At 37.0% G+C, this 72089-nt stretch overlaps 3 protein-coding genes and 1 long non-coding RNA gene across 4 annotated transcripts; 1 reads left to right on the top strand and 3 right to left on the bottom strand.

Moving 5' to 3' along the window:
* Positions 1-1505: 1505 nt before the first annotated feature.
* LOC114280446 (uncharacterized) lies at positions 1506-3114 on the bottom strand. Its single transcript, XM_028222813.2, has 2 exons — positions 2975-3114; positions 1506-2442 (listed from the first exon to the last, which is right to left on the bottom strand). The coding sequence occupies exon 2, from the start codon at positions 2405-2407 to the stop codon at positions 1739-1741; it is 669 nt and encodes a 222-aa protein (XP_028078614.1). The 5' UTR covers positions 2408-2442; positions 2975-3114; the 3' UTR covers positions 1506-1738.
* A 3036-nt stretch (positions 3115-6150) lies between these two features.
* On the top strand, positions 6151-9800 carry LOC114280447 (uncharacterized). Its single transcript, XR_003635574.2, has 2 exons — positions 6151-6449; positions 9034-9800. It is a non-coding gene; the product is annotated as an uncharacterized LOC114280447 (long non-coding RNA).
* A 988-nt stretch (positions 9801-10788) lies between these two features.
* LOC145822626 (protein FAR1-RELATED SEQUENCE 5-like) lies at positions 10789-13559 on the bottom strand. The gene is made up of 4 exons (XM_082920116.1): positions 11346-13559; positions 11184-11249; positions 11016-11081; positions 10789-10920 (listed from the first exon to the last, which is right to left on the bottom strand). Exons 1-4 carry the CDS (start codon positions 13557-13559, stop codon positions 10795-10797), a joined length of 2472 nt encoding a protein of 823 aa, XP_082776242.1. The 3' UTR covers positions 10789-10794.
* Positions 13560-64657: 51098 nt separating this feature from the next.
* LOC114321432 (uncharacterized) lies at positions 64658-66119 on the bottom strand. The gene is made up of 2 exons (XM_082868934.1): positions 65050-66119; positions 64658-64939 (listed from the first exon to the last, which is right to left on the bottom strand). Exons 1-2 carry the CDS (start codon positions 65633-65635, stop codon positions 64701-64703), a joined length of 825 nt encoding a protein of 274 aa, XP_082725060.1. The 5' UTR covers positions 65636-66119; the 3' UTR covers positions 64658-64700.
* Between the last annotated feature and the right edge of the window lie 5970 nt (positions 66120-72089).

The following is a 72089-nucleotide window of genomic DNA, read 5'->3' on the forward strand; positions in this document are numbered from 1 at the left end:
CTATTGATTATCTTTGAGAGATATGCTGACTTGATCGTCGGAGTGCCCCCGAATGGACGAACCACCGCCGGAATCTTCTCTTTTTGTTGCAAGTCAAACAAGTGTCATCTATTCTGCCAGTGCTCTCCAGCTGAATACTAAGTTGGCAGTATGATCGGAAAATCACTCACACAATATATTATTTGTAACTAGTATATCATGAACAATATAAAAAAAATTCATGAATATTAGTTTTAAAATAAATTATATAATGATAAAGTAATTTTTTATACAAAATTTCAGTAAAAATTCGATATAATAGTAATACTATGTGTCATTATTGACCTATGATATCACTAATTAATAGTAAAGCAACACATAAAGGATAAGCCTCACATGTCAAATATAACTAACAGTTAAATAAATTCCATATCTTCATTGAGATTAATTATATTTACATGTCAATAATGATAAACATGTATTAAAATTTTCATAAATAATAATATGACTTATCGTAATATCTTTCTTTTCAATAAAAAACAACTATTATTATACTCATAATTTTAAAAATATCATTGACATTTCATTCTAAATAATATTTTATAATTTTTTTATTTAAAATATTTTCTTTATGTTTGCAATAAAAAAAATTATTCCAAAACCCGGGGAGGGGCACGTGAACCTCTAGACTCTCTATGCCTCCACCACTGACTGTGCTTGGATCACATATTTGGATAATGATTTGAAAGGAAAAAAATAAAATAAAATAAGTGAAATGTGAATAAAATATAATTATATTTCATCATTCTTTTTTCCTTTTCCTTTCTAAATCCCAAATCCATGGGATGCCCAGGAAAATCTCAAGATTGCATGATAAAGCCACAGTAGATGCTAAAGACAAACATTCAGGGTGTGTTTGATTTGTGTTTGTAGAGTAATTTTTGAGATAAAAAGTATAAAAACTTGTTTGATTTGCCTTTTTTCAGAAATGATTTTGAAAAATTATTTTAGGGAGAGTTTTAAAAAAAGTGATTGATTTGATGTGTATGAGAGAGAAAGTGATTTTGAAAAGTAGGTAACCAAACAAAATTTTGAATTTTTTTTGAAAAAATTTGTTTGGTTTGATTACTCTTAAAAATTTGTTTGTAGAGAATTTTTTCCAAAAATCTTTCTGAAAAACCAACCAAACAAGCCCTCCTCAGTCTCTCTTTCCCAGTACCAAAATCAACTCACTTAAAAAAGTGAAGGAGGCTGTGGTTTATAAAACCAGAAGAAACATTAACACACTAATAACTCAGAGATGATGAATTTGAAATTCTAAACTTAAGCTTGATCACAGCAATGTAAGATATTGGAACACTTTGCATGGTCTAGGAGAATCACTGGATTAGTCCTCAATAAGCACAAGTCACTAAAAATGGCACAAGCAGAGGTAGATCATATGTAAAAAAAATATTACAAATACCATTTTCACAGAGAGCAAAGGCAGTTCTATTTAGATGTAGGCATGTCGAATCCACCATCAATTATGAAAACTTTCAAAACAGAAATTATAATTCAGCAAAGCTACAAAACACATTTATCACATATGAGAAAGAGACTGAGAACTTACACATAAAAATAATGAGGATTAACAAAGTGCACCATATGGACAATCTCGCCAAACACAAAACATAACAATAACTAATTTCCATACAATTTTACAGACACACAACAATAGAATCTGCAAAAACTATTAAAATCTTTGAGTTCAAGATCATCAAGACCAAATAAGCGCAATGAGAACAGAAACACCAATCAACAAAAGAAGCATCTTCAAGTAATTATCAGCCTGCTGTACTTGAGTCCCCGTCTGTGGAAACCCATGAGCATGTCCTCCATGAAATGCACCAGAATATCCATATGGAAACCCCGACGTCGAACCATACACAGTAGCATCCGGAAATCCATGAACCTGAATATTAAACAATGATGGAAACAAACCCCCAAAACCAGCAGACATTGCAAAATTACCAAACCTCGCAGATGCCATTGGCACAAATCCACCCGTAGCTCCCAACCCAAAATTGGAAAAGTCATTAGGGTTCGGGGGAGGAGCTGTCTCAGGTCTTTGCCCTGTTGGGCGATTAGGAATTTCAAAACCGGGAATTGGTTTTGATCGCGGATCAGTTGGTGTCTTCCCTCTCCCATAGAGAGGGACCAACCTGTCCTCTTGTACTAAAGCCTTACAGACCGGGCATTCGTGGGAATGAGAGTGAAGGCGGAGCCACCTGTAGAGACAGGGCCAACAATAGAGGTGACCGCAAAGAGTGACAATCGGGTCTTGAGCTAGCTCAAAGCATATATTGCATTCAAAATCACCCGCCTCGTTGCCCCCATTTACCGAGCAAGATGGCCTGCTTGTTGATTCCCCAATCTCACTTTCCATTTTTTTAAACCTCTTACACTTACAAATTCAAATCCCTGTGGGTTTCAATCATAAACAACAAGAATCAACACAACCAGCGGAGATCAACCTCATAACAACAAGAGTAATGCTACGGATCATCTAAGAATAGGCCCATCTAAGGATTGAATTTTTGAACCGATTTAACATAAGATTAACCGAAAAGGTATCAGAAACAAAGTACACAAGTTCGGAAACAAAGTTCCGATCCTAAAAACCCAAAACAAACAATTCTTTATATAAGCTTTTCTACATTAACATAGTGAATTAAATAAACTCCACATACCCAATAAGCAAAACCCTTAATTTTTTAGGTCCGAAACTTCCAATGAAATCACATACACATGGTTTCTAAGATCTGAACATAGGAATAGTTTTTACAAACGACAGACAAAAAAACAAAGAAACATCGGAGATTACTAGAACCAAAAAGATACCTTAATATTCAAATCTAGAAATCGAAGGGAATAATACAATGAATTGAGAGAGAGAGAGAGAGAGAGAGAGAGAGGGAATTGAACGATAAAATGAATGAGAAACAAGACTGACCTTTTGGGTTGATAATGGATAAAGACGAATAGGAATGAAAATGAGATCGGTTTGAAGACAATTCGGAGAATCTTAGGAGAGTTCTTGAGAGAGAGTCCTGGTATTTGCAATAACTGGACTTCTTCTTTTACCCAGAAAATTCCAGAGAGTGTTGCTGTTGTTGGGTTCGTAAACGCTTTGGCTTCGTAATTTTTTATATTCTTCTCTTCGTCCTCGTACAGCTCAACGTTGCACAGCGGTGTCCTTTAGTTGTATGAACCGTCTAGATTATTTAGACTCTGTTCATGACTCAAAAATGATTTTCGGTCAATTTTAACTATATAACAATGATTTTTAAGTATAAATATATGGAGTTCTTATTAAATAGATTTATTTTTTAATAGATTTTGTAAAAATTAATAACTTTTTTTATCAAATATTATTAAAAAAATTTATTAATTATTAATTTTCAGTGACAGTTTAAAAATTAATATAAAAAATGTCACTTTTTTAGCGACAATTTAGAAAAAATCATCACAAAAAAATGTCACTAATTTTTAGCTTTCAGCAACGATTTAAAAAATTCATCATAGAAAAACTTCAACAATTGTAAGTTTTAATGACAATTTATAAAAATCGTAACAAATAAGTCACTAATTGTCAATTTTTATACATATGCAAAAAAATCAATACAAAAAAATTATTTTGAACGATGATTTTATTAGGGTTAATTTGTAAATTTAAATTCAATTATTAAGACCTATTAATAGTTTACTATTGGTAGTTTATCTTAAATATGATTCATAATTAAGAATTTTTTTTATGATGTATATAATTAATATCATAAAAATTTATGATTTTTATTTATTTATTTATAATAGAGGATATTTTATAACAGTTGGACATTTTATAAGAAAGTTTTCAATCTTATTATTAGCTTATATCGTTTTAATGTAAATGATCAGTACAAATGCATTGTAATTTAATAATTTAATTTTTTTAATTTAATTTTTTTTTTGTTTACTTTTTTTAAAAATGAAAGGGGAGAGCAAATGATGTTCGGAATTTTGAAATTTTGATTTTAAGGGTTCATTCGGAAATTGATTATCTTGGTACTTTTAAATTTTTTATTTAAAAAACATATAAAAAAATAGAGGAAGTTATGTAATAATTTACGATAATTATTTTACTAAAATTTTTAGTTGCGAAACAAGGACTCTAAAAAAAAATTATTTAAAGCCAATTGCCAAAAAGGTCAATAGGATTGAGATAAATAAATTAATAAAATCATTTTCAAACTTATGGATGGAATTTTTCTAATAATAATATTATAATTATCATATTTATATATTATAAAATATTTATCGTCTTATCTGTTGTTACTTTATTAATAATAAATAAAGAAAATTGGTGAAATTTTCATTTTAAAGAGAGTATAAGGTATTAGATTCAAGGTAAAAAGTTTATTTGGTGATAAGGATACGTCGAAAAATTGACCGATGTTAAAAAATTGTTGAAAAATTAGTTGAAAAAGTCGCTGACAGTGGTAGTCGACAGCATCAAGTGGTGGTGGTGAGATAAATAAATGTGTGATATTCAACCGATAAAATACCAAATGAGTGACATGTGTCATATTTCAACAGATAGGTTGTTTAATAAATTTCAACAAATAAAAAAAATAAGTTTGATAAATTTTAACAGATAAACAAATTATGTGATTTTAAGAGATGATGTGATTTCAAGAAATAGATAAATAATTATCCTTTTAAACAAATCATATCATTTTGGCTTAAAAATATTAGAGCTAGGTCTAATATCGCAAAAGATTTAAAAATGCACTTATACTTGAGTGCCCTAACAAATATGAAATTTGAGACTTTTTAAATCAATATAGAAATATGGTATACTATTCTACCAAATTTATTGATAACTACGGATTACACCTTAAAAAATAAATTTTCATTTTATTTTTTCAGCAGCAACTTTCTCATTATCTTGTGGCGAAAGTCAACGTTGGCCCTATTAACAAAAATAAAATAAAAAAGTCAATGTTGACAGGCCTAAACAAGTACAAGATAAGGTTTAGTTTGGGCTCATCTGCTGATTCAGCTCAGGATAACCCAATGACTTTGACGCTGCATTTCCTTCTCGATCACTAGGCAGTAGGTGGTTGGTATGTATTAAAAAAAAAAATATATATATATATATTTCTTTGATTCATATTAATTAATATTTATTAACATCTTTTTTTTATTTTTTCATTTATTTTTTCTTATTTTTTTACATTTTTTTTATATAAAAAATCAAAAAGTATATTTATTTAGAACATTCTAAACCACCCCTAGACAAAATTTTAATAGTTGGATTTAATTTTTATTAAATTTTATTAAAATTATTTTTAAAAATAATTTTTTATGATGTTTTTTATATATTTCTAAAAATTAACAATTAGTGATTTTTTTATCACAATTTTTATAAATTGTCACTAAAATTATAGTTAGTGATTTTTTTTTGTGATGAATTTTTTAAATTGTTGCTAAAAATTAAAAATTATTAACATCTTTTTTGTGACGAATTTTTTTAAATTACAGCTAAAATTTATAATTAGCGATATTTTTTATGACAAAAATTTTAAATTGTCTCTGAAAATTAACAATTAGTGACATTTTTAAATATTATTTGATGAAAAATGTCATTCATTATTATAAGACCTATTAGATAATAAATCCACCTATTAAAACCTACACGTAAGTCTTTTTTTCTTTCAAAAAAAAAAAAAAAGGCAAAAAATAAAATGAAATGGGCTTGTGATGCACTTGTATTTGATATTGTTGTGATTACAATATATATATATATATATATATAAGACAATAATCTCATCCCAATCTCATCCTGTTTGGTTATGCGAATAATTAAAAAAAAAAAAAATTTAAATAAAACTGTAAATGAGTTAATGCAAGATCTATGCTAGCATTGAACATGATGATCTCTCAATTATTGAGTCATTAAACATATATATTTTTTTTCAATTTTCAAAACAAATGACCAAACTTGAATTTTTTAAGAAAACATATTTTATAATTTTTTAGTTGTTTTATTTGTACAACCAAATGCATGAATCATTAAGGAAAATGACTGGCAGCTCGAAAGTGAAGGCTCGAAATGGCCCAAAAGTGTGGGCTCACGCGCCCATAATACCTCTCTCTCTATCTCTATGTTTCTCTGCATTCTCTGTCTTCTCATCCCTCCTCGTTGTCGATCTTCAAGAGCTTCACAAACTGAAAGAAGACTTGTTAGCCTCCTTCTCTGATCTCTCTCTCTCTCTCTCTTCGATTTTCAAAGGTTCCCTGTTTTGGTCAAGTTCTAGTGGCTTCAACTCAAACATTAATCAAACCTCACAAACAAACAGTGATGTGAAAGCTGTGTTTTTGCACAAAAATGTTTACCCAGTATTGCCCCTGAATGCCTTACTTTGCTCCTTCTTTCATCATCCACTGTAAGTTTTTTTCAATTCTCAAAAAAATAAAATAAATAAATAAATAAAAACTTTGAAAGTGTTTATGTTTCAATTTCAATTCTGCAAATCAAAGGGCATTTTCTCTTTTATTTAAAACAGCATATCTCTTCCCCTTTAACCTATCATTATATATTTGGGTTTAGCTATATAAGTGATACCATGAATCTCTTGCTAGCTTAATCTCAAGTTTTAATTTTATTTTGATAAAAAAATTAAAATTAAAATTAATTTGTGGGTATGTTGGATACAAATACATCTTTTGCATATGATTATAGTTTAACAAGTCAAAGCTAGATATATGTAATCTCAGTTGAGTAAATGATTTTCTTTATACATCTGCTAGTGAATTGGGGTCCGATTCATTGACACCACAGAAGAGAAGACCAAACCCACTCCAACGACCCTTACAATTGCGACCCTCACAAACGATGATGGCGTGAGAGAGAAGACCATTCATCGAAAAACGGAGAGAGAGAATACCACACCCACCGGCTGATGACCCCTTCTCTCTTCTTCTTCTTCTACCTCTTCTCCTTCTCCTTCTCCCATATGGCCAGATCGCGGCCTCCCATTCGGCCGGCAAACCCATCTCCGGCGTCCTCTCTTCCTCCTCCTCCTCTTCCTCCTCCTCTATTCCTCTTTCTCCTCTCTTTTGCCATCACCTTGCCTCTCTGTTTGTTAGGGTTTTCTCTCTCAAAAAAAGAGGGGAAGGAAAAAGCAAAAAAAAAAAAAACGACGTCATTTGGCATATTTGAGCCATTCGGGCTAATGAATGTTCGAGCTACCCAGCAGGACTCAATCATTAATGTCCTAAAATGCTTGGGAAATGTTTTGTAGCTCGACACATTTGGCTCGAAATGGCTCGAAAGAGTGGACTCACGCGTGGTCTCTATCTCTTTGATCTCAGACCCCCTCTACTTCTCTATCTCTCTACTTTTCGATCTGTCTACACCCAAAGTATGAGCTCCTTCTCTTTCCTCTCCACCTGAAACCCTATCGCCGCTACCCTCCCTCATCTGACTGCCCCTCCAACGCAAACATCCGACTCCATACTCTGCTCATTCTCCTTCGACTTGGTGGTCAGCGAGATACTCCTCTCATTCTCCTCTCGTTCGACTACGCTCATCCGACTCCTCTCACTGCCAGAAACTTGTCATACGTACCAATTGAAAACGAATCGCAGGTACATCCCGACATCGCTAAACTAGGGTTTCAAGATTCAAGAAATTGGGATTTCGTGTTTGGTTTCTCAATTGGGGTTTCGTGATTGGTTTCTTAATTGGTTTGATTTCTAGTCTTTGGGTTGTAGAGTTAGTTCTTGTGGGATGTTCAAATTAATTGTGAAAGATTTCTTGTAGGGATGTTCATTTCCAGAATTTTTTTTTTATTTTTTTTATGTTGAAATTTTCCAAAATTTTCCCCAATGTTTTTTGCTGCTACATATTGGTTTATTAGTGAAGTTTTTCCCCAAGAATGTGTGCTACTAACATTTTGTTTTGCCATTGAATTTGTTGCCTCTAATGTTCTGCTGCTACATGTTGGTTTGCTTCTGAATGTTTGGTGAAGAATTTATGGTGGTAAATATTGTTTGCTGCTGAAATTTTGTTTGGGAATCCTTTGACTGTATGAAATTTTGTTTGGCAATCCATGTCAATTTAACAGCTTTACATTTCTTCAACTCATTAAAGCCATGTCAATTTTGTATGAGATTTTGTTTGGCAATCCATGTCAATCCATGTCAATTTTGTTTGGCAATCCATGTCAATCCTTTGACTGTAAGAACTGTTGGAAATTCCTCAATTTTGAAACAAATAAATTATTGGAAATTCTATGATATACACCCTCTTTTAGGGTGTGTACAATTACAACGTTGGTAGTTTTTGGCTTTCACCTATTATATTTTGTTATGACTTAATTATACACATTGTAGTGAAAGTACTCATTGTGATGTTGTTATGATATTATTTTAATTATAATCTAAAAGATTTTTTATTATACGTTATGTAGTACTTAGTTATGACACATTTTTTTTAGTTATGACTAAAAAAAGATTCAATTATGACATTTATAATAATCAATCTCACAAATTTCATAACTTATCTATGATACCCACCATTTTCGCATCCACAAATTATAAGCAAACTAAAAGAACAAACAAAAGAAAGTATGTACTTTATATTTGATCACACGATCACACAATCCTTATTCAGTGCATGTAACATATAGTCCTTGGTACGGTGCATGTTGTGCATGCATCTAGATTTATGAAACATATGTTCCATCATCAATCAAATTTTGGGTCATATATATATACATACATAAATAGAGGAAAATAGAGAAAGAATAAATTATATTACAAAACCATAAAACTTGAACTCAACTATTATATTAGTTCATTTATTAGTTTCTTTATTTTTACATAAAAATATGATTAATACTATACCAACTAATAAAGTTTCATACTTGTTTTTTTACTAATTGATGTGACATTTAACATATTATTAAAATAAGTTATATTTTAAATTTTTTTTCTTGTCAACATTCCCCTTTCTTGTTGTGGCAGAGTTACATGCTGTGGATTCTTGTCAAGATCCCCCTGGCACCTAATCAACTTAGCCCTCAAAACATCCAATCTTCTAGACAGATCACTAAACACCTTGGTATTGAGGATCTTAAGTTCTACCTTCAACTTCTTAAGTTTGTGGCACACTTGAAACATAGGAGTTCCTTGAGTGCCTTGGTTCCACACCACCTCCACCAAAGGAATAAATGTATAACGCGTTGCCCAACAGTCTAAAAATTTGAAAGGCTTCTTTGATCTTCCCTCTTCTAACTTCATATGCAAGATAGCTGAAGAGTGTGATCTGACACCTCTTGTGCAGCAAATTTAGCAGCCACATAACAGAATTTAGTGAGCCACTCCTCATTGACAAGCAACCTATCTATTTTTGTGGAGATATACTCACCCCTCTCTTGCTTATTTGACCAAGTGAACTAATGGCCAAAGTACCCAACATCTTCCAAATCTGATTTAAGCAAATATTCATTAAACTCTTCTATTTTAGGCGACCAAGAATGACAAGGCTTTCGGAGATGGACAATAACATTCAGGAGCAGGGTAGAAGGCTTCAAAGGATGAAAAAGAATTTCAAGGCGATGATTTATGTGATTGTATTATGTATCATTTTGTACTTTGTAATGTAAATGATTTAAAAATTTAGTTTTTGGGGAATTTGATGAATGTAATTATGGATGTAGTAGACATGATGTAATTATGGATGTAGTAGACATGATGGATGAAAAATATATGTTACCTCTTCAATTTTGTTATGAATTGAATGTCGTATTGTGATGGATTATTATTGATTGTGATAGACTAATAGTAGTAGATAGTTATTGATGATGGATTGTTTGTTGGATTGGTGTTGGACTAATGGATTGTGTTGTGACTATTAGAAAGCACAAACAGCAGGTGCACAAACAGCAGGTGCTGGACTAATGGATTTTTGGTATATCATGATTGTTTCAATATGTCAGTACACTTGGTGTCCCTCAATTTTTTGGGTTTTCCCTGCTTAATTGGGTTTTCCCTGACTTCAAGCACCTATACTTGGTGTCCCTCAATTTTTTTGTGAGTGAAATCCCACAAACTCAATTCTTAGCAGTACCAAATTCATGAATATAATGCAAGCAAACTTTTAAAAAAAAATGTAGCTTGAAGATTGTCTTTCATGTTGGTTCATGTGGTTTTGACACGGTGAAAAATGCAGATTCTGATACATCCAGTGACAGTTAAGTGTAACTCATGTACATTCAAAAACCAGGTCAACCCAATTATGAAAATTGGGCATCTTCACCTGCTGATAAAAATATAAAAATTGTTTACGGTATTAGAATTGGCCACAAGAGCACTGAAGTTGCAAATAGAAACAATGCATATACCAGTCACCAAAAGCAAAAGTAGATAGTGTATCTATTCTCATAAAAACAACTAGGTCCGCTGATCCCAAGCACACAAAAAGCTGAGTGATTAATCTGAAAGTAAGAGGGCTGGGCTCTCAAATCCATCATGAATCAAAACAGGGACACAAGAATAAATAAAAACCAAACCATCCATTCAAGTCATCCATTCAAATGGGACCATATGACATGAAATTACATATCATCCAGAACTTGTTTACAACACAGAACCTGTTTACAAAGACATTGAACCTGTTTATCAAAGGAGACAAAAATAGTAGAACATAGACATTGAATAGGTTTCTATTTGTTCAACAGGTTGAATAGTGTATTACATTGAACAGACATTGAACAGTGTATTACATTAAAAATAAAATGGGGCATGTGGATCCAATAGTGATGGTACTGTAGAACTTTGACTGCTTAGATTGTTGACCATTCCTGATGTGCTTCCAATATTGTCTGGCGTTCCCATTGTGCAAACCCGTGCCTATAAAAACAAAGTACATATTACAAAATGATTTAAAAAAATATTGACCAATACATTCATCATTACAAATGTGTACTCATATATTGAACATGTACCGGTACAGACATGTTGTCTTCTGTGCCCACCATAGAAGGAAAATAGTAAGCTTCATCGTGCGGCACCTTATGATTATATAGTAAGACAATATTATTAATAATTTGAAGCATTAACATAAAACCCAACAAGAAGCAAAGTACAATATTTTAAGTCCATTCAACACATACCGGAACATACATACTATCTTGTGTGCCAACCATAGAAGGAAAATAGTAAGCTTGATCTTCCGGCACCTATCATGAAATAGTAACACAATTTCATTACTAATTGTAACCATTCAACTATGAATCCATAAAAAGGTTACGAAACAACCTATGCCAAGTAGTTACCTGTGCGGGAGTAGTCTTCTTGTTCTTTCTCTTCAACCGATTAACTATTTGATCAACCTTGCTAACCTTCCGCCTTGTACATGGACGCCCTCTTCGGCGAGCAACCAAAGGACTGAGTACCTTGCGAGTGTTGCTTTCTTTTGTAGTATTCAGACGTGGCGGACTTTTCGACGAAGTATGCGAAGGTGGTACAATACTAGTAGAAGGTGGTAGAGTACTAGTACATGGCACATTACTCGCAGTACCCGATTCAATAGTTTTCACTCGATCCTTGATTTCCCTCAACCCAAGTTGAATCACTTTGTGTTTAGCATCGTCATTGGTAGTAAGTTCTAGGATCTCATCTAACGTCTTGTGATATGAATCATGCAACTTTGGATTTATAGCAACCCCGAAGTTAGTATATGTGGTTGGAATGCATGTATACCCTCGTTCCAAATCTTTTCTCCATCTCGAGGCAATGTATTTATGTGGCACCTCATATATGGACCTCTCAATGAGCACACTAAGTGAATAGGCACACATAATGCCTCTAAACTCAAACAACCGACACATACATTGGAGCTCACATTCTGTTGAATTACAGTACACGATAAATTCTACTTTCTTCATACCCTCACCCAAAAGAATAGCCTCTCCCACATGATACGTACAAATTGATCCCTCCTCTTTTGCAGGATTCGGACGACGGTACACTAAACGCTTCATTTCTGCTTGAACTTCTTTAAATTTCGCATTTGTGTACGCTGCACGAAATTGCTTCTCAAAATGATACACCGTTAGGCAATCACACAATTGGTTACGAGATTTGAAATATGCTTTTGTCTCCTTTTCCATCTTACTTCTCAAGGCATTGTCATATTGCTCAATAAATTGCTTTAAGGTAGTCTTCGAGTTCACATATCCATCAAAAAATGCATTCATGCTCTCACTTCTACCAGTAGTTGACATGCCAGCCCAAAATATGTCTTTAACATAAGCAGGAATCCACCTATGTCGCTCACGGTATAATACCCCTAACCACTCGTTATCATTCAAATTGAATTTTGTAACCATTGTAAGCCAATTTCCCTCAAATTCATCTTTCGTCAATGAATCATAAACAGCATTTTGCAAATCAACCTTTATGCCTTCATATTGTGAATATCCTCTAAGTTTCTCCGGAATTTTCTTCATCACATGCCATGAGCACCAACGATGTCGAGCCTGTGGGAAAACTATTTCTATGGCATTTTGCATAGCTCTACACTGGTCAGTTATTATTGCTTTTGGAGGAGCATCTAACATGCAACTTAACCATTCTTTAAATAGCCACATAAATATCTCAGTGTTCTCATTAGATAACAACCCACATCCAAACAAGATTGATTGTCCATGGTGATTAACTCCTACAAACGGAGCAAATGGCATATCATACTTGTTTGTCAAATAGGTTGTGTCAAATGAGACAACATCCCCAAATGCTTTATAAGCCGCCCTACTCCTTGTAGCTGCCCAAAACAAGTTTTGTATGCGACCATCTTCATCAAGGTCAATTGCCGAATAAAAGTTCGAATTTTGTTGTTGCATTTTATGGAAATAAAGTGTAACTGATTTAGCGTCTCCTAGCCCAAGTCTCAATCTTCTAGCATTCTCAATATAATTCCTTGCATCTCGTTCATCAAATGTTAATGCCTCATATCCCCCTGCTTCAACAACTATGGAATGAAAATTCCTCGCCACCCCAATCCCTGCTGCATCGTTCACTTCTAGTCTTCTCTTGACTGGAGTACGAATCCTCTTATTCATTGCAAAATACCGTGAGTCTGTATGAACTAAATCATGAGTGTGCTCAAGCACAACTGTGGTTAACTTATATCTGCCATCGTTTTGTAGACTAGCTCTGACCCTTGCTTTGCAATCAATTTTGGATGACAAAGATGGTTCCAAGGGATTGATTTCTAATCTTTTTGTTCTTAACCTTGCCCGAGTACATTCAATTCCAAAGTACTTCACTTCCCCATCACTTGTTAGATTTTGTGATCTAAAAGCTATAGCAAATCCACAGTGTTTCGCATATTGTGCATAAAATGCGTACACTTCTTGTTTTGAGCTAAAATACATCCCCTTCTTGGGTTTTTTAACTTCGCCAATTTCGTTAATATCAAGATTGTTATCTTGTTCTTCAAATTCCTCACTCCCATTCAATGAATTATTGTTTGAATCAATATCCATTGTAGCTTCAAAGTTAAATACAATAGACAAATTAGTAAAAGAACAAACTGAATAAATATTTCAAAATTGGCAAGGGTAACATCAAAAAATGGCACATAATTTAGAAGCGATCAACAAAATAGGTCATGTGGCTAGTAGGATCAGATAACAACTGTTAAGCATATGAACACAACTATATAATAAAATAAAAGCACATACTCCAAATACTTAAAGATGCATGCAAGAGCATGATCAAAGGTCACATTATAAGGCACAAAAATTATACTGTTAAGGTATATGTGGATGATTAACTTGAATAAATAAATCTGAATCTCAGACAATGCACGTGAAAGAATAAATAAATCTAATTTTTTTTTTTTAAATAATAGTAGATAGTGTGAAGGTATCACATTCTAAGGCACAATTTTTTTTTTTAATAATCTCAGACAATATGTTCTTTAGAAAGATTCAGGGTACATAAAGATTTTTTAATAATCTGGCAAATTAATCAGACAGTGTGAGTTTATTTATTTATTTATTTATTTTTTAGACAATGAATCTGAAAAAAAAATCCTCAACTAATACAGCAATGGAAGACATGGCAGTAAATCCAATCTGCTAATTTGTTTTTGGGTACCTCTTATTTTCACAATAATGTTATTTTCATTGTGAATCGCATCTGTTATTGAATGAAAATTTTCGAGTAGATTGGATTTATGATAGACTAATGGATGTGATTCACAGAGTAACCAATGGAAGAGCAACCACAGAGTTTTGAGCTTTGAATCATTTTCCTAATTTTATGATAGACCAATGGAAGGGCAACCATGGCAGCCACAATCATCTTAGGTAGCTGTCATGGCATCCACAATGACAGAGCAATGTTTGAAGAGGAAATACCTTATCCACAACTCAAGCAAACTTCCTCCTCTTCCACCCCGATGAAACAGCAGCAGCGGCGGCACAAGCTAGGTCGTAGACGTTGCTCCTGTATCTCTTCTTTACTCTGTTCTTTGCTTCTCTTTTTTTTTGGTTTTGTTTTTGAAATGAAATGAAAGGGGTGTATGTACCCAGTGGCGACAGCAGCGCAACAGGTGAGTAAAACGCAATTTCGAGCCCTTTCGAGCCAAGCACTTTCGAGCTACGTAGCACTTTCGAAAATGCTTTTGTTAACCAATAGAGTAGTGCTACATGCACTAATTAGTATACTAATTAGTGTATCAGTACTAGTTATGACATTATTATTGACCTCACTCATTATACAAATTATAAATATTAAAAATATCTTAAATTATACTATATCATCAATTGATACACTAATTAATATATTAATTGGTACATATAATATTATTCTAACCAATATCCTTAGTTGTTGATTGAATAACAAAATACTGCATAGGGGTGGGCACGGGTCAGTTGCGGCCACGGAATCTCCAATCCGCCATATGTTTGCCAGATTGGCGGATTGGAGAAAATCAATCCGCATCCGTCCCCAATCCGGTGGATGTGGATTGAGCGGATTGACGGTTTGGCGGTTTAAAATTTTATAAATTTTCAACATAATTCAACTTGTGCACTTCCTCAAAAAAAAAAAAAAAAAAAAAAAAAAGAAGAAAGTATTATAGTTAATGACTTAAAAAAATATTACAATCACTGCATGCTTCATCCAAAGCAAGAAAGTTTGAAACTTTAGAATATCACAATCATTACATGCCTCATCCACATACTACAATCACAGCATGCCTCATTTACATAAAGTATTACAATACGTGGTTCTTAAAATATAAAAACAATTCAAACTACCAAAACCATGAACAGAGTCGTAGCAGAGATTGTATGTCTCTGTATTGTTACATCTATATTTGTTTTTGAAAACAAAACCAACCAGTATATATCATATTTTCTATTTATTATTTTTAGAGATAGATTTAAAAATAAAAAAATATAGTTAAATAATACGTTTATTTTTTTCAATTCAAAAAAGATATTCAAGTTGAAAACTTTTTTCAACAGAATATTTAAACTATTTTTTAATTGAAAACATAAACAAAATATTTAAACAAACTGAAAACACAAAGTCTTATAAATTACTAAGGGTGTTCGCGGTTTGGCGGTTCGGTTGCAGCCAAAGGAATCTCAAATCCGCCATCCGTTCGCCAGATTGGCGGATTTGAGAAAATCAATCCGCAACCGTCCGCTCGTCATCACGCATCCATCCAAAATGTGGCGGATCGGTATATCCGCTGCTCACCCCTAATACTGCATGATTAAAAGAATGTAAATTATATTTTAAACATGTCAACGAATGGTCATTAAGAATATCAATTAAAATGGATAAAAATGTAACCGACTTTCAGTTGGAGGAATGAGCCATGTGTGAATACATTTTTGCATAAAAAATTTATTAGTGAAAATATCAAAAAAATTATATTTTATTAATAAATAATGTAAAGAAAATAAGATACAAATAGATCAGACTGAGGCACGGATATCTCGTTTTCTTTAAGGAGATCAAACCCACTGTGGTGGGAAGAACTCAAATACCAATGCAGCAGTCACAAAATTATGACTTGTCCCCTCTAGGATACAACAACCTGACCACTTGTCGTATGGTTCAGGCCAACTCCACACAAAATAATGAATCCAAAACTCCACCAAGAAGAAATACCCTTCTTTTGCTTGTAATCTCTCAAGTATAAAAAATAGTTTGTGTAGAAAAGAGTTGATGAGAGGAACTATTTATAAACCACTAGGACTTTACAATTTACACTAAAAAATAATAATGACCATTAAACTAGAGAAAAGAGAGAGTGTCCAAATATTAACTCACCACCAAGTTCATGAACTCCAATTAATCTTCATTCATGAACAAGACAAAAGGTCATCAAAATAATGAATCTCTATTCACCAAACAAAATGAGATTTATGAACAAGACCAAAGAAGATCCATGAACAAAATATATAAATAAAAGATATTAAAATGATCCAACAATCCCCCACTCATTTTAATATGAACAAGGACAAGAGAGATTACCAAACAAAGATAGACTAGTATGCATCATGAAGGTGTACTCTGTATTGAACCTTCATTAGTGAAACAACAACTTCTACTCTAGAGTCAATAGTGATCTTAGACTTGAACTATGACTACTTAGGGGAAATAAAGTATTACTCCTCACATATAATAATCCAAGTATTGACATGAGCTTTTAATAGCCAGCACATTACGGCCTTGTGCTAATCGCAGTTTTCATTAGCATATTTGAGAATAAGCCTTGTTCTCATAAAAAGCGGCCCCACTTTCATGCTCACATAGGTGAAATCTGTCAAGAATGTTCTTGTAATTTACACACCCCACTCAACAAAAGCTACAAAATTTCATTAAGAGTATAAAAACTCAACCCTCCAATATTACAAGACAAATGTACTTCCATCATAGGAATGGACAACAAAATATTAAGGAGTGCATTTTTTACAACCACCATATGATTCATTCTTCTCATTGAACCCAGTAATAGGATCTTTGGTCCCTAGGTTGGATATCCTCATACATGGTTTGTGATTTTATAGGCTTTAAACCCATTCCCCTCGATGTATTCTAAACCCTATCTCTTGCCAAGATCTTGGTTAACGGATCCACAAGATCTTCACAAGATTTTACATAACTCACAATTATGATGTCATTCCTCAAATAGGATCTCATATTACTCTGTTTCCTTCGAATAGGTCTAGATTTACCATTATAAAAATGATTGTTCACTTTACCAATAGCTGTAGTGCTATCACAACGAATTAACACAGGAGGAATTGGTTTTTCTCGAAAAAGAATTTCATGTAACAAATCTCTCAATCAATTCGCTTCCTCACATGCTGAAACTAACACTATAAGCTCAGGTTCCATTACAGAATTAGCAATTATAGTCTTTTTTTTAGACTTCCAACATATAGCACCACCACCCAAGGTAAAAATAAAACTCAAGGTAGAGAAAGAATCACCTGACAAAGTGTTCCAATCGGCATCATTATATCCCTCCTTCAAGTACCACAGGATACTTGTTATAAAACAAACCATAATCTTTGGTACCAGATAAATATCTCATAATTCTTCTCATGGCAAGCCAATGATCTAGACTTGGCTTAATAGTAAATCTGCTAAGTACTCTAATAGCATATGCAATGTCAGGTCTAGTACAGTCAGTAGCATATCTCAAATTACCAATCATGCTAGTATATTCCTTTTGATTAATCATTTCTTTTTCATTTGTTACAATAAATAAATGTATACTTGTATCAAAAGGAGTAGCAACATATTTACGGTCTAGAAAGTTATATTTCTTGAAAATTTTCTCAACATAATGCGATTGATCAAGAAAAATACCATCATTAGTCTTGGTAATTTTAATTCTCAAAATAAAATTGGCTTCACCAAGATCTTTCATATCAAAGTGGCTATTAAGCATATTTTTAGTCTCAATTATAATATGTAAATTAGAGCTAAATATAAGTAGATCATCCATATATAGGCTAATAATCACATATGCATTCTCACAAGTTTTATAATATATGCATTTATTACGTTCATTAGCCTTGTGATAACTCTGTTCTGCATTATGCTAATTGGTCCTTATTATGAATATGATTATGTATTTGATATGATTTTGTGTGCCATTTATGTGAAAATATGTGGTTTTGAATTTCTATCTGTTCACCGTAGGAATATCTGTTTGATTATTTGCTTTGGAATTTAAATTGAAGGCCCTATCAGCCACAGAAATCAAAATTGACTGCGCCATTGTGATTAGCGTAATTTTTAGAGCCTATAGTGAAATTTAATTGAAAATTGATTCGGATCAAATTAAATAGATTAAATTAATGAAATTGTGCCCAATTATTTAATATAAAAGAATGTATTTGAGAGGGAGCTTTTAAAGGGCCTTATTATATTTAACGGCAGTGATAGAGGGCCCGAAAGGGGGTGGCCCGAATGCCCCGAAATTTTTTTTTTTTTTTTTTTTTTTTTCAGCAGACGAAGAAGAGAAGGAGGGGAGGGGAGGGGGAGGAGGAGGAGGAGGGGGAGGAAGGACTGGAGGGGGCCTAAAAAATGGAGGAAGAAGACGGAGGAAGAAGAGGTGGCGATCGGCGACGAGCAGAGGCGGAGGCGGCGAGCAGAGGCGGCGAAGGCGACGAGCAGAGGCGGCGATCGGATCGGCGACGCGATCGGCGACCGGCGACGTCGACGATCAGAGCAGAGCAGCGAGGCGGCGAAGGCGGAGGCGCGGCGACGACGACGGCCTCTCCCTCTCCCTCTCTTTCTCTTTCTCTCCTTCTCTTTCTCTTTCTCTCAGACTGAGGAAGAAGAAGAAAAAAAAAAAAAAAAAAAAAAAATCAAAACCCAAAACGACGTCGTTTTGGGTTTTGAGCCAAATTCGAGCCACTAATTTCGGGCCCTCAAGCATTATTCTTCCTCATCTTTTAAATCACTTTGGCTGAGATCAACTCTCTAGAGAAAGAGAGAACCGACTTTGAGAGAGAGAGGAGGCATCTTTGTGCATTTTGGCTCAAGATTTGTGAATTAGGAAGGCTAGGTACAAGATTTGACCACAATTATGAGAATTAAGGCTCCTAGGTAAGTAATCAACCCTTGACTCATGGATTTTAGTATGTAATTTGTGAATTCAAAGTTGAATGAAGATAAAGAACATGTATTGAGTTGGTTTTGATGAGTTTAAAGTCATGGAATGCATACATGTGTATAATTGCCATGAATTTGTATAGTTGAGCATGAGAAGTATGATCCATGTAGAATTTTGGTTAAAGTTCATGTTTGTGATCACCATTTGCACCATGTAAGTTGAAATGGGAGTTATATTCCACATGCATGTACAATTCATGAGAATATGAGTTTGAAATACATGGAATTGTTATGATGGGAACACGTTTGGTGTAATTTGGAACATGCATGTGATTAATTCATGAAATTGAGCTTCATGTAATGAATTTGGTATTGGATCATGTTAGTAAGTGTATATGTGAAGTTTGAGTCATAATATGCAAGATATATTGGTTTGGATGCAAGTTTGGAGCTCAAAAACAATTCTGGATTTTCCAGAATTTGGCATGTCCGCTTGAGCGGGGAAGGCGCCACTCGAGCGGGAAATGCGAGCTCCCGGAAGTTTTACAGACATGATGTCCGCTCGAACGGGGAGCTATGTAGAATGACCTTCAGCTCGAGCGTCCGAGTCAACGCTCGAGCGTAAATACGAGGCAACCAGTACTTTTGCAGACCTAATGGGTCTGCTCGAGCGGGGAAGTCCACACTCGAGCGGGGGACCCCTGTTTCTAAAATTTTGTAAATGCATTATGTGCTTCGTTTTCCATTCTCTTTCACTTCTAAGCAATCTTAGGCATGCACTAAGCATTGTAAATGAGTTAGAAGAATAAGAAAGAAGCCCAAAGAAGAATATGTGAATTAAGAACGAATTGAATTATTTGTGACCCATTGTATTCATGGAATGTGTAGGGTCGAGCTCCAGGGCAAATCATCCAGCCGATCACTGTGAGTAATATCTTCATAAAGATATCTAAAGTGTGTTATTTGTCCAATTGCTTACTCCTATATAAGTCTTATAAGTTCGTTAATTTGAATGGTGGACAAATGTTTGCTATGCCAAATGAATGGGCCAGAGGCCAGTCTGACATAAACGAAAGAATGAATGGGCCAAAGGCCAATTTGACATGAATGAAAGAATGAATGGGCCAAAGACCAGTTTGACATGAATGACAGAATGAATAAGCTAAAGGCCAGTTTGACATGAATGAAAGAATGGATGGGCCAAAGCACGTACGACCTGAATGAATGGGCCAAAGGTCGTATGACATGAATGAATGGGCCAGAGGCCTTATGACATGAATAGATGGGCCAGAGGTCGTATGACACAAATGATTGGGCCAAAGGCTGTCGGACAAGAACGAATTGGGCCTAAAGTCGTTTGATGTGTTTGGAATCGCAATCACTTGACCTATACATATTTATATATATATGCCTGATAGAAATATGAATTGGGCCCAAGGCTGTTTGGTGTATATTATTCTAAATACTGTTCGTATATCTTCTTTATTTGATATTATTCACTGGGCTTTCGCTCACGCTCATTCATGTGTTTGTAGGTGAGCCAAGAATGGTCCAAATCCAGCCTCAGTGAAGTTTGTGTGGAACAACCAAGTTTTGAAGAGTCAGCCCTTACGTCTCACGCACGAGACTCCTCTTCGCCCTTTTGCTATCTTATTATATTTTGTCATGTTGGCGAGGACTTTGGATACATTTGTATATAGTTTTGATTGGCTGACTTAGACTTGAATGATCCTGTATGTACAAAACTTTGTATTAGTGCATATTTTGATGTGAGTTATTAACATGTATATGTATGGATTGTTATGACGTGCCATTTAAGCACAGCTCTAAGGACAAAGTTTTAAATTTGCTTCTGTTTGGCCCCTTTACCCTGATGAGTTATGTCTGGAATGGTTTGAGGCCGTAGGTAATCCCTTGATTACTGGCCAGTTATGTCCTCAACCCATAAGGGCGGGTTCGGGTCATGACAAGCCTTATAGCCATTCTCAAGCATGCAAGAATCAAATTTCTTATGTCATTGTTTAGGAGCTTGTTTCAAACCATAAAGGGATTTAGTTAACTTACACACCTTGCTTTCTTGGCCAGGCTCCACAAAGCCCTCAGGTTGGTCCATGTAAATCTCCTCATTTAGATCTCCATTTAAAAATGTTGTTTTCACATCCAATTGATGAATTTTTAAATCATGAATTACAGCTACTGCTATCAACAGTCTAATGGACGTAACTCTACTAACCGGAGAAAAAGTATCAAAGAAATTAAGATCAACTTGTTACTTAAAATTTTTAGCGACAAGCCTCACTTTATATTTATCTATAGTTCCATCTAGCTTTAGTTTTTTTATGAAAGATCCATTTACACCCAATAATTTTGTAACTTGGAGATAAATCCACTAGCTTTCATGTTTTATTTGAAAGTAGTGAATCTATCTCATTATTTACAACCTCTCTTCAAAAAATAGCATCAGATGATGATAAAACTTCTTGCACCGTAAGAGAAATTTCTTCCACATTGTAAAGACAATAGTCAGGGCCAAAATCTTTTTCAACTCTAGCTCGTTTACTCCTCCTGATTTGAGAATTTTCTTGTTCTTGAAAAACTTGAAATGGAGTAACAGAGCTAGGCATGGATAAAATATTTTCAGAAATTATTTGACCCCCACTATTTCTAGATTTAAAAGGATATTTATTTTCATGAAAAATAGCATCACCTAATTCAAAAATAATATTATTTTCCATATCAAAAAATCTATAAGTTGTACTATGCAACGCATTCCCAAGAAAAGCACAAGTGGTAGCTCGTTCACCTAATTTAGGTCGTTTAGAATCTGCAAGCCTCACAAAAGCTAAACAATCCCAAACTCTCAAATAACCTAAATTTGGTTTATGCCCCCACCATAACTCATAAGGTACAATTTTAGCCTTTTTGTGTGACACTCTATTTATCACATGGCAAGTTGTCAAAATAGCTTTGCCCCAAAGATTTAAGAGAGCACCTAAAGCAATAAGCATAGCATTCATCCAGTCAATTAACATTTATTTTTTCTTTTAGTTACGCCATTAGATGAAGGTGAATATGGTAGAGTAGTCTCATGAATAATTGTTTGAAATGGTTGGAAAATTCTGGGTAAAACTAGAATTTTTTCCTAATTTTGGTCTATTTTTTAGGTGGGCCCCGTGCGTCGATTTTCGCAGGTCAAAGTGGTAACGCGTTCTATGCCGTGTTGTAATACACGTGGTATATTTGGTTGCTCAAAACTATTACTGAGTGAATGAAAAATTGATGCCAAAGTATGCTCCATGGAAATGGAGTTTTGGTGGAAAACCCTTAAAGGATTGAATAAGGCTTGTCCCACATTAATTTGATGGGAAGTTTTGAATGGGTTTATAAGGTATGGGTTTAGTACTTGAAGTGTGCCCCAAAGAGTACCCAAGTGTTTTAGAGAGGGAGGTTATGGGCAAAATGGGCTAGACCCATTGGACCCAAAAATCACCACACGCGCGCGTGTGCCGCCACCGCCGCCGTCCATCTAGTCGGTCGGCCGGGCTGGGCTTGGGCGCGGGTGCATGATGTGTGGTTGGATTGGGCTTGTTCGGCCCAATACTAATCTTTTTGGGCTAAAAACATTTGAATTTAATTTTGTTTTTTGGTAAAATAAAATCCAAAATTCAAATTAAACCGGAAATAAACTGGTTCAGTTTTTTTTATATACACCCAAACAGGTCCCTTCCGTTTTTTGAACCCAACAGATTTAAATCTGTTTAAATTCAAAACTGAACAGTTTTCAACCTGTCCAAACAGTGCCTATCTTTTTAAATTGAACAGGTTTTGTACATGTTTAGTTCAAAACTAACAGCCACAATTTTACCTATAAATAGACTAGCCCCCCATTTGGATTACAACACCAATTTTCGTACTCTATCTTCTGCTATAAATCTCTGCATTTTGCTGCACTTAATTTCTGAAAGAAAGAGTGTAAACACTTAGTGTGTTCGTTAGGCAAACAATTTGTAGTGCTACTATTTTTTGTAGTTGATCATTTCATCTTAGGAGATAGACGTCCACATTCTGAAAACACCGTGGAGAGGATGAATCTGTCTTAAGGACACAGTGTCAAACACTGGACTTGATCAGATATTTATTAGAAGAAATTAATCAAGTAAGTTATTTAATTTATTATTCTGTTTTATTTGTTTATTAAATCATATTTTAATTTTATTTTTGTAACAAAATAAAATTTGTTTTTATTTATATATTTATTTATTTCTAGTTTGATTTTTGTAATCAAACAAATTCTCTCATTTCCTTTATTTCTTTATATTCTTGTTGTTGTTTAGTACAACAGAATTTAATCTTTTTAAATACAGTGAAGATTGTCCAACAATCTTAAGACAGAACCATTTTTTGGTATCTTCATTGTATTTAATTTTCTGTGATTTCATAAAGATATATTCTGGTTGGAAAAACAAATAGTAGTTTATGCTATTTGACAAATAGTAGTAATATACTGTCTCTTTTCTTTGACAACTAGTGGTAATATACTGGTGTCATTAACAATTGCAGAATATTAATTTGTGTTACAGAAAATTATTGTGGTATTTTATTTTTCTAGTTTTAGTAACAAGGAAAATAAAATTATTTTGTGTAATAATTTATTTTTTGGTTTCAGTAACTAGAAATTAATTTGTGTTTTAATTTTTTTGATTTTTGTAATCAGAGATTATGGCTACTACTACTGAAACTGCAACTGGAAGTGATACTCCAATTGTTACACCAACACCGGTCCCTATCCAGAACCATGTTCATGTACCAATAAATCATGGAGAAAAATCGAAAAAATTTAACGGTACTGAGTTTAAGAGATGACAGCAGAAGATGCTATTTTATATTACAACTCTTAATTTGGCCCGGTTTCTCCATGAAGAGGCTCCAGCACTCAAAGAGGGGTGAAAGTGATCGGCAAATTGTTGCCGCTGTAGATGCTTGAAAACATTCAGATTTCTTGTGCAGAAACTACATCCTTAATGGCCTTGACAACATGCTGTATAATGTATACAGTCCTCTGAAGTCAGCAAAAGAATTATGGGATTTTTTGGAGAAGAAATACAAGACAGAGGATGCCGGCACAAAGAAATTTGTTGTCGGTAAATTTCTGGACTTTGTTATGGTAGACTCCCAAACGGTAATTTCTTAAGTTTAAAGTTTTCAATTAATTTTATATGATATTCATTCTGAGAGTATGTCTCTAAGCGAGTCTTTCCAAGTCGCTGCATTAGTGGAAAAGTTACTACCGGCTTGGAAAGATTTCAAAAATTATTTAAAACATAAACGCAAAGAGATGACCATGGATAAACTTATTGTAAGACTAAGAATTGAGGAACATAACTGAAATGCTGAAAAGAGGAATGGGAAAAATCCCATTGAGTCCAAGGCTAATGTGGTTGAACAAGTTCATAAACCACATAACAAAAAGAGAAAGTTTACTGGAGATGGTCCTAAACAAGGCGATAGCACCAAGAAGTTCAAAGGAAAATGCTATAACTATGGCAAGACTGGACATCGAGCTTCTGACTGCCGCCGCCTTAAGAAGGATCATGGAAGTACAAGCAAGAAGACTACCAATCAGGCCAATGTAACTGAACTAGATTACATCTCTGACGGAGTGAATGACATCAACCTCTCTGCTGTGGTGTCTGGGGATAATTTTGTTGGAAATCCCAAGGAATGGTGGGTTGACATTGGGGTAACTCGTCATATTTGTGTGAACAAGAAGATGTTCACTACCTAAAATGAGGCTGCAAATGGTGAACAACTTTTCATGGAAAATTCTTCTACTTCTATTGTGGCTAGACAAGGGAAAGTGATCTTGAAGATGACATCAGAGAAAGAATTGACCCTTAACAACGTACTGCATGTACCTGACATCCGGAAGAATTTAGTTTCTGGTTCTTTATTAAGTAAAAATGGTTTTAGGCTTGTCTTTCAGTCTGATAAATTTGTATTAACAAAGAGTGGCATGTATGTTGGTAAGGGATACATGAGTGATGGTCTCTTCAAACTAAATGTAATGACAGTTGTACCAAAAGTTGCTATGAATGAGAATAACACATATTTTGTTTATATTCTTGAGTCAAATTTATGACATAGTAGATTAGGACATGTAAATTATGATTCTTTGCGTAGATTAATTGGTTTGGATTATATACTAAAGTTTGAAATTAATCCTAATCATAAATGTGAAGTTTGTGTAGAAGCGAAACTAACTAAGGCTCCATTTAAATCGGTTGAAAAGAAAACCGAACCTCCAGATTTAATTCATACTGATGTATGTGATCTAAAATTTGTTCAAACTAGAGGAGGCAAAAAGTATTTCATAACATTTATCGATAATTGCACAAGATATTGTTATGCTTATTTACTTAAACGTAAAGATGAAGCCTTAGAAATGTTTAAACTCTACAAAAAAAAAGTTGAAAATCAACTTGGTAAAACCATTAAAATGATTAGAAGTGATAGGGGAGGTGAATATGATGCACCATTAAATGAATTTTGTGCACAACATGGCATTATTCACCAAACTACAGCACCCTATTCTCCTTAGCAAAATGGAATTGCTGAAAGAAATAATAGAACCCTAAAAAAAATGATGAATGCCATGTTACTAAGTTCAGGCTTACCATAGAACTTGTGGGGGGAAACAATATTGTCTACTAATTATGTTCTCAACAGAATACCCCACAAGAAAACTAACAACACTCCTTATGAATTGGGAAAAGGTCGATCGCCTTCCTACAAATACTTAAAAGTGTGGGGGTGTTTGGCAAAAGTTGAAGTTCGTGTTCCTAAAAAGACTAAGATAGGACCAAAAACAGTAGATTGTGTGTTTATTGGTTATGCTCAGAATAGTAGTGCAAATCGGTTTCTGACTTATAAATCAGAAATACTTGATATAAATGTGAACATTATTATAGAGTCAAGGAATGCTGTGTTTTTTGAACATGTCTTTCCTTACAAGAAAGGACATGAATTAAGTTCACAGAAAAGAACTTATGATTGTACACAAACTCAAGAGACTAATGACAATCAAACACAAGAGACTAGTAATGGTCTCGACCAACAGGATTTGACTGATGATGAACCAAAAAGAAGTAAGAGAGCGAGAACATCAAAATCCTTTGGTCCAGATTTTCTGACATACCTGTTAGAAAATGAACCTCAAAGCTTTAAGGCAGCAATGACAGGTCATGAAGCACCTTTGTGGAAAGAGGCTGTTAATAATGAAATTGAATCCATTATGCAAAATCATACTTGGGAATTGGTGGATCTTCCACCAGGTTCTAAACCTCTTAGATATAAATGGATATTCAAGAGAAAAATGAAAGCAGATGATTCAATTGACAAGTATAAAAGAAAACTTGTAGTAAAAGGTTACAGACAAAAAGAAGGTCTGGACTATTTTGACACATATTCCCCTGTGACAAGAATAACATCCATTTGCATGCTTATTTCTATAGCAGCGTTGTTAATTTAGAAATACATCAAATGGATGTTAAGACAGCTTTCTTACATGGTGATCTAAATGAAGAGATCTATATGGAGCAACCCGAAGGGTTTGTAGTGTCGGGGCAAGAAAAGAAAGTTTGTCGGCTTGTAAAGTCTCTTTATGGATTAAAACAAGCACTTAAGCAATGGCATGAAAAATTTGATCATGCAATGCTTACTAATGGGTTTAAGATACACGAATATGACAAATACGTCTATGTTAAAAACACTGACCAAGGATATGTCATAGTTTGTCTGTATGTGGATGGTATGCTTATCATTGGAAGCAGTCGAAACATGATCAAATCAACTAAGCAAATGCTTAACAAAAGATTTGATATGAAAGATATGGGGGTCGCAGATATTATATTAGGAATGAAAATTACTAAAACATCTGACGGATATGCGTTATCTTAATCTCAATATATTGAGAAAATTCTTGGTAAATTTATCAAGGATGATATGAATTTAGCTAGAACACTTGTAGACGTTAATCTTTATTTACCAAAAAATAAAGGTGATGCGGTGTCTCAGTTAAAATACTCCCAAATCATTGGAAGCCTAATGTACCTAATGAATTGTACTTGTCCTGATATAGCTTATGCTATCAGTAAATTGGGTAGATACACTTGTAACCTCGGAGAAGACCATTGGAAGGCAATCATTTGAGTTCTTAGATATCTAAGATTCACCCGTGATCATGGTTTGAACTTTACTCGAGATCCAGCAGTACTTGAAGGTTATTGTGATGCCAATTGGATATCGGATACTAAAGATTCAAAATCCACTAGTGGCTATGTCTTTACTCTGGGAGGTGCTGCTGTTTCTTGGAAATCCACGAAACAAACCTGCATCGCACGATCCACAATGGAATCCGAGTTCATTGCTTTAGACATAGCAGGAGAAGAAGCAGAATGGCTTCGTCACTTCTTAGAAGACATTCCAATGTGGCCAAAACCTGTGTCAGCTATTTGCATTCATTGTGATAGTCAATCTGCAATAGGCAGGGCACAGAATCATATGTATAACGGTAAGTTACGACATATTCGCCGTCGACATAATACCGTAAGGAAATTGTTGTCAAATGGAACAATTTCAATAGATTATATAAAATCTAAAGAGAATATTGCGGATCTGTTAACAAAAGGTTTGACAAAAAAGCTAATGTATAGTTCATCGAAGGGGATGGGATTAAAGCCTATTACATAAGAGTCGTCATAATGGTAACCCTACTTATATGACTGGAGATCCCAAGAACTAAGTTCAAAGGGACAACTAAGTTATGTATGGCTCGCCAGAAATCACCAAGGGATTTAAATTCCTTACCTATTCCTATGACGAGAGTGATATCTGCAACATATGTTGTATACAGGGGTATAAGGATAAGTTTTGTTTTTAATGATTACTTATATCTTGATTTAGGTATAAAAATCAAGACAAGTATAAAGAGATACTTACAATAAGAATCATCTATATGAGTGTTGAACTAGGGCCGGTTCTATGAGAATATAAGAGGCTAAATTCTCTAGAAACACTTATAAAAACCAGGAGCGTTCAAGGCCAAAATGAACACAACAGTGAGAACCACGATGTGTTAGAAGATATTTTTTGTGAAATCTATTGTCTTGGCTCACACAAACGGATGAACAATTCAAGGCATCGCGTCCATTGGTTAACTAGTAAGTCCGATAGGTTATCACTAGGGAAGGTTCAACGCCGAAAGCTACTTATCCTGATGCAAGATATTTTTGACTTATACCCTTTCGATAAAGTCTGCATATTGTTGCATTTCGGTTGTCATCAAATTCTATTCATATGGGGGATTGTTGGAAATGGTTGGAAAATTCTGGATAAAACCAGAATTTTTTCCTAAGTTTGGTCTATTTTTTAGGTGGGCCCCGTGTGTCGATTTTTGCGGGTCAAAATGGTAACGCGTTCTATGCCGCGTTGTGATTCACGTGGTATATTTGGTTGCTCAAAACCATTACCGAGTGAATGGAAAATTGAAGCCAAAGTATGCTCCATGGAAATGGAGTTTTGGTGGAAAATCCTTAAAGGATTGAATAAGGCTTGTCCCACATTGATTTGATGGGAAGTTTTGAATGGGTTTATAAGGCATGGGTTTGGTACTTGGGGTGTGCCCTAAGGGGTACCCAAGTGTTTTAGAGAGGGAGATTATGGGCAAAATGGGTTAGACCAATAGGACCCAAAAATCACCACACGCGTGCGTGCGCCGCCGCCGCCGTCCGTCTGGTCGATCGGGCGGGCTGGGCTTGGGCGCGGGTGCGTGGTGTGTGGTTGAGTTGGGCTTGTTCGGTCCAATACTAATCTTTTTAGGTCAAAAATATTTGAATTTAATTTTATTTTTTGGTAAAATAAAATCCAAAATTCAAATTAAACCGGAAATAAACTGGTTCAGTTTTTTTTATGTACACCCAAACAGGTCCCTTCCGTTTTTTGAACCCAACAGATTTAAATCTGTTTAAATTCAAAACCGAACAGTTTTCAACCTGTCCAAACAGTGCCTATCTTTTTAAATTGAACAGGTTTTGCACCTGTTTAATTCAAAACTAACAGTCACAATTTTGCCTATAAATAAACTAGCCCCCCATTTGGATTACGACACCAATTTTTGTACTCCATCTTCTGCTATAAATCTCTGCATTTTGCTGCATTTAATTTCTGAAAGAAAGAGTGTAAACACTTAGTGTGTTCGTTAGGCAAACAATTTGTAGTGCTACTATTGTTTGTAGTTGATCATTTCATCCTGAGAGATAGACGTCCACATTCTGAAAACATCATGGAGAGGACGAATCTGTCTTATGGACACAGTGTCAAACACTGGACTTGATCAGATATTTATTAGAAGAAATTAATCAAGTAAGTTGTTTAATTTATTATTCTGTTTTATTTGTTTATTAAATCATATTTTAATTTTATTTTTGTAACAAAATAAAATTTGTTTTTATTTATTTCTAGTTTGATTTTTGTAATCAAATAAATTCTCTCACTTTCGTTATTTTTTTATATTCTTGTTGTTGTTTAGTACAACAGAATTTAATCTTTTTAAATACAGTGAAGATTGTCCAACAATAATTTCTAATGACTGAACAAAAGAGTTAAATCCAAGAGATTCATACTCCCGGCCTCTATCACTTCTAATTCTTTTAATCTTTTTACCGAATTGATTTCCACTTCAAGAAAGAATTCTTTAAATTTCTCAAAAGCGACACTTTTATTTTTTGTCATCAATAAAAATGATAAAATATCGGTTACCGCCACGAGGTAAAATTCCTTCAAACTCACACAAATTAGGATAAAATAATTCTATCAATTCGGTATTTTTTTCAACTCTTTTATGAGGTCTTTTAGTAATTTTTGCCTTACTGCAAACTTCACATTTCTCAAAATTTTTGGTCACTTTCGGAATTAATCCTAAACTACTTATGATTCCCACATATTTACTGTTAATATGACACAAGTAAGCATGCCAAAAATTAATAGAAGACAACATGTAAACCGAATTGGTAGATGGTTTATTGATCTCAACATTAAATTTGAACATCTCATCACAAGCATAACCCTTACCCACAAAAATACCCTTATTGGTGATTACATATTGATTAGATTTCATAGTTTGCTTAAAACAAGCCTTATTCAACAAATAACTTGACATCAAATTCTTTCTCATGGACGGTGTATAAAGCACATCTTTCAAAGTAAGCACACGTCCAAAGGTAAACTTAAGGTCAACCTCACCACTCCCAAATATCTTGGTTTGACTAGAGTCACCAAGCATAATTGTTTTCTCATCATCAAAGGGAGTATACACCTTGAACTAAGCTTGATCATAACAAACATGTCTATTGGCACTAGAATCTGCCCACCAACCATCCACAGAATTAACCAAGCAAATGTCTGTAATCATCGCTACAAATGGTTCCTCGATAACGTTAACCTTTGGGGCAGGTGTATATCTTCAGAATTTGCAAGTTCGAGCAATATGCCCACTTTTGCCACAAACAAAGCATGTAAAATTTTGTGGAGGTGATGGACCTTGGTTTTTATTTGGATTAATCCATTTATTGTGAGGTTTACCATAATTCTTCATATTCTTTTTATAAGACTTCAAATAAGCATTCTTGGAATTGTGACCTTTGGGTAAGCTATTATTTACTGAAACAAAGTTTACTTTTGTAGTAGAATTGTCATTACTCTCTTGTGTTGTTAATACATCTTGGCCTCTAGCCTTCTCTTCGACTTGGATGCAAGTGATCAACGCCTCTAAGAAAGTCTCTTTTTATTTGTGGCGCATGCTCTTTTGGAATTCTCTTCAAGATGACGGTAACTTGTCAACAAGTCCTGCAACTACCAAGTTGTCACCAATCTTGATGCCTTCAGATCTTACTTCTGCAACTATCATTTGGAAATCTTGTGCTTACTCCACAATAGATTTTTCATCCACCATTTGGAAGCGAAAAAAGCGGCTAACTGCATACTTTTTTGCTCCTGCCTCTTTAGTATCATACTTAATCTATAAAGCTTTTCAAATTTTCTTTGCGGAAGTGTAAATGGTGTCATAATAATCATAAAATTGATCAGCAAGGCAATTTAAGTCATAAAAGCGACATTTCTACTCATCTGTATTGTAGGAAGCCACTTTTGCTTCATATGCCTCGTAGTCTTCATCACTAATTTCCTCGGTTGGGATTTTGTTTGGGTTTTTCTCGGTAAGAACATATGTAACTTTCAAATGACTAAGGTAAAAAAGAACTTTTCCTTTCCACCTCTTAAAATGAACTCCCTTGAACTTGAAAGGTTTGTTGAGATCTCCAATTCCATCATTGGTTTTCTCTGGTACTTGTTTCATGGTTGATCTCCTTAAAATTGTTAATGAAAATACTAGAAAATTTATATTTTATTGATAAATAATGCAAAGAAAATGAGATACAAATAGATCAGGCTGAGGCATGGATATCTCATTTTCTTTAAGGAGATTAAGCCTACTACGGTAGGAAGAATCCAAATACTGATACAACAATCACAAAATTATGACTTGTACCCTCCAGGATACAGCAACCCGACTACCAAGATAGTGAATCCAAAACTCCACCGAAAAAAAACACCCTTCTTTGGCTAGTAATCTCTCAAGTATAAAAAATAGTTTGCGTAGAAAAGAGTAGATGAGAGGAACTATTTATAGGCCACTAGGACCTTACAATTTACACCAAAAAATAATAATGACCAATAAACTAGAGAAAATGGAGAGTCTCCAAATATTAACTCACCACCAAATTCATGAACTCTAATTAATTTTCATTCATGAACAAAACAAAAGGTCACCAAAACAATGAATCTCCATTCACCAAATAAAATGAGATTATGAACAAGACAAAAAAAGATCCATGAACAAAATATATAAATGAATAAATAAAAGATATTAAAATGGCCCAACAAAAATTAAAAAAAGAAGTCCAATTTAAATTAATATTAATAAATGCACATAAAACCCATAAAAATATGAAAATATAGTTAAAAATGAGATGTAGCATTTTTCATACGGCAGTGGCTTTGGTCCAGTCCAAGATCGGACTGGACCGTGCTGTTGGGCTTGTGAGGGCCTACCACGGATCCCGTTTTGATAATCCGAACCGTTCAATGTATAGAACTCGTCGAGTACTATATGCTTGTAGAAAATCACGTTGATCGGATATCGATAGCTATGTGAACAAAGCAGTTTTTTATCAACCGTTAATTTTTTCACCGTCCATTTTTTTTAATACAAAACTGATTTGATCACATAGCTATTGATATCCGATCAACGTGATTTTTTACAGACATATAGTACTCAGCGAGTTCTACACACTGAACGGTTCAGATTATCAAAACGGGCCCAAAAATTGAACCCCATAAATTAGACTGGACGCAGTCTTGATATCAACTTGAGACAAGTTAGACCCTTTTCATAATGCTATCATCATTTAATGAGTTCAAGAACCGAAAATCAGAGGATGTAGGGGGTTATCATGTTGGGCTCAGTGATGGGCCAAATCACAATGGGTTGTCTAACTAAGGTTTGGGCCATTATTTAGCACCAGTTAAGGATCCGAATCGACTCTCACTGAAAACTTACAACTTAATGGGCCACACAACGGGAAATTACACATCAAATTTGACGATAAAAAAAAAATTTAGTCGTCAAAATTTTGAAATTAGCAACTAAAAATTATATTAGTCGGTAAAAGTACAAGATTTAACTACTTATTTTTTTAAGTCGGGATATATTGATTATTGGCAACTAAAAAAAAATTAATCACTAAAACTGCCACAATTGGCGACCAAAACAATTTTTAGTCACTAAATATGTCAAAATTGGCTACAAATTTTTTTTTAGTCGCGGCAGAGTTAGATTTGGCTACTAAAATTATTTAGTCACCGAATGAAAAACAAAAAATTACTTTTTATCTTTGGCGATTAAAAGTTTGGTTACTAAAATTGTATTTTCAGCGACTAATTTGTAGAATTAGTTTTGACTACTAAAATTATTTAGTCGGCAAATGAAACACAAAAAATTACTTTTTATCTTTGGCGACTAAAAGTTTGGTCCCAAAAAATTAGAGTTAGTTTTCACTACTAAAATTATTTAGTCACCAAATGAAACACAAAAAATTATTTTTTATATTTGACGACCAAAAATTTGGTCTCCAAAATTTTATAGGGTAAATTACACTGACACCCCCTGAGGTTTATGTTTATTATAGCTCCCCCCTCACATTTTGGAAATTACATCTCCCCCCTGAGGTTTTAACTTTCATTACAGATTCCCTCCTCAGTAATTTAATTTTTTTAAATATTAATTTTGCCCTCACTATGTAAATTACATTGACATTCCTCACATTTTAGAAATTACAATCCATTCCCTAAAGTTTAAAGTAGCATTACTAATTGTCCCCTCGGTTAGTATTAGTTGGGAAAAAAAATTAATTGAAAAAAAAATTTGTTAGTAAAATTTTTAAATTTCTGTTTAAAAACCAATGTAAGTTCATTTTTTGAATTTACGATTTTTTCTCAAATTTACAAACTAAGATAACCATTTATAAACCAAAAAAATTATCAAACAAGTTTTTATGGCAGTTTTTAAAATTTTTGTAAATATAAATTGAAAATTGAAAACGAAATGGTTACAAAATAGGCTTCAAATGGTAAAAATGTCGTAAAATTAACAAATAATTAAATAAGTTACCAACGTAAGAAATGACTTACCAAAAGATTTTTAGGCTATATATGGTTTGATTTTTAGAATTTTTTTTAAAAAAATTAAAAATTGATTTGGTTAAGAAATAAAAAATAAAAAAATAATTATCATTTTTATATAATTTTTATCTTTCGAGTGGTTAAAAATAATATTTTACAAATTAAATTGAAACAGTCATACGTATGTATATAACCTGCTTAAAATTTAAAATGATATATTTTTTACCCTTAAATGATAATTATTTTTTATTTTTTATTTCTTAACCAAATTAATTTTTAATTTTTTAAAAAAATTCTAAAAATCAAATCATACATAGTTTAAGAATATTTTGATAAGTCATTTCTTATGTTGGTAACTTATTTAATTATTTGTTAATTTTATGACATTTTTACCATCTGAGACCTATTTAGTAACCATTTCATTTTCCGTTTTCAATTTATATTTACAAAAAATTTAAAAATTGTCATAAAAATTTGTTTGATAATTTTTTTGGTTTATAAATGGTTGTCTCAGTTTGTAAATTTGAGAAAAAAAAACATAAATTCAAAAAATGAGTTAACGTTAGTTTTTAAATTTTACTAATAAATTTTTTTTCAATTAATTTTTTTTCTAATTAATTTTTTTTTCAATTAATTTTTTTTCCAACTAATATTAACCGATGGGGCAATTGGTAATGCTACTTTAAACCTTAGAGAGGGGATTGTAATTTCTAAAATGTGAGGGGTGTCAATGTAATTTACCTAGTGAGGGCAAAATTGGTATTTAAAAAAATTAAATTGTCAAGGAAAATCTGTAATGAAACTTTAAATCTCAGGGGATGTAATTTGTAAAAGGTGAGGGGAGAATTGTAATAAATAAAAACCTCAGGGGTATCAGTGTAATTTACCCAAATTTATAATTTCAAGTTTTGGGGTGAGAATTTCGAATTTTGGAGAGATTCTATATTAATTGGCGTCGGAAAAAAAATATCGGTGGTGCTACATACATCAATTAGTGTATTAACTAGTGTATCAATATTAGTTATGACATTATTATTGACTCCATTCATTAATCACATTACAAATATCAAAAATCTCTTAAATTATGCCATATCATCAATTGGTATACTAATTATAACATTATTCAAAAAATACACATTAATTTCTTATTAGCGACTAAAACATTTAGTCGGGAAAAAAGTGGGTTTATAGGGTTTCAAAATCATTACTGTTTTAAGAAATGGATGTGTAATTCAAAAAATACATATTCATTTCTTAAATTATGTCATATTATCAATTGGTACACTAATTATAATATTATTAAAAAAATAAACATCCATTTCTTATAAGCGGCTAAAACATTAGCTAAGTTTGACAAGTTGAAAAAAAGTCAAAAAGTCAAAAAGTTACTCAAAAAGTTAAAAAGTTATCACTATTCATCAAAAGTCAAAAAGTACAACTGCACAACTTCTAATCCTAATTTTTTCCTACACATTAATTTATACAATTTTTTAATACATATTTTTTTTATAAAAAATTAAAAAATTAATCTAAATATCTATATTTTTTTCTCAAATATTTATTTAAAAAAATAAAAAATAAATTTTATATAAACACATCCCAAACAACCCAAATCGGAAAAAAAAAGTGGGTTTCTAGGATTTCAAAATCATCACCGTTTTAATTCAATCTTTCACCGCTATTTCTCTCTCACGCCTGTCCGTCTCTCTCATAGCACCAAGATCTCTAGAGTGTTTTTTTTAAATTTTTTTTTAAAAAGATGTGTTGTATGGTTAAGGTTTAATATTAAAAAATTAATATAATTTGTTATTAAATCTCAAACGATATATCAATTTAATAAACTTTAGAAAAAAAAAAAAAAAAACTCTAGAATCCTTGCTCTCTCTCTCATGGCGTTGCCCTCCTCCTTCCACGCTATCTCTCTCGCTTTGTCTCCATAGCCGTCGGGTACAGGAGCATCACCGCCATCGCACCAACGTCGATCCACCATTGGAGCATTACCCTAGGTATCTCTCTCTCTCTCTCTCTCTCTCTCTGTTTTCTTCCAGTCGCATACCTTCACACAAACCCAGCCCCAAATTGACCCATCTACGGCCATTGAGTTTAATCCAGATTCCTCCTCCACCATGAACAACCACCATCAGCCCATTTTCCGTTTTATCCCTGCTTCTCTCTCTCTATATATATATACATATATAATTGTTATATGAATTTGGCTATGGTGAGAGTATGCGGATGACTTGTTCAATGAAGTTCCAAAATGGGGTTTGAATTAGAGAAATCATGATAGTCTGTTGGGTGACCTGGGTTTGGACTGGTTTATAAACTAGTCCGTAGAGGACTAGTTTATCGGCATCCTTTGTTATTGGAGGCACTGATTTGGCCTTCTCAGCAAGAGCACTATGCATATCGCAATATAAGTCAAAACTTATTAAAAAAATTCAAACAAAATAGACGGCATAGGAATTACATAAGTCAAAACTAACAAACAAAAAAAAATGTCTGTTAATTTTCTGTTGAGTGTGAGTACATGATTTCCAGTATAATCAAATTAACTGTAACATGAGTTTGAGTAATATTTTGACCTCCAAAGGATGATTACAGAAACACGCTGCTAATTTACTAGTGTAAATTTTATTTGCTAGCCAGTTTACAGCCCTATTAACCACTGTAACATATTAATGGTTAAGCTATATTGATTTCTTCCACAGCATGATAACATCTCTTAATGAATAGGCTTATGATTTTCCAATATTTTAGGCATAATACTAAATAGCACCCACTAAGATATGATTTCACCATCACCTTTTTTAAGAGAGATCTTTTAGGAACTCATACAAACTCACCGACATACATCAAAATTACTCTTTTGTTCAGTAAAGAGAAGAGTCCATCAATCACTTGTTTTAAAACTAGTTTCATGCACACCAGGGCATTTTCTGTAATTAAAAAAATCAAATCACTGCTAATATAGATATACTAAGTCTTATAGTAATCATCATTACTCACAGGGTTTCAAATTAGGTATAGCTATCAAACATTTTTTAGTATCAACAGCCACTCAATAACAGAACCTTCTCCTAGGAATGTTGGATAAAGAGCTTATATAAGCTTTAGATCACTCAGTTATAGCTATGAAACATAGTGGTACATCAAGTATGATCCTCCACCACATTTTGCCAGCCACAACATTACTCACAGGGTTTCAAATTCCCCAATTAAGCAGAAACTTAACTTTTGACACCCTAGTATCACAACCACATAATATTGGTAACCTTTGGCCGTGGCTTGGGTTCGAAATTCTCTTTGATGCAGTAAGAAATTTGTTTAGGTTCCTTCACTCTAGTCCATGATTTGGATTGAAGAACTGAGGCCGAAGAGGATATGGATTGAATTCTTAACAGTACACTTTTAGTCCCATTTTGCAACTTCAAGTAATGGATTTTGAAGAACTAAGTGGCAGCTGTGAACACATAATAGATGCTATTAGAAAATTCTGTTTTCCCTACTGTGCTTGTGTAGGAAAGCATGCCTTCTGCATCAACAATCTCTATCATAAATATTATTCATTAAAAAAATAAAAATAAAAATTGTGGTTTTGACTAATAATACATTGAAGGCTCTCTTTTTCTCTTCCTTCATTATTAGCCCTGCCCTTTGCCCCTCTAGTTTGTAGCTGCCCTTTTCTAACTGCTTTTTTTGTTTTTTTTTGGGTTTGGTTTCATGTCCTAACTGCTTCTAGTTTTTAGAAAACTTACAAACTCAGTTTGTCAATTCCTTCCAAGGTAATGAGAATTGAAAACATCCTTCAGTTTTGCTTCATAGCATTTTATGTGTTTTAATTACTTTTCTGTTTTTTAGTTTTATATCATTTTAGAATGTGCATTGTTGGGAAAGACTGACTTGTTAAATCTTTTTCCTAACTCGTTTTTGTTTGAGAACTGTTATATATCACTAGATAATCTCAGCATTTTTTTTCACCTTCTACGTAGACTATGCAACAAATGTTATATGTACATGTAGGACATTAATATTCTTATTTCCCTTTTTGTTTTGTTCATATATCCCAACTGTTTCTAGTCTGTAATAACTTCAAAGCTGATTTTATAAGCTTCCTATTAATGTAGCAATTAGTGAATGAAATATAATATAATTTTTTAGACAAATTATATAAGTCTCTGAGTTTGTTTCTTGTGTTTAGATAAATTGTACATATAGTCTCTATGGTTAATTTTTTGTGTTAATTTAGTCTTTGTAATTTTAATTACATCAAATATTTGATTCAAATACAACCTTTATATATTTCACATATTTCTATGAAATGAAAATTTCAGCATCAATTTTTTCTCATTTCTAAGAAAAGGATTATATCCAAGCTTTTCTCAAGACAATTTATCACCCAATGAAAATCCGAACCAATTTATCCAAGCTTTTCTCATTCGAAGAATCCAACTTTTTTTTTGATTGGTCAATTAAGTGATTATTTTCCTCTGTTCTATTATTAAGGTTGATTGAAGAAGCCACTTTTTTTTTTTTGTTAAATTATAGGTATCTTGTTTGCCAATCTCGATTGTAAAGCAAGTTTTGGTCTCTTTTCTTACATTTGGAGATGGGATGCTTTTGGGATTTTCTTTATGTTATGTTTGAATCATGGATTTGGCTAGGGAAAGGGAAAGGGTGAGGTAAAGGGAAATTGCTGAAAGTCATCATACATCCATTTCGAAATCTGTTTGAAAGCATAAATCTATTTCAAATTATATAATTTTGCTATTGAATTTTTTTGTTTGAAAGTATGTGTTAATGTTGGTCATACATTAATGAATCATTTGGCAGTCACTTAGTGAAATTATAAGAATATAATATGGACTCCAGAGTATTTAGTAACCTTTAACATGATTGTAAAATGGATTCATTTCTTGGGGGTGTGCTCAAGTTGATTCTTTGCATGAAGTTTGAGTTCATTTAATGGAGTTTGGCAATACCCGTTCAACAAACACTCTTTTATCTTCATCACACCCAGTCACAAAGTGATGGGTTCCCTCAAACTAGTCAGCTGCTTAGTGATATTGGATTCTGCCACCAGACTTTTGTAAACATGTGGCTTAAAGATATTGCTACTGTCTTTTGTCTTCATCATGTGTGTGTAACATACTGTAGAACTGTTCAAAGTTTGTGGATCTATATAACTGTGCAGAGTATGGATAGAAACCTTCACAGTTTTCCACTAGAGAAATTTACTGGCTTCATATTTACATGTATCCTGATACTTGATCAAGTATTAGTTATTTAGTAGTTCTCTATAAGCTTATGATTTTCTATGGGATGCATTTTTAATGCTGCTTGGTGCATGATTTATGGTATGCCAATAGGAAGTAGCAGTGTTTTTAAAGGTTCAAGGCGCACTAAGGCGCCGAAGGTCTTTTGGAGCCTAGGCGCAAGGCGAGGCGCGGGCTTTATTGAAGTAAGGCGCACAGTTTTCGTAAAAAATAGAAAAATTAATATAGACTAATCATTCATAGTACTAAGACAATTTTTTAAAAAATAAAAAGTAATCAAGATTCAAGACAAAATATAGAATAATTCTCAAAGCCATGAAAGTGCATATTACATAACATTCTAATTTTCAAAGATCAAATAATCCACATTCAATAAAATAAAAACATAAACACTTAAGGTGCCGTTTGGTAACACTTACGTTTTCAGTTTTCTGTTTATATTTACAAAAATTTTAAAAACTCAAATAAAAACTTGTTTGGTAAAATTTTTGATATATAAATCAGTGGTCTCAGTTTATAAATTTGGCCAAAAAATGAAAACAAAAAATGTGTTTCTATTTTGAGTTTTTAGTTTTTTTTTTTTTATCACCCAACATTAGCCACCATACGCCACCATTTTCCACCACCGTCTTCCGCCGCCGCCACCCACCACCCACCCTTCACCACCACCTGCCACCAACACTCACCACCCATCTGCGACCACCACCCGCCACCACCAGCCACCTGCAACCCACTCGCCACCACCACCCACCCCTCGCCACCACCACCATCCACCTGTCATCCACCCGCCACCACCCACCACCTGCCACTACCATTCACCGCCCGCCACCACCACCCGCCACTTACTTGCCACCACCACTCACCAGCCACCTGCCACCACCAGCCACCCACCACCACTAGCCACCTGCCACCCACTCGCCGCCGCCACCCACTACCATCACCATCACCCACCACCCACCCGTCACCACCACCCACTCGCTATCACTTACCACCCGCCACCGTCACCCACTCACCCACCACCACCACTATCTGCCACCCACCTGCCACCGCCACCCACCACCACCACCATCACCACCACCCGCCATCTGCCACCCACTTGCCACCACCACCCACCACCCGCCGCCACCACCACCACCACCACCACCACCCACTCGCTACCACCCATCACCCGCCACCGTCACCCACCCACCATTACCACCCACTCGCCACCACCCACTACCACCCGCCATCCGCTACCCATCCGCCACCACCACCACTACCACCACCACCACCTACTTGTTATTACCTACCACCCGCCACCGTCACCCATCCACCCACCACCACTACCAGCCACCTACCCGCCACCCACCACCACTCGCCATCGGCCACTCACCACCCACCACCCGCCACCTACCTGCCACCCACCACCACCACCACCCGCCATCTGCCACCCACCTGCCTCCGCCACCCATCACCCGTCACCACCACCTCTTACTCACTACCACCCACCACCCGTCACCGTCACCCACCCATCCACCACCACCACCTACCCGCCACCACCCACCACCACCAGCTACCCACCACCCACTGTCACCACTTTCCATCACCGACTTCCATTGCCACTTGCCACCACTTGCTATTTTTTACTCTTTTTTATATTTTTAAATTTTTTTAAACATTTTGTCAATTGCCAAACGCGTTTGTAGTTTATGTTTTTTTAAAAATAAACAAAAAACAGTTTATAAAATTTTTATAAATATAAACTGAAAACGTAAACGTTACCAAACACACATCCAAAACAAAGTATCCAACAAATATTAACATATGTCTTAACACTTAAAAACATCAATATCAAAAGAAAGGGTAGGTTAGGTCGGTGTCAGTCTATCATCATCCTCAACATCAATGGCAAGCAAACTATCATCTTCTTCTCCATCAGTTGATTTGTATCCCTCAACATCTTCATCCTCTATGTCATCTGAGCCCGCTTCCTCTTCATCTATTAAATGAAGTGGAGTCAATGTTGATGATTTAGATATCATCGGTTGTGCCTTTGAGCGTGAACTTGTTGCTCTACTTGCATGGCTACTTTCTTCTACTCCAGAAGCTCTAGCAACAGTGGCCTATGTCAAGCCATCATCATCATCATCAAACACAGGCTCATTATCTTCATCTGATTCTTCATCCATCCTTCCAAGCAACCACTCATTGCTTTCATCAATATTTTGCAAAGATATGGGATCAAGAGCGTTGCGCATGTCATACCTAAATCTCAATGTTCTATTGTATTTGACATACATTAAATCATTGAGACGTTATTGTTCCAATCTATTTCTTTTCTTGCTATGAAGCTGCAAGTATTAAAAAGTTATTAAATTCTATATAATGAGAATAAAAAATATTTGAATTGAACAAAAAATTAATTAAAATATTAAATACTCACATGTTCGAATACACTCCAATTTCGTTCACAACTCGATGAATTACATGTTAGGCTAAGGACTTTTATGGCAAAAGTTTGCAAGTTTGGAGTATAAGAACCATATGATGCCCACCAATCAGCTGCGATAATCCACTAGTTATAAATAATTGTTACCAAGTATTAAGTTTTACTAAAAGTATTACTAAAAATAAACTCTATGAGTCTATAATATATTACCTGGTGCTCTTGTATTTCTTTGCCTAATCGCAACAGACTTGCCAAAAAGACTCTCAGCCTTCTGTAGACGTCCCCGAACGCCCCAGGAGGATGAGTCCCGTTCTGTTCATTTTGGGCTCACTACATGTTCGGACTCTCAAATTGTCACGGTTTTAAATCTGAACCAAAGAGTCCAAATCCGGCAAATCGTTTTGAGAAAACAGATTTTTTAGAAAGAAGTGCCAAACATGGACTGCTTTGCCATATACAGAGTCGCCACTTAAATATTTTATTTTGAGGGAAATTTAGGAAACCCTGACTCGTTGCCTAAGGCCACGTGTCCGTCATCATCAAAGTTGCCTCGGCTCGGGAACTTGGGTATGATTGGGGAATGTCACTTCGTGAGCACCCCCGCTCGCCCGATCAAAGATCGGCCTCTACTAACCATGATATCTATTTTTAAAAACATTATGCGTTCTTATTCCGGTTATTAGCCTAGATTTACTATGTGATGCGCACAGCATACAAGTATAGACTAGATCGCCTGAATTGGAACAAAACATTTCATGTTTGTTTATTTGAAAATGGTTTGATGGTGCTACCCGCAGTAGGCTAAGACGTGAATTTGCCGCTCTCGGATGGGCTTAGAAAACATGATTTTGCCACTATCTAGTGGGCTTAAAACTCACAGTCAACGAATTGTTCCAATTCAAATAACCCAGCCTTCACCACAGGCATTCAGGCAGTTATATCATATAAGCATATAGCCTCATGGTAACCATGCTATCATGGCAGTCACTCACACGCATGCAAGGATGCAGAAACATAAAACTTACCGAGTACTCCAAGCCAAAACAGAAGCTAATTAGAAATCCATGCATGATCCTAACTATACAGAAATTCCTAATGCAACACATGCAAGATGCAACTAAGATAGGCTCGGCTATTCTAAAGATGGCATGCGAAATACTACAACTAACAAGTATTCAACTCGAAATTGAAAATGCAATGCAGTTAGTATGATGCGCCGAGCTCGGTGCATGCAATACAGATGAATGAATGCAAACATGCTATCATACTGTATGCTAATTGAAACATGCCTTAATCTAACCATCATAAGCTGGTAAATAAAAGGGAGAAAGACGTGGGGTTGGAAGACATACATCACATACGCACACTTATTACAATATTGCCCTCGCGCAGAGGGTCCGAATAAATAATACAGTCCCAAATGAATAAATAATACAGTCCCGAATAAATACAGAATCCTAATTAATTAACAAATTAATCTAGGAAAGCAGTAAGTTGGCATGCAAATCCATGGACCGCCTCGGCTCTGTTCCAAATGATGAATGATGCATGCTCGGGTTACCTTGTGCGGAGAATCCCTTGTGATGCCCCGGTTTGCCTCTGTTTGCAATTATTCTTGGGATGCGTGCCAGGCTCCGGAAGGTTGCTGATTTTTGATTTGCTGCAACAGAGAGCAACAAAGGGGCATGGCAAACTATTTTCACATATGTATACATGACTACTCTTCAAGGAGTGTAGTCCTCGATCCTCGTGCCACCAATCACGCATCTCGATGCATGATGGCCGAGAAGTCGAATTGCATGACTCAATATGAAATGAATGCACATATGGACACAATAAGGCCTAGACTCCATCATGGATAATCTGGAGTGTCGGCGACCGGGAATTGAGACACGTTCCATCACTCGGAGTACGAAACGTCCCTCGTTTCCCGTGTTTGGGCTAACTCCTATCCCAAGCACAATGCAATATGCATGACATGCATGAATGCAATCCTAACATGCAACCTAGCATACTCAATGTTATGAAATGGCACACACAATGCACGATGTAACGAGGCATACACAATACTCTAACATACAACCTTGCATACGGAATGCTATGAAATGAAATGGCATACACAATGCATAATGGACTTACACTAACATGAGTGGACCTCAGCCACACTCACATCAGTAGCCATTAGGTGAAAATGAGACTCTCGAAATGCGTGCATGCATGCACGCACGCAAACCGAGGACCGAACTTAAGGCATAACATGTAACTCTAACAAGGCATGGCAAGGGATGAAAGATGGCATGCAAACTTACAAATTTCAGTACTGAAATATGATACTAAACAGCCCTGAAACATGGAAAAATGGCACCCGATGCATGAGATGAAACCCGAAACTCGAAATTCGAAATTAGGCACATGGAATGACTTATAGCTATACAAAGCATGCATTATTTGATCATGAAGCATGAAGACAGAGCCAAGGCAGTCCCAAAACATGAGCATTTCCAGTTCAAAGCATGGCCAAAAGATGCTAGCATGGTGGACAACATAGCATGCAATCTTGACTAGCAATCATGGTTTACATGGCAAGTGTATGAAGTAAATGTAATCTCACCAAACCAGCAAAAATCAGTGAATAAATCATGTGAAAATAGTCCCAAATAACCACTGATATGCAACCATGGTATGCAAAAATAATGAGTTACTTTGGAGGGCCATGCGAGGAGTTATTAAGCACATGCAAGGTAGACATTTAGCATGGCATAAAAAACTATGAAAATCAAATATGGTAGTCCTAGAACTCACCAAATTGACCCTGGAAAGTGACTTCGAAGCATGCAAGGTAGGGTTTCTTTGGAAGGCCAAAAAGGTCACCAAACAAGAGAAGGAGAGAGGGGGTCACCCCCCTCTAATCTTGGCTCTCAAAACAATGTTTCGGCCACTAAAAATCCACTGGATTTCAGTGGCTAGAAGGCCAAACAAAGCATGCAATTGGGGCTTAGGTGTAAGGCTCAAAACAAGGGACAATCAAGCATACAAGGAAGCATGTGACCTCAAATAAAATAATGCCCTTAATAAAACATGAAGATGATGTCAAAACAAGCCTTTTTCCAGTTTATAGCAAGTCTCAAAAATGAACATAAATAGGGCTAATCTATCATGCAAAAATGGCCCTAAAAGAGAGAATAGAGACAAGGGACAGCCGCTGGCCCCAAACAGTGAAGAGCCCTTCAACAAAGTTGAAGAGGGGCTCAAAATGAAGCACTTTACAGTTTACATCAAGTCTTTAAAATGAACAAAAGTGAGGTTAAATCAGTATGCAAGAAAAAGGCCTAAAAGAGGGATAAAGAGGCAAGTGGTAGTAGCTGAACTCAAACAGAGGAGAGCCCTTCAACAAAGTTGAAGAGGAGCTCAAAACAAGACATTTCACAGTTTATGACCAAGTCCAAAACAGCTCACAAATAAGTCTAAAATATCATGCAAAAATAAGCCTAAAAGAGAGTTTAAACACAAAGGGGGAGAAGGAGACCTCAAACAGAGAAAGACCCTTGATCAAACATGGAGAAGAGCTCGAAATATGACTATTTCCAGTTTGGGTCGGAGCCCAAAAATGCAAGCAACAAAGGTTAAGAAAGCATGCAAAATAGAGCTAAAAGAGAGGGAAAAGAGACTTACCCTTGTAGCCTAAGTCTTCAACAACTTTTGGTCCAAGAAATGGTGCTCCTAGCCTCTGGAAATCAACTTCAAAGGGCTAGAATGGAGGGTGGAAGTGTGGTGCTATGAGTGGTAGTGTAAAGGGGGCAAGAACCTTAGGGTTTGAAGGGTTTGGAAGAGAGGGAGAGGGAGAGTTGTATGCAAGGCTCAAAACAATTTTTGTAACCCCCAAACATGAAGGACGGGTGCTGGTTATATAGAGGAGGAGAGTGGAGGAATGGAGGGGAAAATCAAATTCAAATTTCCCCCCCCCCAAAAGGCAGCCCCCCGGATACAAAATCTGGAGAAAACAGAGGGTATAGCTGGAAGGCACTTGGAGAGAGGATTCTGGCCGGCCAAGTTCAAAAGGTTCAGGTGGCCGGCCGGCCACCCCCCCGGCCGGCCGGCCAGGGGTTAAAAAGGTGAATGAAAATTGCTGGCCTCCCATCCCATAAAGGTGGCCTCCCATGTGTGCACAACACAAATATGTGGTCAAAACCTAGAAAATGTGAACCAGGAGAGAGAAAAGCCAACTTTTTAGAGGGGTTCAAAAGGGTCAAGGACAATTACTGGCCAGCCTATACATATTGGTGGCCTCCCAGGTGTGTACAACACAAATATGGGGTTTAGGGCTAAAGAAAGTGGCCCCGGGGTGGTCAATATTAGCTTTTTAGTGAGGAAAACGGGCGACGGAGAGCGATGAAGAAATAAAACTGGCTTTTCAGAAAAATTGCTGGCCTCCCACCCTCCTATAAGCTTTCTAACAATGAAAATAAGGTCTCCACCAAAAATGAACCAAAACGAATGCAAAACGGAGGTTCGGGGACCGAAACGCGCGCCCGGGGTCCCGAAAATGGGCTGTTAAGCATCGGAGGTGGCATTCGACCACGAAATTGGTCTCTCGGGCCACATTGTTCCTCAAAATGGAGGAAATAAGGTGTATACCAAAAATCGGAGCAAACGGAGGTGGTTAGGCGGTCCCGAACCGAGGCACACGGCCGACGGCTCCGAAAATCGGAAACCGGGCGCCAAACGAGAAAAATGGCCTACGACCACAAAACGTAGTCTACGGTCACTGAGAGATGATCTACGAGACCTCTCCCTCCCTCCAGGAAGAGAAAACAGAGAAAACAGGACCTGGTTCGCAAACCGAGGGAAGGCACAAAAAAAGAGCCCCAAAGTTCGGAGGCAAGGCTCGCAGCCGAGACTCTGAAACCTCAGAACGAGCACAACATGCAACATCACCGAGCGCTCAATCAGTGACGTCTAGGTCTTAAGGTCGGTAAAAAATGGGGTGTCTACAGTTGCCCCTCTTTGACAGAACTCGGAAGTCATAAGTGACGGGAGTGAATGTCAAAGCCCAAAGACGACCCATTTTTGACAAGGCCGAAGACTTGGACAAATAGGCGAGATAAACAGAGATGCGCCCGCAGGCAAGGGGCAAGATGCGAAATGATATGCACAAAGCCGGACGTAACTTATGATTACGCAAAGGCAGCCGTAGCGAAGCAATCATGCACAATGAATGCGACAGTTTAAGCAGGCGAATGAAATCAAACCAAACTACATTACATGCAGAAAGGATATAAGAGAATTATGTAATTCTCACCACGTCTCACATGGAGAATACGATACCGTCCGGTTCGTCTGGTCGCACCAGCTTCAAATGAACCGTACATACAATATCGTGCCTCATGCTGCTGGGGATCTTTTGCTTCTTCTCGGTTGAACTGCATGTACTACTTTTCTCCCTAACTATGGTTGCAGTTTTTCCTATTCTCCAACAAGGTGACAGACTAGGTTGGTTCAGTATCCAGAATTGAGGTGCATACACATGCTATCTCAATCTATGGGGCTGCCATACAGATTTCAAGCCGAGGATATTTCCCTGGGTATTTAAACCAGACTTTAGTCTCGAAAATCCCGAACCTTTGCGTTCTAGGCATGAGCCATTCGAACTCTAGTTTCCACCGTCTCCGTTGGTCTCCTAGGAACTCACCGTAAACACAGGCAGGTGGCTATACCAGACCGCCGAAAGTCGTTCGGGCACGACAAACACCAAAGGAATTACACATTTAGAGGATTTAAGGTCTCCTAGACCAGAAAGTGCACAAGACAGTGCGAATGATACAAAAATACAATGTGCACAAGACAGTGCGATGCAGAGCGAATGCACAAAACAGTGCTAAACAGATGTACAAAATAGTGCGATGCTAAAGGTGTACAAAATAGTGCGAGCAGGGTAAATGCACAAAATAGTGCGATACAGATAAGGTGCCCAAGATAGCGCGATGCTATGCACTAACAAGTGCAGGTAAGGTGCGCAAGATAGCGCGATGCGATATGTAAAGCACAAGACAGTGCGATGCGTGAAATAGCGTGATGAATGCAATGCATAAAACAGTGCGAATGAGGTGCGCAAGATAGCGCGATAAAATGCATGCACAACGCAAGACTTGGCACACGGCTTACGACATAGCATTCCATTCATTTGGCACACGGCTCACAACACAACGCTTTGTTTGTTTGGCACGCGGCTCACAACACAATATTCTGTTCATTTGGTACGTAGCTCAAAATATAGCACTCTATTTATTTGGGCACACAGCTGTTTTGGGCACACAGCTCATTCGGGCACACAGCTCATTTCGGGCACACAGCTCATTTTCGGGCACACAGCTCATTTTCGGGCACACAGCTCGTTTTTCGAGCACATAGCTCGTTTCGGACACAGCTCATTTTCGGGTGCACAACTCGTTTCTAGCACGCAGCTCATTCTTCGGGCACACAGCTCGTTTGCAGGCACACAGCTTATTTTTCGGGCACACAGCTCCTTTTTCGGGCACACACCTCCTTTTTCGGGCACACAGCTCATTTTCGGGCACACAGCTCATAACACTGCTCAATCTGAACACTCAGTCCATAACGCAGCATTTGGTTTGCATTTTGAACACACAGCTCAAACACTTGAATTTCTGAACACGCAGCTCAAACTTTTGGCGTGAACACGTAGCCCACATTTTTGAAACCTACACACACAGCTCAAACTTTTGTCGTGAACACGCAACCCACATTTTCTTGAAATCTGAACACACAGCTCAAACTTGTTGTCGTGAACACACAGCTCACAGTTTTTGAAAGTTGAACACGCAGCTCAAACTTTTGGATTTCTGAACACGCGGCCCATCTTTTATTGTGAACACGCAGCACACACTTGTTGAAAGTTGAACACGCAGCTCAAGCTTTTGAACTTCTGAACACGCAGCCAATTTTTTGATTGTGAACACGCGGCACACACTTGTTGAAAGTCGAACACGTAGCCCAAACTTTTGAATTTCTGAACACGCAGCCTATTTTTTGATTGTGAACACGCAGCACACATTTGTTGAAAGTTAAACACGCAGCTCAAACTTTTGAACTTCTGAACATGCAGTCCATTTTTTGATTGTGAACACGCAGTACACACTTGTTGAAAGTTGAATACGCAGCTCAAACTTTTGAATTTCTGAACACCCATCCCATTTTTTGATTGTGAACACGCAGCACACTTTTGTTGAAAGTTGAATACGCAGCTCAAACTTTTGAACTTCTGAACACGCAGCCCATTTTTTTATTGTGAACACGCAGCACACACTTGTTGAATGAAGTTGAACACGTAGCTCAAACTTTTGAACTTCTGAACACGCAGCCCACTTTTTGATTGTGAACACGCAGCACACATTTGTTGAAAGTTGAACACGCAGCTCAAACTTTTGAACTTCTGAACACGCAGCCCATTTTTTGATTGTGAACACGTAGTACACACTTGTTGAAAGTTGAACACGCAGCTCAAACTTTTGAACTTCTGAACACGCAGCCCATATTTTGAATGTGAACACGCAGCACACTCTTGTTGAAAGTTGAACACGTAGCTCAAACTTTTGAACTTCTGAACACGCAGCCCATTTTTGAAAGTTGAACACGCAGTCTGAACTCTTGATGGTGAACACACAGCCCACAGTTTTTAAAAGTTGAACACGCAACTCATTCATTTCATTTGCACGCAGCTTATACATCTCACTTTGAACACACAGCTCACACATTTCACTTGTGAACACAGCCCACACATTTCTCTTCTGAACACGCAGCTCATTCATTTCATTTGCACGCAGCTCATACTGAACACATAGTTCATATACTTCACTTCTGAACACACAGCTCATTTACTTCAGTTTGAACACGCAGCTCACATATTTCAATTCTGAACGCGCAGCTCATTCATTTTTATTTTGCACGCAGCTCATTCTTAATTCTGAACACGCAGCTCATAGATTTTCATTTCTGAACTCACAGCTCATTCACTTCATGTTGAACACGCAACTCACATACTTCAATTCTAAACACACAGCTCATATACTTCAATTCTGAACACACAGCTCATATACTTCAATTCTGAACACACAGCTCATATACTTTATGTTGAACATGCAGTTCACATACTTCAATTCTGAACACATAGCTCATATACTTCAATTCTGAACACACAGCTCATATACTTTATGTTGAACACGCAGCTCATGTACTGTAATTCTGAACACACAGCTCATATACTTCAATTCTGAACACACAGCTCATATACTTCAATTCTGAACACACAACTCATATACTTTATGTTGAACACGCAGCTCACATACTTCAATTCTGAACACACAGCTCATATACTTCAATTCTGAACACACAACTCATATACTTTATGTTGAACACGCAGCTCACGTACTGCAATTCTAAACACACAGCTCATATACTTCAATTCTGAACACACAGCTTATATACTTCAATTCTGAACACACAGCTCATATACTTTATGTTGAACACGTAGCTCACATACTTCAATTCTGAACACACAACTCATATACTTCAATTCTGAACACACAGCTCATAGACTTTATGTTGAACACGCAGCTCACGTACTGCAATTCTGAACACATAGCTCATATACTTCAATTTTTGAACACGCAGCTCATAACATAACACTGCTCAATTTGAACACACGGCTCATAACTCAGTAGTCTTTTAATTTTGAACACACAGCTCATTCTGAACATACAGGATGCAATGACGGAACTTGCAGAAGTTGAAACAAACTTAGGTGTTTGACATCTTCCTCTTTTCCTTTTGCTTCGAAGTTTGGAACCTATATAGCTTCAGATGGGTTCTGGCTTTACTGTTCCCACATGACTCGGGTTGAACCCTGCGGTTTTTTGAAAGAACAAAATCTTGTTTTGCACAAATGTGGAGAACGACACGGCACTCTGAGCACAAGACAATTTTTTGAAATTAAGAAATGTGTTCTTAACTGGGTATTGGGCCTACGACTGAACACAGCGAAAAAGACTCAACAACGGAAAACAAAAGGTAAACAACCTGAACACAATGAGACACGCTCGGAAAGACTCAAGGCAAGAATCGAGACAAACAAAACAAAAGACACGACGCACAGACGTGTTTCAAAGACGAGAGACCTCTCAGTACGCGAGGAGCCAGTTTCTTCGGATATTGTTTCCCACCCTTTCTCATTTGTGATTCTCCCATCACTTGGCCCTCAGGCTCTGTTTTTTGCTGAAAAAGCCCTTTTTCTCACTTTTTCTCTCAGCGCACATCTCTCTATTCTTTAATCTCTCATTTTTTATCCCTCCCCTGGGTGGTTGATGGATGAACAGGAAGTTGCGGGCTCACGCCCAACATAATCAGCTCGCGGCTATTTCCCTCGGTGACATCTGTCGATGCGCCGGATGAGAGAATGGAGTATCTTGATCCATTCCAATTCGTGCTTCGTACTCGGCTTGATACCTTGCTACTTGGAGGATGAGAGAGCTTTCAGCCCTTTGTTGTTAACTTCAGTTATGCCCTTTTCTGGCGGGTAGAATGTCCTTTCTGGCAAGTAGAGTGCCATTTTCTGGCAAGTATGTTGACAACGGGGAAAAGACAGAACACCTGACTTAACTTTGCCCTTAGTTCATTATTTTGACCATTTTTTGTTTTTGACGTTCTGTTAAAACAATTTTGACCAACATGAGAGTTAGATTAACATGCTTGTTCAATTTTCTGATTTAAAATCATGCAAGTTAGGTTATGAGCACTGAAAATTTTCCTTTTTGGGTCCAAGAAATGGTCCAGTTTTGGAAAAATAGAATCGTTTTCGAGAGAAGATCAGTCAACCTTAGTAAAAATTCTCAAAAATTATTTTTTCAAACGGTCACTGCTCAACAAGTATAGAACCCACTCTCGAGATGCACAACCTCAGATTCGAAGGAAAATTGCCCCTTGCGTGAGGGGAGTTGCATGGCAACGGACAGTCGACCCTTGTTCGAACGGCACTGCAGCGCATTGAATGGCAACGGAAAGTTGCCCCTTGTTTGAACGGCACCACAGCACATTGAATGGCAACGGAAAGTTGCCCCTTGTTTAAACGGTACCGCAGCGCATTGTAGTCAGTCCTTAGAGCGACGAACACAACCAGACTCTCGGATACAGAGAAGGCAAAGATGATCAAAACCATTACATGGACACAATCGGTTTGGAAATGTTTATGGCTGGACTTCAGAATGAAGTTGCCTACGTATCCCAAAGATGGGAATCAAGCCTTACGTAGTTCGGGGTTAAGGTACACTCGGGTATTTAATCTCTCTTTTTGCGCTCTAACTTTTGCCAAGGCCGCCCTTCTGGGTTTTCAACCTTGTGAGCTATGTTCTTCTTTTCTTTTCAATTCTTTTCAATTCTTTTTATTTCTTTTCTACTTTGTTCATTCTTTTTAAGAATTTTTCATTTCTTTTTCTTCATTTCTTTTTTTTTGTTCTTTGCATTTTTGTTCTTTTTTTTTTTGTTCTTTTTCTTGCTCTAACTTTTGCCTGGGTCGCCCTTCCGGGTTTTCGGCCCAACGAGCCTCTCAAGGGTAAAAGTGTAGCTTGGTCCATGTCAAATGGTTCTGAGATCTCGAATCCGTCTGAATCCAAGAGAGTGGCTGCTGTTTGCTGACGATGCAGGAATCCATCTCGTGGAGGCTGAATTTACCTTTAGTGTTGTAGATCGAAACTCAGTTTTTCTTCAGCAATACTTTCTTCTTTCTTCCCCTCTGGGATTTGGCATTCTTGCCGATCTTTGTTAGCTTGAGAAACATCCCCATTTTTTGACTTTTCGAGCACATCTGACAGTTTTGCCCCTAGTTTGAGGGCTTTTGATCTAGCTTCGCAAGCTTCCTTTGAAAACACTTGATCTTCTTGATCTGACTTTTCTTGCCCCTAGTTCGAGGGCTACTTCGAATCTGGCCACGCAGCCCTCACATTATGGTTGACCTTTGAACTTTCTGAGTCCGAGTTCGGGGTTTGAAAGCAAGGGGTCGAGTCTCGAGGCTGAGAGCAATCCTAGGCTGCACAATCTCAAGAGTGATTCCACACAGGTCTTCGCAGGACCGCGCAAAACATTTTTTGAAATCTTTTAAGAAAGCGACTAGTCGCTTGCGCTGAAGACAATGTAGAACCAATCTGGATCAAGTTAGGATCCTTCTCAGTACTCACATTAACAAGCATGATCTCATTCATTAAGGGCTTAGCACGCCTCTCTTTCTCTCAGTTGATCAAATTTTTGCAAATCCCGAGGAATTCCTTCCTCTTTGTTTTCACCACAGTGTTAGAAAAAGTTTTAAAAACTTAGGTCAATGCAATGAGTTCAAGGCACAGAAAAGACACAGTTCTGGTCAAATATTGCCATCTCAATCAGAACTTCTGGCACAACTGGCACACAGCAGAAGCAAATACAAGAGCGTGAAAATTACCGCTGTTTCATTCAAATTTGTTAGTGTAACTGGCTCCAAGCAGGAACAGACTCAAAGCAAAATGAAAAGACGAACACAAAACAAAATGGTGATGCCTGAGATAACACCCCCAGAATCACCCGACCTTTGTACAACATGACTGACTCAATATAACAAGACAGACCTTTAATCAAGAAGATTGACTCGAGACAATGAGACAGACTCAAAACAAAACTACAGAACTAACTCAACACCCAAGTCAGAAACTACAAAACTAGCATTCGCAAATGCTCAAAATAGTGCGTGCCATACGCCACATCCGAGGTAAACCGCGGGCCGCCAGCAGGTGGTCCAACCCTTGATCACATACTCATACTGTCCTCGAAGTTCACTGACCCAGTGATGGTAGACTTCGCCGAGCTTGGCGGGAGGACAACCCCGTTGTCAAACAGATCCTGTACTTCGTGGCGAAGACGGAAGCAGTTGTCGGTGCTGTGACCAGTTTGCTAGTGGTACGCGCAGTATTGGGTACCATCATGCTTAGCTGGAAGGGGACTCAGGAGAGGCCGAGGCTCGAGGGGTTTGAGATGCCCTTTTTCGACAAGGATTTGAAGGGCCTTAGACAAAGGCGTGTAGAGGGCATGGAAGACCCTGCGACCTTGCGGCGGATATTTCGAAGTCTGCGAGTTTTTGCTAGACGCACTCGAAAAAGGATCCGCAGATGCTGCCTCGGCTCTTTGATCTTTTCCAGGTGCAGGGTTAGAATTGGAAGGAACTGTTTTGGTACGATGATCCCCATCTCGATTTTCCCCCTGGCTTGAACTGCTCTCGTCTTTAGTGAGGAAGATGTCATCCACAGTCTTAGCCACAACTGCGAGTACTTGTTGATTATTCAACCTTTTGGCTTTCAGAGCCTCAACAGCTTGCTGGAGTTGTTCATAGGGATCAGTGTCCATCTTCATTTTGTTCTTTCCACTAGCCTCAGCTTGGTGGAAGGTTCGGGTTGCTTGACCAGTACGAAGTCTGGCTGTTGTTGACATATCATTGCCAGAGCTTGAGACAGCTTCAGGTTGGCTGAGCTCAATTATAATTCGCCCCGGTAGCGGGGGCTCCTGCGGTATGGAATTCCCAGCATACGATGCATTTGGTGGCGGAACCGACATTCCGCAGGCTAGATCCGCCACAGATCGTTAAAGGTCACCAATCATTCCCATCAACTCGAATGTGGTGGGCTCACGGGTTTGTAATAACTGGGGTTCCCAGATCGGATGTGCGGCAGGGGACCTGGGTGAGTGTGGCACTTCAACATCGGTATCACCCTGCAATGTGATTCCTTGGTCTGATACGGCTGCCATAACCACAATTTTTTTTCGAATTTTGCGTCATCACGAGTTTTGTTGAACTAAACAGAGGTGACGTGACAGGTGACTGACAGATCAGATGGAGTGGACTGGACTGGTGACTGATGGATCTGATGAACCGATGAGCCTTTGCTTCTCTTACCTCAGCAAAGGAGAACACTGGTTGCTCTGAACCGAGTCTCTGAACTGAAAGAGAAAACATGCAGCATCTCAGCCCAATTTTACCAGAACAGATGTAAACAAAGCTGAATAACTGTATTCGACCACTGATCATTATTCTCAAATCACTGCCCAAAACTGAATCTGATACCTGCAGATAACTGATTTCGAAAATGCTGAATTGGTGCCCGCAGGCCCTTGATACCCAGAAACACTGAACTGGTGCCCGCAGGCCTGATGCCCAAACTTGCAAACTGATACATGCATTCGTATAGAGACGCACTCTAAAAGCACATAACAAACAAGTGAGAGCCAAAACACCCCTATGTTGGGGTAAGGTTTCCCTGTCCTATTTTGTCAGGAGCTAGGGTTTCACTATGCACGCAGCGGTTTCAAACAACCTACAATCGGGTAAGCAACCTGTCCTAATTTGGAATGGTCACTATGGATTCCGAATATGCACTAGGTCAAATGGTCAAAAAGGGTGCCCCGGTAAAATCGGGGTTTGTGTTCTCGTCGTGGCAGAGCCCGCAATCGGTCAATCTTATGGCACGCTTCGCAAAGCGAGCTTCCGGCAAACCGTTCAGGAATAGCATACGGCAAACACGGTGTCCTAGGCGCACCAATGCAAATGCAATGCAAAGAAACACACAAGTATAGTCAAAACCAGATATCACGAGTTCGAGTCAAGTTCTCTAAGTCCCCAACGGAGTCGCCAGAAACTGTAGACGTCCCCGAACGCCCTAGGAGGATGAGTCCCGTTCTATTCATTTTGGGCTCACTACATGTTCGGACTCTCAAATTGTCACGGTTCTAAATCTGAACCAAAGAGTCCAAATCTGGCAAATCGTTTTGAGAAAATTGATTTTTTAGAAAGAAGTGCCAAACATGGACTGCTTTGCCAGATACAGAGTCGCCACCTAAATATTTTATTTTGAGGGAAATTTAGGAAACCCTGACTCGTTGCCTAAGGCCACGTGTCCATCATCATCAAAGTTGCCTCGGCTCGGGAACTTGGGTATGATTGGGGAAGGTCACTTCGTGAGCACCCCCGCTCGCCCGATCAAAGATCGGCCTCTACTAACCATGATATCTATTTTTGGAAACATTATGCGTTCTTATTCCGGTTATTAGCCTAGATTTACTATGTAATGCGCACAGTATACAAGTATAGACTGGATCGCCTGAATTGGAACAAAACATTTCATGTTTGTTTATTTGAAAATGGTTTGATGGTGCTACCTGCAAGTAGGCTAAGACGTGGATTTGCCACCCTCGGATGGGCTTAGAAAACATGATTTTGTCACTATCTAGTGGGTTTAAAACTCACAGTCAACGAATTGTTCCAATTCAAATAACCCAGCCTTCACCCACAGGCATTCAGGCAGTTATATCATATAAGCATATAGCCTCATGGTAACCATGTTATCATGGCAGTCACTCACACGCATGCAAGGATGCTAAAGCATAAAACTTACCGAGTACTCTAAGCCAAAACAGAAGCTAATTAGAAATCTATGCATGATCCTAACTATACAGAAATGCCTAATGCAACACATGCAAGATGCAACTAGGATAGGCTCGACTATTCTAAAGATGGCATGCGAAATGCTACAACTAACAAGTGTTCAACTCGGAATTGAAAATGCAATGCAGTTAGTATGATGCGCCTGTAGACACTCCATTTTTGACCGACCTTAAGACTCAGACGTCACCGATTGAGCGCTTGGTGATGTCGCATATGGTGCTCTTTTTGAGGTTTCAGAGTCTCGGCTGCGAGCCTTACCTCCGGACTTCGGGGCTCTTTCGTGTTTTGCCTTAGTTTGCGAATCAGGTCCCGTTTTCTCCGTTTTCTCCGTTTTCTCTTTCTAATGGGAGGGAGAGGTCTCGTAGACCATCTCTCAGTGGCCGTAGGCTACGTTTCGTGGTCGTAGGCCATTTTTCCCGTTTGGAGCCCGGTTTCTAGTTTTTCGGAGCCGTCAGCTGTGTGCCTCGGTTCGGGACCGCTTAACCACCTCCGTTTGCTCCGATTTTTGGCATACACCTTATTTCCTCCCTTTTGAGGGACACTGAGGTCCGAGAGACCAACTTTGTGGTCGAACGCCACCTCTGGTGCTTAACAACCCATCTCGGGCTCGCCCGTTTCGGTCCCTGAACCTCCGTTTTGCATCCGTTTTGGTTTATTTTTGGTGGAGACCTTATTTTCATCGTTAGGAAGCTTGTAGGAGGGTGGGAGGCCAGCAATTGTTCTGAAAAGCCAGCTTTATTTCTTCATCGCTCTCCGACGCTCGTTTTCCTCACTTGAAAGTCAATGTTGACCACCCCGGGGCCACTTTCTTGAACCCTAAATCCAATATTTGTGTTGTACACACCTGGGAGGCCACCAATATTTGGTGACCGACTAGTAATTGTTCCTGCCCCTTTTGACCCCCTCTAAAAAATGGTCTTTTCTCTCTCCTGGTTCACTTTTTCTGGGTTTCAACCCCATATTTGTGTTGTGCACACATGGGAGGCCACCTTTCTGGGTAGGCCGACCAGTAATTGTGATTGACTCTTTTGACCCCTGGTCGGCCGACCAGGGGAGGTGGCCGGCCGGCCACTTGAGCCTTCTGCACCTGGTCGGCCAGAATCCCCTCACCTGGTTCCTTCCAGCTGTGTATTTTGTTTCCCCCCAGATCCTGTATCCGGGGGGGTGCCCTTTTGGGGGGAAATTTGAATTCATTTCCCCCCCCCCTTTTTCTCCCCTCCTTTGCCTATATAACCAGCACCCCTAGCTGCATTTAAAAAGGTTGACAAAAACCAATTGGAGCCTTGCATACATACATCCTCCATCTCTCTCATTCAACCATCAAATATCTTTGTTCTTGGACCATTTCTACACCACCTCATAGCACCACACCTCCATACTCCATTCCAACAACTTGGAGGTTATTTCCAGAGGTTAGGAGCACCATTTCTTCAACCAAAAGCTGCTGGTTCATTGGTCTTCAAGGGTGAGTCTTCTTCCTCCATTTTCTAGCATTTTCTTGGTTCATTTACAAGCCATACTTGCAAGCTTTTTTGGGCTCTGACCCAAACTGTAAATAGTCATATTTTAACCCCCTTTTCATGTTTGATTAAGGACCTCCTGCTGTTTGAGGTCCCCTACTACCACTTGCCTCTTTATCTCTCTTTTAGGCCAATTTTTACATAGTATTTTAGGCCTATTTGTGAGTTGTTTTGGACTTGGTCATAAACTGTAAAATAACTTGTTTTGAGCCCCTATTTAACATTGTTGAAGGGCTCTCCTCTGTTTGAGAACAGCAGTTGCCACTTGTCTCTTTACCCATCTTTTAGGCCTTTTCTTGCATGATAGTTTGGCCTTATTTTTGATTATTTTCGTGGTTTGATATAAACTGTAAAGTGCCTTGTTTTGAGCCCCTCTTCAACTTTGTTGAAGGGCTCTTTGCCATTTGGAGCCAGCTGCTGTCCCTTTGTGTTTAATCTCTCTTTTAGGACCATTTTTGCATGATAGATTAGCCCTATTTGTGTTCATTTTTGAGGCTTGTTATAAACTGAAAATATGCATGCTTTGGGACTGTCTTGCATCTGTCTTCGTGCTTCATGATCAAATAATGCATGTTTTGTATAGCTATAGGCCAATGCGTATGCCTAGTTTTGTGTTTCGGGGCCATTCCATGCATCGGGTGCCATGTTTCCATGTTTCGGGATCATTTTGCATCACATTTCAGTGCTGAAACTTGCATGTTTGTATGCCATGTTCCATGCCTTGCCATGCATTGGGTAGAGTGGCATTCGTGCCTTAGGATCGGTCCTCGATTTGCGTGCATGTGTGCACGCATTTCGAGTGTCTCATTTTCATCTCATGGCTGCTGATGTGAGTGTGGCTGAGGTCCATTTATGTTGGTATAAGTCCATTGTGCATTGTGTATGCCATTTTATTTCATAGCATTGTGTATGTTAGGTTGTATGTTAGCGCATTGTGTATGCCATGTTACCTCGTGCATCGTGTATGCCATTTCATAGCATTGTGTATGCTAAGTTGCATGTTAGGATTGCATGTCATGCATATTACATAGTGCTTGGGATAGGAGTTAGCCCAAGCACGGGAAACGAGGGACGTTTCGTACTTCGAGTGACGGAACGTGTCTCAATTCCCAGTCACCGACACTCCGGATTATCCATGATGGAGTTTAGGTCTTGTTGTGTTTATATGTGCATTTATTTCATATTGAGTCGTGCAATTCGACTCCTCAGCCATCATGCATCGATATGCGTGATTGGTGGCACGAGGATCGAGGACTACACTCCCCGAAGAGTAGTCATGCATACATATGTGAAAATACTTTGTCATGCCCCTTTGTTGCTCTCTGTTGCAACAAATCAGAAATTGGCAGCCTTCCGGAGCTTGGCACGCATTCTAAGAACAATTGCAAACAGAGGCAAACCGAGGCATCACAAGGGATTTTCCGACAAAGGCAACCGGAGCATGCATCATTCATCATCCGGAGCAGATTTGAGGCAGTCCCTGGCTTGCATGCCAATTTATTGCTTTCCTAATTTAATTTGTTAATTAATTAGGGTTTTGTACATATTTGGACTGTAATTATTCATTTGGGACTGTATATTATTTATTCGGACCCTCTGCGCGAGGGCAATGTTGTAATAAGTGTGCGTGTATGTGATGTATGTCTTCCAACTCCACGTCTTTCTCCCTTTTATTTACCCGCTTATGATGGTTAGATTAGGGCATGTTTCAATTAGCATACAATATGATAGCATGTTTGCATTCATTTCATCTGTCTTTCATGCACCGGGCTCGGCGCATCATACTAACTGCATTGTATTTTCAATTCCAAGTTAAATACATGTTAGCTGTAGCATTTCATATGCCATGTCTAGAATAGCCGAGCCTGCTATAGTTGCACTTTTGCATGTGTTGCATTAGGTATTTCTGTATAATTAGGATCATGCATGGATTTCTAATTAGCTTTTGTTTTGGCTTGGAGTACTCGGTAAGTTTTATGCTTTAGCATCCTTGCATGCGTGTGAGTGACTGCCATGATAGCATGCTTACCATGAGGCTAATTGCTTATGTGATATATCTGCCTGAATGCCTGTGGGTGAAGGTTGGGTTATTTGGATTGGAACAATTCATCAAATGTGTGTTTTAAGCCCACTAGATAGTGGCAAAATCATGTTTTCTAAGCCCATCCGAGGGTGGCAAAATCTACATTTTAAGCCTACTTGCGAGTAGCAAACCACTTTCAAATAAACAAACACGAGATGTTTTGTTCCAATTCAGACGATCCAGTCTATACTTGTATGCTGTACGCATCACATAGTAAATCTAGGCTAATAACCGGAATAAGAACGCATAATGTTTTCAAAAATCGATATCATGGTTAGTAGAGGCCGATCTTTGATCGGGCGAGCGGGGGTGCTCACGAAGTGACCTTCTCCAATCGTACCCAAGTTCCCGAGCCGAGGCAACTTTGGTGATGACGGACACGTGGCCTTAGGCAAACGAGTCAGGGTTTCCTAAATTTTTCCAAGATAAAACATTTAGGTGGCGACTCTGTATCTGGCAAAGCAGTCCATGTTTGGCACTTCTTTTAAAATCTGTTTTCTCAAAACGATTTGCCGGATTTGGACTCTTTGGTTTAGATTTAGAACCGTGACAATTTGAGAGTCCTGAACTGTAGTGAGCCCAATATGAACAGAACGGAGGAACAGGACTCCGTCCTCCCGAGGCGTTCTGGGACGTCTACAGCGCCGAGCCCGGTGCATGCAATACAGATGAATGAATGCAAACATGCTATCATACTGTATGCTAATTGAAACATGCCTTAATCTAACCATCATAAGCTGGTAAATAAAAGGGAGAAAGATGTGGGATTGGAAGACATACATCACACACACACACACTTATTACAATATTGCCCTCGCGCAGAGGGTCCGAATAAATAATACAGTCCCAAATGAATAAACAATACAATCCCGAATAAATACAGAATCCTAATTAATTAACAAATTAATCTAGGAAAGCAGTAAGTTGGCACGCAAATTCATGGACCGACTCGGCTCTGTTCCAAATGATGAATAATGCATGCTCGGGTTGCCTTGTGCGGAGAATCCCTTGCGATGTCCTGGTTTGCCTCTGTTTGTAACTATTCTTGGGATGCGTGCCAGGTTCCGGAAGGTTGCTGATTTCTGATTTGCTGTAACACAGAGCAACAAAGGGGCATGGCAAAGTATTTTCACATATGTATGCATGACTACTCTTCAGGGAGTGTAGTCCTCGATTTTCGTGCCACTAATCACGCATCTCGATGCATGATGGCCGAGAAGTCGAATTGCATGACTCAATATGAAATGAATGCACATATGGACACAACAAGGCCTAGACTCCATCATGGATAATCCGGAGTGTCGACGACCGGGAATTGAGACACGTTTCGTCACTCGGAGTACGAAATGTCTCTCGTTTCCCGTGCTTGGGCTAAAACCTATCCCAAGCACAATGCAATATGCATGACATGCATGAATGCAATCCTAACATGCAACCTAGCATACTCAATGCTATGAAATGGCACACACAATGCACGATGTAACGAGGCATACACAATGCTCTAACATACAACTTTGCATACGCAATGCTATGAAATGAAATGGCATACACAATGCATAATGGACTTACACTAACATGAGTGGACCTCAGCCACACTCACATCAGAGCCATTAGGTGAAAATGAGACTCTCGAAATGCGTGCATGCATGCACACAAACCGAGGACCGAACTTAAGGCATAACATGTAACTCTAACAAGGCATGGCAATGGATGCAAGATGGCATGCAAAGTCACAAATTCTAGCACTGAAATATGATGCTAAACAGTCCCGAAACATGGAAAAATGGCACCCGATGCATGAGATGAAACCTGAAACTCGAAACTAGGCACATGGAATGACTTATAGCTATACAAAGCATGCATTATTTGATCATGAAGCATGAAGACAGAGCCAAGGCAGTCCCAAAACATGGATATTTCCAGTTTAAAGCATGGCCAAAAGATGCTAGCATGGTGGATAAAATAGCATGCAATCTTTACTAGCAATCATGGTTTACATGGCAAGTATATGAAGCAAATGTAATCTCACCAAACCAACAAAAATCAGTGAATAAATCATGTAAAAATAGGTCCAAATAACCACTCATATGCAACCATGGTATGCAAAAATAATGAGTTACTTTGGAGGGCCATGCGAGGAGTTATTAAGCACATGCAAGGTAGACATTTAGCATGGCATAAACAACTATGAAAATCAAATATGGTAGTCCTAAAACTCACCAAATTGACCCTGGAAAGTGACTTCGAAGCATGCAAGGTAGAGTTTCTTTAGAAGGCCAAAAAGGTCACCAAACAAGAGAAGGAGAGAGGGGGTCACCCCCCTCTAATCTTGGCTCTCAAAAAAGTGTTCCGGTGGCTAGAAGGCCAAACAAAGCATGCAATTGGGGCTTAGGTGTAAGGCTCAAAACAAGGGACAATCAAGCATACAAGGAAGCATGTGACCTCAACTAAAATAATGCCCTCAATAAAACATGAAGATGATGTCAAAACAAGCCTTTTTCCAGTTTATAACAAGTCTAAAAAATGAACATAAATAGGGCTAATCTATCATGCAAAAATGGCCCTAAAAGAGAGAATAGAGACAAGGGACAGCCGCTGGCCCCAAACAGTGAAGAGCCCTTCAACAAAGTTGAAGAGGGGCTCAAAATGAAGCACTTTACAGTTTACATCAAGTCTCGAAAATGAACAAAAGTGAGGCTAAATCAGCATGCAAGAAAAAGGCCTAAAAGAGGGATAAAAAGGCAAATGGTAGCAGCTGACCTCAAACAGAGGAGAGCCCTTCAACAAAGTTGAAGAGGGGCTCAAAACAAGACATTTCACAGTTTATGACCAAGTCCAAAACAGCTCACAAATAAGCCTAAAATATCATGCAAAAATAGGCCTAAAAGAGAGTTTAAACACAAAGGGGGAGGAGGAGACCTCAAACAGAGAAAGACCCTTGATCAAACATGGAGAAGAGCTCGAAATATGACTATTTCCAGTTTGGGTCGGAGCCCAAAAATGCAAGAAACAAAGGCTAAGAAAGCATACAAAATAGAGCTAAAAGAGAGGGAAAAGAGACTTACCCTTGTAGCCTAAGTCTTCAACAACTTTTGGTCCAAGAAATGGTGCTCCTAGCCTCTGGAAATCAACTTCAAAGGGCTGGAATGGAGGGTGAAGGTGTGGTGCTATGAGTGGTAGTGTAAAGGGGGCAAGAACCTTAGGGTTTGAAGGGTTTGGAAGAGAGGGAGAGGGAGAGTTGTATGCAAGGCTCAAAACAATTTTTGTAACCCCCAAACATGAAGGACGGGTGCTGGTTATATAGAGGAGGAGAGTGGAGGAATGGGGGGGAAAATCAAATTCAAATTTCCCCTCCCCCAAAAGGCAGCCCCCCGGATGCAAAATCTGAGGGAAAACAGAGGGTACAACTGGAAGGCACTTGGAGAGAGGATTCTGGCCGGCCAGGTTCAAAAGGTTCAGGTGGCCGACCGGCCATCCCCCCTGGCCGGCCGGCCAGGGGTCAAAAGGGTGAATGAAAATTGCTGGCCTCCCATCCCAAAAAGTGGCCTCCCATGTGTGCACAACACAAATATGTGGTCAAAACCCAGAAAATGTGAACTAGGAGAGAAAAAAGTCAACTTTTTAGAGGGGTTCAAAAGGGTCAAGGACAATTACTGGCCGTCCTATACATATTGGTGGCCTCCCAGGTGTGTACAACACAAATATGGGGTTTAGGGCTAAAGAAAGTGGCCCCGGGTTGGTCAACATTAGCTTTTTAGTGAGGAAAACGGGCGACGGAGAGCGATGAAGAAATAAAACTGGCTTTTCAAAAAAATTGCTGGCCTCCCACCCTCCTACAAGCTTTCTAACAATGAAAATAAGGTCTCCACCAAAAATGAACCAAAACGGATGCAAAACGGAGGTTCGGGGACCGAAACGCGCGGCCCGAGGTCCCAAAAATGGGCTGTTAAGCACCGGAGGTGGCATTCGACCACGAAGTTGGTCTCTCAGGCCATATTGTTCCTCAAAAGGGAGGAAATAAGGTGTATACCAAACACCGGAGCAAACGGAGGTAGTTAGACGGTCCCGAACCGAGGCACACGGCCGACGACTCCGAAAATCGAAAATCGAGCGCCAAACGAGAAAAATGGCCTACGACCACGAAACGTAGCCTACGGCCACTGAGAGATTATCTACGAGACCTCTCCCTCCCTCCGGGAAGAGAAAACAGAGAAAACAAGACCTGGTTCGCAAACCGAGGCAAGGCACAAGAAAAGAGCTTTGAAGTCCGGAGGCAAGGCTCGCAGCCGAGACTCTGAAACCTCATAACGAACACAACATGCAACATCACCGAGCGCTCAATCAGTGACGTCTAAGTCTTAAGGTCGGTCAAAAATGGGGTGTCTACACCTTCATATAAATACTCATTTCATTAGTGATCAAATCTTGAACAGTGACATCCGGGACCAACCTTTGCATGCATTCATAAAACCCATTCATCACTTCATGATCTCTTTGTACCTCTAACGCTTTTGGGTAAAAGAATTCTGGGTTAAGAAAATGAACAGCTGCATGTAAAGGTCGATGCAATTGGACATCCCATCTTTTGTCAATGATTTCGAAGTTTTCATTATACTTCTCTTCTTTATGATCAAATGAACTTGTAATGCATTTTTTTGCCCTATCCATTGTCTCATAAATGTATCCCATGGGAGGTTTCTTCTCGGTATCAATCAATCTAAGCACTTTGACAAGAAAACCCACGACCGTAAGGGCAAACACAACAGTATTCCAAAATGAAGCATCAACAAAGTTTGTGCCATTCTTTTACCTTGTGGCTCCTTTGCCCGTTTGATTGAGGTCCAGTCTTCGGAGGTGACCATCTTTCTCAAATTGTTTTTTTGTTGATGCATCCTAGATAAAGTCAAAAAGGCGGTTGCAAATCTAGTTTTGCAGACTTGATCAAATTCTTCAAATTTGTATAGCGCCTCATCATGTTTAGCAACGTAGGCTGATTGTAAATGTAGCCATGTACTGCAATACCCCTTTTAAATGTCTTTTTCAGTCTAGGTATCTTGAAAATGTCTTCTAACATCAAGTCCAAACAATGAGCAGCACATGGTGTCCAATACAAGTGTTCATACTTAGCTTCCAAAAACCTCCCTATAATGTAACAATAATGAAGAATTATTATTTTCAAGTTTTTAAATTTTAAATACAAAACAAACTATGAGTAAACAATTTTGATGTAAGGAATGAGGAAATATTCTTACCCGCCAACACATTAGCTGCAGCACTATCAGTGATAACTTGCACCACATTCTCTTTTCCAACTTTCTCCACAAACTTGTCTAGTAATTCAAATAGCTTTTGCCCATCCTTTGAATAGCTAGAAGCATTAACCGACTCAACAAACATGGTTCCTCTTGGACAATTAACTAAAAAGTTAATCAATGTCCTTTCTCTCTTATCAGTCCAACCATCAGCCATTATGGAACACCCGTATTTTGCACAATCCTCTTTATGATACTTCATCAAATCTTCAGTATGTTTCACTTCTTTTTTGAGTTGGGTAACCCGCACTTCATGGTAAGTCGGTGGCTTCATACCAGGACCATATTGGCCAATGGCTTCAATCATTGGTCCAAAACTCTCATAATTTACTGCATTAAAAGGGATACCAGCATCATACATCCACCTTACAAATCTTTGCAGTGCCCGAGCTCTCATTTCTTTTTTGTAAGGGTCATTTGCATCAATTTTGGTTTGTTTCCCTTTTGCTTGGTCTTTTCGATTTTTCACCACTGATTCAGGATTGGGTGTGAAGTAAACATCCATAGGCCCTTTTCTCTTTGGCATTTTTTATTTGGATTTAGATTTGGATGAACCTTGGCTACTACTTGTCAACTTGCAGTGTTGATTGACATTGATCTCAACGACATCATCATCTTCATCTTCATCTTCCATGTCCATGTCATCGAAATCAGGCAACATGTTCATTTCTTCTTTTTGTGTCTTTTTTTTGGATATGAACTCTCTAATCTCTTCTCTTACATGAGAAGGATACTTCGGGCAAGCAGTGACATTCTTATAACCTCCCGCAAGGTGTTGTTTCACCCGATAAACACCTCCATTTGATACTTTACCACAAAAATTACACTCAAACTTGTTTAAATTATTCTCCTCCACCAAATGGGTATATTGCCACGCCGGATCTTTTCTATTACTTTCCGATGTCATTTTCTACTTAGTACTTGCTACACAACACAAAAAATAAATAACAAAAAAACAATTTCAGTATAATGAATGTAATGCATGTTATGTGATGAATTAATTAATGTATGTAATGTATGAATCAATTTTCTATTTTTTTAATTATTGATGAATTAATTAATTAATGTACATTACATTCCTTTACATTCATTGCTATGTTGCATTCAATTTTCTATTAATGTATGAATTAATTAATGTATGTAATGTATGAATTAATTAATGTTATGAATCAATTTTCTATTTTCTTAATTAATGGTGAATTAATTAATTTCAGTATAATGATGAATCAATTTCAGTATAATCATAATGAATGTAATATATCTATTTTTTTATTTATGTATGTATGTATGAATTAATTAATTTATTTGTTTTTGTAATATGAAAGTCAAATAATTGAAAAAAAAAATTATTTATTTATTTATTTATCATAATCAATTTCAACTTCGCATTTTTTTTCAGACTCAACTCAAATAATTGAAAAAAAAAGAAAAGAAAAGAAAAAGAAGCCAAAATAGATCAGGGTTATGAAAGTCGAAGAAGCAAAACAGATCAGGGTAAAAAAAAAGGAGTCGAAGGCAAAAAATAAAGGTGAAGAAGTCGATCGAAGACGAAGAAGAAGGAGAAGGGGAGAGAGAGTCGAACCTGTGAAGCCGATCGAAGTCGAACCTATGAAGTCGATCGAAGTCGTAGTCGCAGAGGAAGAGGAAGAGACTTCTTTTTTTTTTTGATAGAGAAGAGACGACTTCAATTAGGGTTATCGAGTCCTATTTCGCTCATATGGTACATGAGTCGTAATCCTTTGTGATTACGAGCCATTCGAAAGGTTCATCTGAGTCGTTAGATCAGATCTACAACTTGAACACTCAGTCGCGCCTAAGCGATCACCTTGCGCCTCTCTCGCCTTGCTCAAGTCGCAGCTAAGGCGCTCGTCTGGCTCAAGTCGCCTTGCCTGGTACCTGTACAGGCGCAGATGCTACGCCTCGACTCGCCTTGCGCCTAGCCGTGCCTTTGGCAACACTGGGGAGTAGCACATATGGGTTTCTGGTCTATTTTTTTTGAACTGATGTTTCAGTTAGTATGGGTTCTTGAAGGACTAATATGTATATATTAATCTATGTTGTATGTATTCAGATTGAACATCAAATAGAGCAACTAGATTATGTGTTTGAATTTCTACTTATTATTAGGATTACTTTTATAGCAACATCAATTTATTAGCAACATCAAATAGAGCAACTAGATTCATTTGTTGTATGTACTCAGATTGAACATCAAAATTTTTATTTTATATATATTCGAGTATGCAAAACTAATGATTAATTTGAAAAGATTATTTAATTTTGAGATTTATATGTTTTTTTTATAATTTTAAATTGGCCAATATTTAGTCAATACTAATGATCAATTTTATTTTATTTTATTATTATTTTTTTTTTTTGCAGATGTTCTTGACGTATAAATGTGTATATGACTTTTTTTGACAAGTACGGAAAGGCATTGTTTTTATACCTGTGTCCGTATACATAGTGGTTCGTACAAATTACTTTTTTAGCATGGTAAATATATAAAATTTGGTCTGGTAGAAATTAGCATTGGACGTGGTACACGTTAGTTTTTGGAGCGGTGGTACAGATTTCTTTTTGTATATTAAATTTGGTTAATCCTCTATTATGTATGGAATTAAATTATTGAGATTGGATTATGCTTGGTTTGTATGGAATTTGTATTACATTTAGAATTGGACATTCAATAAGAATTTTTTGGATGGTTGAAAGTGAAATGTGTGCACATTATTGAATGTTTGATAATATATTTAGTATTGATGAATTATATTGTTTATACAGGGTACATGTTGCACTAATAATGGATACAGGTGGTTCAGAATTTAAAAAAAAAAATTAAGAAGAATGCTACGTACCTCGAAATATTAAAGGCGCGAATGGCTCGAAATCTCAAAACGACGTCGTTTTAAGGGTTTTTTTTATTCTCTTACCGGTAAGATAATATTTTCCGTACTATTCGCGCCATTCGCGCTCCACACATTCGAGGCCTCAATCTTTAATGAAAAATTAATATAATATTTGGCGACTAAATATGTTGGTAGCTAAAAATGTAAACAAATATTTTGGCGACTGGTAATTTAGTAGCAAAAAAGAACCAAATGGCATTTTGCGATCAAACAGTTAGTAGCTAAAATAAATCAGAATGAGGGGAAGAAACTATTGCCGACTAAATATTTTAATCACGAAAAACACGACATCCTTTGACGACTAAAATGTTTGGTGGTAAAAATAATGTAATGAAAATGAAGACACTTTTGGCGACTAAAGTTTGTAGTCAGTAAAAGTAACAACGACTAAACTATTTGGTCGCTAAATGTATGTATTCTATTGGCGACTAGGTCTTGTTTGGCATGATCTAAAAAAGTCAAAAAGTTACTATTCTATTTAAGTCACATGATCTTATTTAAGTCACATCACCTCTCTAACACATCACTTCAAATACAACCCATATTTCATAAAAAATTAAAAAGTGCACTTATTTAGATCATCCCAAACTACCAAAAAATTCATACTGAATTTTAGTTTTATGTGAGAATAAAAGATCACCTTTGTCGACTAACCAAAGTTTAGTAGCCAAACGTTCAATTTCGGCGACCAATAATTTAGTCGCCAAAAGATCACCTTTCTCGACTAACCAAAGTTTAGTTGCCAATCATTCAAAAGAAAACTTTTGCCGACTAACCGAAGTTCAGTAGCCAAACGTTTCACTTTCGACGATCAAAAATAGTTTAGTCGCCAATACTATCGCTGACAATGTATAGGCGATGACCTTGGCGACAAAAAAATTTAGTCGCTAATTAGTTTCGGCGACCAAAAATGAAACTTTTGATAACCAATATTTTGGTTCCCAAAACTGTCATTTCCTGTAGTGCCAATTAGCCAAAGCCTGGATCACATTAGCTACCTGGTCAAGGATGAGGAAGCTACAAGAGGGATAAATGGGAAGCATTAGGAATTCTGAAGAAGAGGAATTGGGGAAGAGAGAAAAAGTTGCTGCAATTACAAATTTGTGAAACCCTCAACTAGTGACTTCAAGTTTTCAAGTCAACTACCATGATTGCTGGTTATGGCCAAGGTTCGGTGCAAAGTAAAATCTATGAGCGGTTGATCTGACGCTACAGAGAGAGGACTCATGTTAGATTTTATTAAGAATGTGAAATTTTGTTGTCATTGTATATTTGCTTGCCAGCATGACTGATAAGAATATGCAATTGGACTTTCAAATCATCTTGACTATCGTTGAGGTCAATTGCGCGCAAAACCAACTGAGCCTGCATCAAAAGTTCCCATTGAGCTTTTTTTTTTGGGGACGACTTTGTTAGGTATGTGTTGTATGATGCTTGTTGGTGAATTGTTTATGGTTTAGGATACCACAGTTGTCTATAGTGCATTTCGTTGTCTTGGTTAGGTTACATTCATGTCTTTTTTTGCCATTATCTTTGCCGAGGCATATGTCCTCTGTAATATCCTCTGTTTTGGTATTGTTTAGGGGACAAACACGAATATTTGGATATGTCTAATCATTTGGATAAACCTCGTGATTACATGGCATAGACTAACAACCTCAATTTAGCTGCCATTTGTTGACTAATCACATACAAAATTAAAAATCTAACAATTTTATTGCTAGCAAATTAGTAAGTAAAGAGAAAGTTGATGTTCTTTGATGGTCTTCCCTTGAATATATATTATTGCAATGTGATCGTCATCTTTCAATAAACCCAGGTATTCTATCCATGGAGGTGGAGGTGAATGTGTCACTCGCCAAGGACAGACCGATGACAAGACTGATCGGGGCCCGGCCCGCTGATTTTTTTTTAAAAAAATAATAGTACTTTTGAACCTAATATGTAATTGCCCCCAACCAAGATGAAAATTGAAATATAATACTAAGAAAAAAATTTATTTTTTCATATTGAAAATTGTCAAAACTAGATTTCGCAACCGAATGGAGAATTAATTTTTTTATTGACTCTTTGCCTGTGTACATTTGTTAGTTGTTATTTATTCCTATTATACTGAGGACTCTTGGGCCCCGTTTGTTTTGGGAGATAGAATGGAGGAGATTAATAGTGAAGGGATTGTTAATGAGGGGATTGATAGTGAGAAATTGTTAAGTTATTTTTATATAAAATAATAAAACAAATAAAAATTATAAAAATTAAACATTAATATTTAAAAAAAATTTCCAATATATAAAAGATAAAAAAAAATAAAAAAACTACTAATCCCCTCACTATTTTTCTAATACCATCTCTACCTCCTCCTTACCAATCCCCCTTCTTACTCCTTACTAGTCCCAAGGGATTACTAGTCCCCTCCCTATCTCTCAAAACAAACACTCCATTCTCAATCTCCTCCTCACTATCAAACCCAATCCCCTCCCTATAACCCTAAACAAACAGGGCCTTGTATTCTTGTATACCTAGGTTTCCTATACACTTAGATTTCTTGGCCTATATATACAGGCTTCTCCTATTGTAATTAATAGATTGAATATATACAAGACATAATATTTTCCTCTCTCTCTACTATTCTAAGAGAATTGTTGAAAATTTTACTACAGAGTCAATTATTGAAGATTTCGAGATAGGAAAGAATATTGAGTTTTACTTTGATAGATGATTGAGTTGATTTGTATAAAAAATTATTTAATACATTACTTTACTTTTATTCATATATTATGATTGAATATATGGTTGTTTAATTTATTCATGAATAAAAAAATTTATTCATGTCTTGACTTACGGATAAATGAAATTCTAATTCCGTTCCAATCACTCGGTATATAGATTAAACAAAGTGTCCCACATGTTATTTGTATGGATTCGAGTCCTTCGGCTTAATCACATTCTTTGCATGGTTGAAAAAATTTTGAGCATTAAATATCACCGACCTAAAAATAGTAGTAGTTAGCATGCCGCTCAAGCCCTTTCACACATCCAATTTTAGGTTTCACTAGAGCTCTTTGATTAGGACACGTAGTCCAGCCTTGATAAAATTTTGGTTGACAATCAAGAGTAGCAAGTTCAGTTACGTTTCGTGATGAGCAAAAATTAACAATAACAATCAGCGTGTTTAATTTAAATTTTTTGAATTAAATGTTTAAAAATTAAGTTTTTTAGTTTTCGTATTTTTTTATTTTTAGTGAATATTTTTTAAATTTTTAATTTTTTTTACTTTTTTAGATAGACCTTAGATGTATCTAAAAAGTAAAAAAATAATGAAAAAATATTTTAAAAAATTAATAAATACATAAAAATACATTAAAAAAAATGTATTAAATTTTTGTATTTTTTTTTGTATTTTTGGTATTTAGTGAATTTTTAAAAGGTTTTTTTTACAAATTTTTTACTTTTTAGATATATTTATGTTACGTATGTTAAAGTAAAAAAATTGCTTAAAATATTTTTAAAAATTTAATAAAAAAAAAAAAAAAAAAAAAAAAGAATTTTTTGCTTTCTGATTGAGTCACGGAAAATCGTAGAATTCCTTTCTCTGCTTTCTGGTTGAGTCACGATCTTAGCTAGTGTTTGCTCAAGCCCTCAACTGAAACCCAGGTATTGTCGACATTTTACTTCATTTTCCATCCTCAGCCAACTTAGAAGTATGACATTTAGAGCACTTAGCTTTGATGATACTTAATAATTTTAGAAAAATACTATAAATCTTAAATAAATTAACAAATTTTCTATCAAACCTCTCACATGGGTGTGTGAAAGGTTTGATAGAAAATTTAATAATTTATTTAGAATTCCTAACATAACTCATAATTTTAATTTAGGTGGGTGTAATATCAAGTCCAATGATATCTGAAAGTGTTTTCCATGCGAAGTACATACAATGAATCTTTAAAACGTTGGAGACAAAGTCATACCCAAAAAAAAAAAAACATGGTAATACAGCCAGAGACAATGTGGGGCAGAAAGTATTTGTGTTACTAACGTATGGATTACTCTTACAACCCAACATGTGGT

The sequence above is a fragment of the Camellia sinensis genome, chromosome 1 (assembly GCF_055761805.1).
Source record: "Camellia sinensis isolate YWXY chromosome 1, ASM5576180v1, whole genome shotgun sequence".
In the NCBI taxonomy this organism is placed as follows: domain Eukaryota; kingdom Viridiplantae; phylum Streptophyta; class Magnoliopsida; order Ericales; family Theaceae; genus Camellia; species Camellia sinensis.

Coding starts and splice junctions, on each gene's coding strand:
- LOC114280446 (XM_028222813.2), bottom strand. CDS start 2,407: ATGGAAAGTGAGATTGGGGAATCAACAAGCAGGCCATCTTGCTCGGTA.
- LOC145822626 (XM_082920116.1), bottom strand. CDS start 13,559: ATGGATATTGATTCAAACAATAATTCATTGAATGGGAGTGAGGAATTT. Junction 11,082..11,183: donor AAGATAGTATGTATGTTCCG/GTATGTGTTGAA, acceptor TATAATCATAAG/GTGCCGCACGATGAAGCTTA. Junction 10,921..11,015: donor AAGACAACATGTCTGTACCG/GTACATGTTCAA, acceptor TTGTTTTTATAG/GCACGGGTTTGCACAATGGG.
- LOC114321432 (XM_082868934.1), bottom strand. CDS start 65,635: ATGCCAAAGAGAAAAGGGCCTATGGATGTTTACTTCACACCCAATCCT. Junction 64,940..65,049: donor TGCAGCTAATGTGTTGGCGG/GTAAGAATATTT, acceptor GTTACATTATAG/GGAGGTTTTTGGAAGCTAAG.